The sequence below is a fragment of the Heloderma suspectum genome, chromosome 5 (genome assembly GCF_057233095.1).
Source record: "Heloderma suspectum isolate Gila_16-S chromosome 5, 16-S_ref, whole genome shotgun sequence".
In the NCBI taxonomy this organism is placed as follows: domain Eukaryota; kingdom Metazoa; phylum Chordata; class Lepidosauria; order Squamata; family Helodermatidae; genus Heloderma; species Heloderma suspectum.
The window spans coordinates 159438443-159510531 of NC_139462.1; the positions used below are offsets into that span (position 1 = coordinate 159438443).

Here is a 72089-nt window from a genome sequence, read left to right on the forward strand (position 1 = left end):
AAAGGGAAGCAGGGTCACCCCATTGGCTCTGCAGAGAAGCCAGCTCATCAGGCCCCGCCCTCAAGCACCTGTCACCTGGCAGCCACCACTCTATCCGAATAGTTTCCATTCAACCTGATCATTATAAGACCTTTGCAACTTTAAGAACTGGCGCCTCAGTTTGCTTTTATCCTCCACCCTCCCAATCCCTTTTCCATTTGTGTTGTCACGCCTTTTGGATTGTATGCTTGAGGGCAGGGACTGTCTTCGTAAGCCACTCTGGGAGGTTTCCTTTGGCTGAAAAGAAGGGTAAAAGTGATCTCAATAAATAAATAATTGCCCCCTGCCCATTTCTGAGGTGCAAGAAGTTCTAAAAGCAAATTACACCACAATCCTATGCATGTCTACTCAGAAGTAAGTCTCCCTGTGTTCAATGGGGCATATTCCCAGGTTTTGCAGCCTCAATTTCCTTTGCGTGAGAAAGCGCGGTAGACATGTTTTTGTGATATTTGTTCTACTTATAAATATGCAAGCACTGCACATTGTAGATTGACCCTTCTACAGCAGGTAGTCTGTCTTATGCCTGAGATGCATCATCCTCAACAAACTCACAGCTCTGTCCCCTCTATCAATTCAAACTGTAAATCTCATTCTTTCCACCCTGCCCTGAAAGCTCTAGGTGTCCCAAAGCTCTAGGTGTCTCATGGTGGGTGGCCACGAGTCCTCTTTTACAAAGGGCAGACCTCTGTTTCAAGGGCTGCCACCAGAGGACTGTCCACCATTTTGAAGGTGTGCTCTCTGTCCAGTCCAAGTCCTGTATAAACAACCTTCAGAAGGAAGAGCTGGGCCTTGAAGTTGCCCATCAACAGCACCTTGACAGCAGGCAGAGCAAGGCACAGAAGTCACCTGGTCAGTAGTCCACACTATGGTGAGATGTACCGTATTTCTAATTAAATTATAATAAGTATTTCTAATTTTGAATTCATACATATAAATCAGCATATGCAAATATGATGCAAATCGGTATCCTCTTTTGGCCTCTTTTTTGGTGATTCACAAGTGGCCACCCTAGTCCCATATTGAATGCTGCAACTATATTAGGATCATTAAGGCTCTTTTGCTAATTCCCTGATCCCCGTTTAGGGGTGCAGAACCTCAGGCCCACAGACTAAATCCAGCATGCCTGGGGTCCCACTTTGCCCTGACTGGTGGCTTTTGCAGTTTTTTCCCCCCATCCTAAAAGGTTGAAATGCTTCTCCTGAGACCTAGTTACTGGCAGTAAGAGCTTGAAGTTAAACTATGCTGGTATTTTGGACATGCCTGCTTTGCCTTTGGCCCATCCACCACCAGAATGCAGCCTGTGAGAGCTTCTCCAAAACTGAATTTGGTCCTTGGGCTGAAAACGGTTTCCCACCCCTGCTTTAGGTGAAACCATAGCAATGGGCCTCTTCCTGCAAATAAAGACAGCCAAACATCTAACAGTATGGTATTTATCTGAATCCCTACAGATTCATATCCATCTAGACTTGACTACTGCACTGCATTGTACATGGGACTGCCCTTGAAAAGTAATTTCTGACTAGCTCTGTCCACTTGGAACATACCTCGGCAATATTAGAAAACCTTCACTAGCAATATTAGAAAACCTTCACTAGCAAGGTGCTGGTTTTGATTTATAAAGCCCTGACTGGGTGATCTCTCTCTCTCTCTCTCTCTCTCAGCCTCAACCTAGTCTACCTCACATGGTTGTTACGAGGATAAAATGCAGAGAGTCCACGTATGCCACCCTGGAGGACAGGCAGGATATAAATGTTACAAACAAGCAACGAACAAACCCGACAGGAAAGAATTCAGCAAGTGCAACTTTTCTCAACATTCTGCTGCAGTCATGGGAAAATCTAACCTGGTGACTGACTGTCTGTCATGCACCTGTGAAAAGCCTATGCAGGAAAAAAGATGGCAACTGAATATGAATACAAAGAACTGTTTAGGCTGCCAGTTTGCAGGCCTTCACCTGATACTATTTTTGTTGGGACTCTGCAAGTAACTCCAAGAACTCTGTGCTTTTGCACATCTCCCCTTTATTTCAGTGAGACAGTATTTAACACGGGGGAGCTCATGTCTTGTGCTGATTTACAGGTAACACCCAGGTTTCTTCAATATCTTCCCAACAATCTCCTTTTATAGTTTCTCTGTACTTGTTTTCTTTTGTAAGCTTGTATTCATTTTGACCCTTGCCAATGCTGTTCATAATTTTCCACACTCGTTGATGATGCCTTTGGGAGGCAGAGGATTTTTGCAGCACCACAACATGTCTGGCATAGTTTTCAGAGAAGCAGCTTGTTTCTTTCCTTCTGCTGACACCTAGTGTTAGTCAATCGCTAACAGGAAACAACCATATTCCCTCTTGCAATGAGAAGGAAGAAGCGGGGAAAGACCATGCTTTTAAAAAAGGTTACCTTTTAATGGTGGGAAGAAAATTATATCAGCAAACCAAATGTCCAAATTGAAAGCCACAGCAACTGCTAGATATGTGAGTGAACAAAAATAAACCAATGGACAGCCCACATATAAAAACACAGGATTTGACCATTCCCATAAGCCAAATACCCAGAGAGAAAGTCATGGTTGCTGCACATTTACAGCACAACCCTATGCATGTTTATGCAAAAGTAACACCAACTGAGTTCAACAGGACCTACTCCCCAACACGTGCAGGTTTGCAGCCTTATTGTGCTATAAGCTTTCATGGACTACATACATTTGGTAAAGTGGTTCTAGTTCACGAAAGGTTGTTATATAATTAATTTTAAGTACTATTATATGATTAATAAATATTATTATGGCTATTGTATGCCACAATAAATGTTAAATCTTTAAAAGTGCCACAAGACTCTGAGTGGCATTCAATGTCTGCCCTGTGAACAGAAAGACCTTGACTGAGGTTACTCAGTGATGAGACAGAAAGCACTCTTATGCACCTCTTTGCATATTCAATGCCTGGGCCAACAGCAATCAAAATTAAACTCTGCCTTTGCATGGGATATTCTGGATCAATACACTGAAGTAATGATAGAGGCTGCAAAGCTATCAGGAAATGGCACTATGATAATATTAATGTGGTGAATATGTGCTCTCATATCACAGCCAAGTGGTATGATCACTACTTGCCACCTCTGAAAATTCTTTCGAAATGTACAATATAGGGAAAGTGATACCTTTGTCCCTGTACCAGATGACTTCTGCATGGGGATTTTCTCTTGACCATGGTGGACATTCCAAGCTCTTTGGGAGGTGGCCTGTCCCCTAGCAGTATGCAGAGTCCAATAACATTAATTGCCCCCTCAAGGGGAGGATCCATCTCCCCACCCCACCCCTGTAACTTTCCATACCAGCTCTGCCTAGCAGCAGCAACACAGAGTTCTTGCAGAACTCCTTGGCTCTGCGCATTGCGTGCACAGGATGGTGGGGAGTTAATTAAGGTGCAAGAAGAACTTAACAGAGTTTTGTCATTGAGTCTTTCCACCCTCAGGACAGGCCCACAATTTCAGCACGCTTTGGGGGGAAGGGGCTAGTGATCCGCTTCCTTTATCTTTTTGCTGCTCTAGGCAAGGAATTGGCTATGCTGGCTAGGGCTGATAGCAGTTGCAGCTGAAGGCTCACAAGTTGCCCACCCCTGCTCTAGAACATCTGGGGGTATTGCATGATATAGTGCAATTCGGGGTCAGTATTTCTCCAGAGAGACAGCTAGAATTGCAGGACCGAGTCCTTATTTGTGTCTTATCAGTCCACTGCCAAAGGGGGAAAGATGTCCAAATCAACAGTCTCTTGCTGGTTCAAGGCTTTCATTTTGTTGGCCTGTGCAACCCTAGTCAAGCAGGCTCTAGCTAACCTTACAGCCCATTCCATAAGGGGAGCAGCTACATCTGAGGCATTTTGGAGCATCTCTCCCTTAGAAGAGATTTGCAAGGAAGCAACTTGAGTATCCTGTGCCTACCTTGAGTTTTCAGTGCACTACAAAATAAGACAGTTTCCTTTCAGCAGATACTGCCTTAGGGAAGAGTTGCTCCCTAATTCCAGGACCCTAGCCTTCCACCCTAGGTTGACACTGCTCTTCTATATCCCAAAGAGTTTGGAATGTCCGCTGGGGTCAAGAGAGAAACAGTAATAACTTATAATGTATTCTTGTTCCCCTTGACTGAGGGAGGACATTCCAGCCGTCCTGTGCTGGGACGTGGATTTGATGTATCTGGATTCCTAGTAGCTTCTGCCTGCAATGTACATATGGGGGGCAGCAGGCAGGGACTCCTGGGGTTTTCTTCCTTTTTTCTTTGTGTGGGTTTTGGGGGGGTTCTCTTTCAATTGCCTGACAGCAGCAATAGGATGAGTATCATCTGAAAAAGGGTTGAGTTCTTCTGCCCTTCCAGTCTGGTCTGGGAATGTGAGGGGATGGACTGTCCCCTTGAGGGAGCAACTGACATTACTGGATTTTGCCTACTGCCAGGCAAGGGGCCACCACCCAAGGAGTTTGGAATGCCCTTCATTGGTCAAGGAGAACAGGAATACATGGCAAGTAATTTCCCTTCTTCCTTGCTGTATTTGTATTATCTAGCAATCTGGCACATAAATCTTCCCAGTTGTGTGGAGCAGATATTTCTGGAGTCAACCATCACTAGCATGGAAGAAATCCACATGATCTCATGAATCCATGTTCTAAGCTGTACTACAGCTGCCCCTTACTACACATTGATACAAGTCAGTAAGTCAAACCATCATATTGAATGTAGGTAAAACAGATAATACATTCTGCTTGCCTGCGTACCCATCAGCTACTTTCACACAGGTTTATGGTACTGCAGGAAGAACAAGAATCTTCACCACTTGCCCAGTTTTCCTCACTCCTCATTTTCCTTTCACCCGTTCTCCACTAGGACAATTCACAACCACTATGCAAAATCCAGCAGTTAGTCCATCACCCCCCCCAACCCCAAGAGTAGAAATTGTGAACATTCTAAATCATTTAGTCTGCAATCCTATGCCCACTTACATGAATTAAGTCCCATTGAAGCTTAACTCAGAGTAGACATGTATACAAGTGCACTGTTAAAACTGCTTATTGATAAGAGGAACACACTCATTTCCTGCTAGCAAGTTCATGAAAGAGTGATGGGTTTCTCCATCAAAATCTTCACTTTCTCCCCAATACCTTCCTATCGCCTTCACATCTCCATTTCCTAGCTTTGAGTTGTTGTGGTTTTGGCTTATCTTAGTCTTTGTTTTATTAATCTTTTTACACCCTTCCGTTGTGTGAAATCATCCACTCATACTTTCAATTGCTGTCCACACACACCTCCTTTGCTGTTGAGACTTCTTGGCGATGGTTCACTTACCACTTAGAAAACTGCCTCTCTTCTTTCACACATTCCCCATCACCGCTGACACTTTCAACACATTTGCAGTAAAGTGTTCTGCAAAAGCCCATTGAAAATGAAATACAAAAACTCCACACTGCCAGTTCATCTGTTCAGATCTGGCACAGCAAAAGAATGAACAAATTAATCTCACCTCAAGCACTTACTGGTGGCTCACTGCATTTTTTCTGTTTAGCCTGGTACCTTTTGGCCCTATCGTTAGGAGAACAAATACCCAAAAGGTTAACTGTTTGCATTTTGATGGAACGATCTCCAGAAGAGGTAGAGATTGAACATGTTTGAACTCCACTTTATCTTGATATTGAATCAGTGCTCGAGTAGGTCATATCTCAAGATATGGCGTGCCCATGCTAGGTTGTGTTTCAAAAGGTTATTTTGTAGCCTGTGGCACACAGGTGTGTGCTATTTAGCTATATTTTACTACACATATTCCTTATCCAACAGGTATCTCTGACATACAAATATATCAGACATATGTGATACCTGACAGTCTAGTGGATACATGTGCTTGCTCAATGTATCCACTAAATAAGCATTAGAAAAACTAAACATGGGATGGCTGAGAAATGCACAAGAAGCAGAAAGATGACTAAGCAGAAAGTAATACCAATGCTCTGCTTCCTAATACAGAAGACTAAACTGCCAACTTGTTTTTTTATGCTGCCAGGACTTTAGGCCCCAGCATCATGTTTTGCTAGGATATTATGCAAACAAGTAATCATAAGTAAACGTAGAGGATGGGATAGTTGATGAAGCCAAGGGCAGTTCAGCGGATGGAGCGGTCCCATGTACAATTTTCAAAACGTGGCATAACCCTAGACAGACCTTAGATCCTACCCAGTACAAGTGGTTAGACCAAATCGATTTCATATTCCTTTAAATCCTACAGATTACCACTAATCTATATATACAGCAGAATCACACAGTGAGTTTCCTACACTATCCAACATCAGGTTGCCACATGTAGGAGTTTGAATGGATTTCTTAAGGAAGACGCTGCACAACATTGGAGGGAAATTCCCCCCTAGTATTCTGAAATAGTAGACTCTAAGGAAAACCCTATCTGACCTATCATTGGACCTCCTTCCCTAGCAAGGCTTGCCTTCTGCCAAGTCAGATTTCTTTTTGGCATCAGATGAAGGCCTTTTTATTTACACGGCTCTTTTTGACCCATGAGTTTTTGTTTTAACACTGGAATGCCGCTTGTTTTGTACTATTACGTGATTTTTATAGTGAAGTCCAATTTGAATTTTTGTATATAAACAGCTCTGGAAACATTTGTCAGATGAAGAGCAAGGTAATAAGTACATTAAATAATTTTTGGAAGATCTTGATAACATGGACATTTGCTCTATTTAATGATTTGAGATTGCCCTCTACTGGAGAATTTCCTTTTCAAAACCCTACTATCCATGCTATGGAAACATTAAGCTTTAGTATATTCAGTGGTAGCCTGTCCCTAACATTATGCATATTCAGAGGTAGCTCACCCCTAACATTATGCAAAACATAGGAATAGCAGCAGTCTTCAGTCCTCACCTTCTAGGATTTCCCTAGTTTATACATGTTTGAAGACAGGCTATAAAATGAAGTGACATTTTAGAGAGCAACTGTGGACCAGGAGATACTGGCAGGTTTTTGACCTGGGACAGCTTTGCCATAAGATGCCTTACGTAAGGTTCTTCCAGATTCTACTAAATAAGAAATCCTTACTAGCACTTCACATTGAGCTGCTGGGTACATGAAAGTCTTCTAAGCCTCAAGCTTCACTGGCTATGAAATAAAAATTTCCTTATTTACCTCAGACTTCATGCCATTATACTGAAATTGTTGTACTCTCCCTATAGTGTTCTTACAGATTTGACTTACCCTGTGCTTAAGAGTTTAAATATATTGTACTAAGGAATTAAGAGGTGTGCCCCCCACACCCACACCCTTCTGGCTATTGTAAAGATCAAAGGCTTCCACATATAGCACCCCCACCATCCACCCTCAGATAGTGCAAGTCAGCCTTTACCAGCCTGGGTCCCTTGATATGTTTTGGACTAGGCCTCCCATCACCCCCAACCATTGGCCAGACTGGCTTCAGCTGATGGAATATGTAGTCCAACACATCTGGAGGGCACTGGGTTGCGTGTATCGATTTGACACTAGTCAGTCAATCTGGCCCAAGACATGCATTATCTTCACTTATGAAAAATGTCCAATTTACTTCAGGTTCAGGATATGCCCTGGAGAACTGTTTAAAATTTCGAACTGAATGATGTCCGCCAAAGGAGAAGGCTAGCTAGGTTCTTCATGCCTGAAACTTCCACTTCATCCCTCGCATTTGCAAAAGATATACCTGTAAACAATACTTTATCTGTATACGCAAACAATGTATACACATAAACAATGCACATTTTCAACCACATGTGCCCTACAGGCAATTGTGCCATGGCACTGGGATTGGTTGCAGCTTCCCACAGTATGTATACATGCGGTGGACAAAGGTTGGCCTCCACATGTGTGAAGTGATGCCAAAGTTTCACACTGGTAGTACTGGAAGACTGAATTGCAGAGATTTGGCTTATTCATTTGTGACAGTTAATGGTATCTTTCAGTTCAAATCTCTTAGCTTCAATCCCATCCCCTACCCCCAAGAGATAAGACTTAACTTACAGGGTGATGATTGATTGCATTATCTTTGTAAAGTACTTCTGACTACTTGGAAAAAGCAGTATATATGGTAAGGTCAGGACCCCAATTGCACCAAGGATTTGAGGCGTTTCCCTAATGCAGCCCCTAATATCATCCACCACCCCAAGTCTGACCTTGAAGATCAAGAAGCCTCTGAGCAGCACGAAATGTGGCCCCAAGGAATGTGGCTGAAAGTAAAAATTGGCTACCTCTCCATGCATGCACAGAAGCACTTTGCACACAGCTTTTTGAGTTCCAGCCTTAATATTTATATTTTTACCTATGAGTTATTGGCATATATGGAAGAATCCCAAGTAGTTCCCTTTTGAATGACCCAATGCAGTTTATGGTTTAGAGTACTTTCCATCTGAGCTTCACATTGACATTGTGACTCAAGACGTCTGCCTTGCCAACCAGTTGTCAAGCAAATATTCCTGCCATTGAAAGAGCATCTTTATTGGAAGCGTAGGCCATTCATTGTGGATTTGACTGCATCAGACAGACTCCATCCAAAAGAGATTACTTCACTAAATTTTCATTTTGAACTGCAGCAAGATGTGCTTACACTACTCTAAACCTTTCACATTCAACCACGTACTTAATGAAATCAATTTAAATTATTCACTTTTATTATTCATCACATTTGTAGCTCAACCTTCCTCCAGGGAAGGCAGGATGAATGGGATTATCCGTGTATGCACTCACAGGTACAAGCAATGAGGTAGGATGGAGATGTTGCAGGCAGTTATTGGATTTTTCACACTTCAGATAGGCAAACACCATTAGATAAACCAGAAGCAAAATATCAAAATAAATGTGAGGTGTTTTACTTGCGAGCCAGAGGGATGTATAGCAATTTAACAACTCAGATGAACGCTTTAAAATTCAAAAGCTATTCTTCTGAAAGATTCAATAAAAATACGTTGATTTATTTTTCTCTTATTCTGGACTAACATCTTGATTTATGGGATTGTTTTTATATTACAGGAACTTAAATACAATCAACCTTGCCCATTTAGCAGAAACCTCAGCTTCACCGAACAACGTGCCCAAACTTCAAAAACATACAATAAGGTAATAAAAAATATCTAGTGTTAACATTTTCAAACTGTCCTATGCCCTTTATTTTGCATTTATGATCTACAATGTCTTGATTAAGCAAAACATATTGGTAGCTAAATTCAAACCCAAAATACAAACCAACATAATATAGAGGAAAATCCTATTTAGTCCTGTAGAACACATCAGACCCAGTGCTTGTACCATTTTGCTTTACATCTCAATTACCCCAGTAACTATTTATAGGAAATGACTTTTGTAAAGAAACGTTTTGGTCTAGTTTAAGAATAGTTTACATACAGTTGAACTTTACTGTAATCTAATTCTGTCCATATAGTATTGCAGCAGCCTGCCAACTTCTCAAGAGGTCTAATGCAGTCAGAATTCAACTGGGAGCACATAACATTTGGAGTATTTAATCAGAGAAAGAATTAACAGACCTTTTCAATACAGCGAGGTACACTATCTGGAACTAAAGATTTAGTACGCTTATTGCAAGTTTCTCTTAGTTATAACAAGGAGTGCTTCTTTGTAGATCTTTTATTGCTGCGGATAATAGGGCTGTTGTGGGTAAGGGTATCCAGGCTGCTGAGGTCCTGGGTATGGTGCTTGTCCAGGATTTTGGTACATAGGTGAAGGTGGGTATGGCAAATTGTATTGGCCATATATGTAAGGATTGTAACCCATTGGTAAAGGCATCTGGCAATATCTGTGAAAACAAAAGGCCATAAATGACAGAATGTAGAAGTTGAAATATTGCAGAATGCACAACCCTTGAAAGCTGCCCTATGCATGATGGATTCCCGGCTCCCAAAATCAAGTCTCCTTTGTAAAAGCAGCTTTCCTGTGGTATATTGCGGTCTTAATAGGATATGCATACACTAAAACTTTAAAGGTTTTTTTAAATCTTAAGAGATTCTAAATTGGGTTGGAATTATCAATAACATTTTTAAACAGCATCCATGGTAAACATGCAAGTTTTAGCTCTCTAATTATATTGGCTTAAAATGCATGCATACATAGCTTGGTCTACATTAAATAGAATACAGGTTTGGATCCCAAGTCAAGTAAATTCAAAGAAGAAATGTTTTCTCCCCCTGCCCCCCTTGAAAAGCGGTGGTGCGGCTAGGGGACCTTCCTAAACAATGAGGGATGGGACGCAAGGGGGCTGGCTATTGAACAGGCATATCACCGAAACTCAGCCTTCGATCCTAAGTTACAGAAATGAATGGAAGGGAAGTTTGCTATCTCCTCCTCCACCCAGCAGCTCCCCTGCACCCCATCCTACACTATTCTGGAGGCCCTCCCCATCCCTCCAGAAAAGCTTTTTCTGGGTTGGGGGTGGCTGCAGGGGGAGAACGGGATGGGACACTTTCCCTCTTTGAACTTTGTTAACTTACTTTAGGATCCAAGCCATAGTTACTTCTGTCACTTGACCTACCAACACACACACTCAGAATTATTACTCTTAACAAACCTTGGCGGAAGACACAGAAATAGTGCCTTTCTATATGGCTATAAGCCAAACATTGAAGAACTTACAGTGAATACATTTAACTCATTTATCATGCAAAAAGTGAAAAGGAGCACTATGTACAATCCTAACAACGACAGGAAGATCACTGCACATACTGCCTTACATTGTCCAAAAGTCTGATCTGATTAAGAACATACAAATCATTCAAGATCTTGAACATACTACGGACATGATACAACCAAATATAAGCACTCTGAAATCAGATTTAGCTTAACTAGAGACATTTAATCATTCAGAGGGATTCTAGAAGTGTTGGCTAGACTGACCCTGTATAAGGAAATGCAAGCTATAGCAGCAAACATCTAAATTATACTTCCCCTTGCCACATTTGTTTTGTCGCTATCGCTCCCTCTAATAGCAAACTCAGTTGGTGAGCGCTGACAGGACTGGAGACAAAATGGGACCACTGAAAAAAAAGCTGGGGATATTAGCATGCTTGGGAATTGCAAGATTTGCAGAAATAAAGCAACTCCCCACCAATACACAGCTCTATGAGGACTAAGCATACTCAGTAGCCATAGATTGTTCAAGGTCAGTTGAAAAAGAAAACCAGAAATCTGGAGGGAGGGGAAGAGTGTGGAATGTTCCATTTAGCCCCTTACAGCCACCTTCCTGAACTTGGTGCCCTACAGATGTTTTGGATTACAATTCCCAGCATTCCTGACCATTGGCCATGTTGGCTGGGGCTGATGGGAGATGAAGTCCAAAACATCTGGAGGGGCCCAGGTTGGGGAAGTCTGGCTTATAGCACTGGAGGAGGGCATGGTTAGCTGGAAATCTGAGAAGAGGTACTACTGTTAAGAGGTAATGATATACTACTCTGTTGCAGGTCCCACTTGTTGCCCAAAATACTGATCTTCACCAAAAACTCTCAATTAGAGATGAAAATTTAAGTTTCAAAGAACCTGAACACATATATGGACGCTTTTATTTTACCTCCAATTTTATTTCTAACCAAACCTTAATTATTCAGGAATAGTAGGACTGCATTAAGAAATCTCTTACATGCGCTGTAAGCAGTCATTAGCTCAGATTTTTGCAAACTTACCCAGGGAATCCTGGATACGTTGGATAGGGTGGCCCCTGAGCCTGTGAAGGTGCTGTGCTAGCTGCAGAGCCAGCTGGAGAAGCTGGTGCCCCAGTGGCTGCTGGTACAGAAGTAGTAAGTGTATTTGCTGTAGAAATCACTGGTGGGGGAGGGCGTGCTGGTGGCTGTGGTTTACTAGACTAAAAAAAGAAGGTGGAGTTAGAAGTCAAGAGCAGTTCTATTCTCCATGTTTTATATTCACAGCAGTCAACACAGTTCTGAAAAACTACTAAAAGAAGACTAAGTAGAAACGGAAATACAGTGTCAAGCTGAAACAGTAACCAAACAAAACAGATTCTCATTTAATAAACTCTACCTGTGCTGTTAACACCTCAGTACATAAAGCTGATTATTATAACTTACTGGGAAATTGCATTTTAAACAAGAATGCTACTATTACCAAAGATGGGTTTAAACTGTTACTTTACTTACTACAATGGTTCTGGGGGCTGGAGTTGGAGCAGATGATGCAGGAGGTTTGTTTCCTCCAGGAGGACCCGTTTGATATGCAGGCACAGAAGGAAAAGAAGGAGCACTGGGTTCTCTAGCAATACTTTGCTGCAAATCTCTTAAAAGGAAAGGATTTCATAAAATGTGAAGCATAACATGGATTTTGTCTAATGTAGAATTTGTGTCCAATACTTTTATACCTAGATCATTTCCTGCCTTGAGCCTCTTTGACAGGGAAAGCGAAAAAAACAATAAATTGGTCAAACTAGGCCTCTAATTAGATTAATCCTCATGTAGCCAAAGCTTAGTGTAATTAGACATCATCTAATTAAAAAGAGAACCTTTTTGGATCAAAGGGTATTCAAGAGAACCAAAAATATACAGTTTGTATCAAATGGCCCTTCTGGTCATCCATGGGATGCATCACCAGTCTCTCCATCCACTCAACCCCCCATGTGGTTTGGCACTCTTTCTCAAGAAGTCACAAGGAACTGTAGAGGAAATACAGCAAGGGTGCCAAACCATTTTTGGTGAGGGGTCTAAATTATCTCCCACTGGGCCCGCCATGGGCTGGATTGTGTCAGTGGGTGTGACCATGGCCACTGACATTGTTGCCCCGCTCCTGCCCATTCTGCCTTTCTCCAGGCTAACAGAGGCATGGAGGAAGAGACTCTGCTGGTGCTGGGAGAAGCAGCTGCTGCTTCTGGCACCGGCCGAGACCCTGGCTTTGTGCAGTGTGCATAGTTCCCATATAGGCACAGCGCGAAAGGACTCAGCCAGCGCTGGGAAGAGAAGCCACTCCTCCCAGTGCCGGCCACTTGCTGCCCACACCCCCACTTTTACCGCCGAGCTCATACAAGAGATAAGAGCAGGGATTCCTTGAGTAGGGTGAGGGGTAGCTTCGAAGCCAAGCCCCTGGAGCAACCCAAAGAAGCTCAGTGGGCTTGATGCACAACCTTGTCAGGCCAGAGTTCCGCATCCCTGGAATGTAGGGACAGGAAAGCTCCACGGTGCAACTACAGCTACATGCTTGGTTCTCTGGATCTGTAACCATGAAATTTGCTGGCTAAAGTAAAAGCACGTATACAAATTATTACAAACACTGTATGTCAGATTACTAAATGAGGCTAGATTTGCTTAAAACAAAGTAGGGGAATACACCCAATTGTCACAAAATATTAGGAACATGGATATACTAATACTCAGGTTTCCCTGACAAATGATGTGCTTGACCACACTGAAGAGACCCAATCGTGGACTGGCAACACTGATGTTGTGCGGCTTTTCTGCAGCTTCATGTAAAGAGTATGCAAGCATACGAGTTTCACAGAAATATCAGTAATGGAGAAAATCTCATGATTCCACCAAAGAACTGTAGAACAAAAGCCTGCATATTTTTACACCAACCGAAATTGGCCGAATTACATATCATTCAGTCTCCTTTGTACATCCTATCTTTTGGGATCAACAAGGCAACCGCTATCTGAGCTATCTTGAGGAGCAGTCTGCAGTCCTATACATAAAAGGCATGAATATTTAGCCCGTACCAATTAGCCAACATCTTGATACATAAAAAGTTGCTATAACTGAAGTATTTCCTGTAATTTACCAAGAGTACAGTCAAGCATTTATGCCTGAAGAATCGCCTCCTGTTTAAGCTACCTTGACTACAAGGTACTCCTCCCTCAAATGCAGTTAACCAAATAAGTAAGATGAAATGTTTTCTCTAAAATTTGAAGGTACAACAGACTTACTTCAGAAGTTCATCTCTCTCCGTCTTGCGTGCAAACACAATGTCACTACATTTGTTTTGAAATTTCAGGAGGAGTTCAGTCAGTTCATTGTAAAACTAGAAAGGAAAACAGTGGATAATCTCTAAGGAACATTGACATATGTAACAACTGTATGAGTGAGAAAAGAGATGACAACTGATTTTCCATGCAGCTTCCATCACTGTAGTTTTATCTTCCATCTTGTACCCCATCTTCCTATTTCACTACTGATAACAGGTGTTTAGATTTTTAGTAACTTCAAAAAGGACCCATGGTTCTAATGACAGGAACACACTGAGTGCTTCTTTGCTTTAATAATGTTGTATCACCCAAAGAGATGTCTTTTTCAAAACTTCCAGTTTTTTTTACTATTTAATTATACTTCCTCTCCTTTTAAAAGTTAGTGTCATCATAGGTTATAAAAATCTTACTGATGCTACAAAATTTGTGGCATTTCACAAGATCACATTCTATCAAAATATGTTCATGAAAAGTCATCCCATTTAACATTTCCAAAATTGCTAATTCAAGATCTACATTCTCTCTAGATATGGTCCACATATTCACATAGCTTTTGCAATGCCTTTACCTGAACAGTAGTGGTACTAGTTGAAATTATTCTTTAAATAATCTAAGGGAAACAACAAGGATAAAATAAACCTGTGGTATTGCTATTGCAGGTCCTTCAACACCATATATTACTATACCTTTGTGCCTTCTTTTAGGTTGCTCACAAGTTCCACAAAGTTGTCATTGGCTACAGCTAAGTTCTTTAAAACTTCTTCTCTTAAATTGGATTCATTATTTGATTGCTTCATCTTAGAAAACTCCTGATGTGAATTCTAGCATAAGAAAAACAATCAATTTAAAAGTTCACCAAGTTCATACTATTGCATAGAATTAAAACTTGCTCCATTAACCTGGAGCATAGCAACTAGGATACCAGATTTAAATATTTACGATCATGACTCTGAAGCCAATATAACCACAAGGCACTCATTGTGCTAAACTGGCCCTTAAAATTTATTACAAGAAATGTAGAATACCTGAATGCTGTTGAGCAGTTCCTCTTGTTTTTTCAAGGTCTCTTGTACTTTTTGGGTGAGACTACCATAAAGGTGATCCAACTCGGTGACAGAAATGGCTTCTTCATTTAGAGCACCATCCTTTGCAAGCGCTGTTAGGAATTTTGTTGTCATGTCGAAGTTTACTGATTTGAGATCATTCTCAAGTTGCTCTCTCTGCTTTTTCACTTCATCCAGATTAGCCAGCAAGGATTTTAGGACATTAACCACCTAGGAAACAAAAAGTAAGAGAATTCATTCTGTATCAATGTTCAATACTTGTTTTCCCCACTAGTCCTTCAAGAATGTGGAAGAAAATATGAAAGGATGATTAGCATAAGCCAAAGCCAAATTAGAGCCCCAATATTCTAATTTGCATCTTTTTTATTTATTACATTTCTTTATCACCCAATAGCTAAAGCTCTCTGGGCAGTTCACAAAAATTAAAACCACAAGTACAGCATAAAAACAATACAAAATATAAAAGCTTAAAACTACAGTATAAAAGTACAACCAGAATAAAACCTAGTAGCAATGCAGAGAATTAAAATACGGTAACAAATTTAAAACAGCAGAGCTAAAAGGCTAGAATGCTAAAATTCCTGGAAAAATAAAAAGGTCTTCACCAGGGGCCAGAAAGAACACTATGCAGGTGCCAAGTGAATCTCTCTAGGGAGCTCGATCCACAACTGGGGTGCCACAGCAGAAAAGGCCCTCTTCCTGGTAGCCATGCACCTCACTTCCTCTGGCAGGAGTTTCTCTCAAGCAAGCCTCAAGCTTAGAAAGCCCAATTGAGTGACAAGATCACTCAGTCACAAAAAAGATTTAACCAATTTGGGGCCACACTAGATGAGACCTGGAACATCCTGACATTTCTTTTTAAAAAGCACCTCCAAGACTCTCCAGTTTGGATCAAGACATAGGGCTGGAGAAAGGGGAGAATTAACATTTGTGCCCCACTTCCCCGAATCTAAATCACTGCCCCCCCCGATGCTATTTGCCCTCCAAAAGAAACTTACTGGGTATGTTAATCATGAACTAGGTTAAATGTTAACATGTCTGAATGCCTCGTTGTTCAATGTAGTTTTAAAAGTGAAATTTCTTGTTCTTACCTCAGTCCCCTGCATAGTTTTTGCTGGATTTGCAGAAGGAATTGCTGCATTCAGTTCTGGTTCCGGTTTACATAACAGTGAAATAGTATCTCGATGAGTTTGATAACGTTCCTTAACTTGTTTGTCAGCTTGCACAGCTTTATCCAAGACATTACTGTAATTGGCGCCCTCTACAAAAGAGCAAAGACGTTTGATGCTCAAAGATGTTTTCTTAATCTAATAAATAAATTAAATCTTGTCCTGTACCAAATTAGCAATATACCAAATCTCAATTACAGATAACCTATTAAGTTGGTGCTTGTGCAAACTTATGTAATTCCACTTATGTGGCCAGGGCTTTATGCAACTCACTCCAACCACGATTTTGGGAAACAGTAATTGGAATTAAAAAGAGTAAACTACTACAACTTCAATCCCTTCCAAAACTAATCTGTTAGATAACTCCAAAAGGGTTCTTTCTGCTGGAATGCCTTTCCTTGCATTTTCTATGGGTTCTAAGAGTTTGGGGGATGGGCCTTTACTTCTTGTACTTCAATGTATTAAACCATAGAGACAACTTCCAACAGAAGAGCTGCTTCGATTTTTTTTTTAAGACTGCTGTTCCCTATATCCACAGTTAATTTGACCCAAAAGGCTTGATTAAATAAAGGTAGAGCAAGATTGTTTTGCTCAGCAGGACCATATTGCACATTATATTAGTAGCCACTGGTTCAAGCAGAGACACTCAAGTTTCTATTCAGGTGCTTGCTTACATATACGTTTTTCTAGAATGGTAAAGACTAGACTGGCCGGATTTGCATGTCACTGTAAACCATGGTGGCTTATAAACTACACACAGTAGCTTATTTTTCCGATAGCCTACTGTGCCCTGACAGACGATTGGAAAAATAAGCTACTGTGCATAGCTTATTCCCCCCCACCGCCCCTCCCTTCCCCTCAATCCTCCAGCCCACATTCCAAGGGACCTAGAGGCAGACCCGTCTTGTCTACTGCCAAGACCCCTTTCGCAGCTCCGATCGCAATCAGATCCCTTTTTTAAAATGTTCCTGGTCCTGTTTTTGTGCAAACACAGTACCAGGAAACTTGCCTGCACTTCCCCATAATTTTTTCCATGTCTGCAAATGGGGCTTCCCATTCACACATCTGGGGAAAATGGTTGTTGTTGTTTTCTTCGGTTTCCTGTTCATGCGCAGGTGCGCATGAGCAGGAAATCAATGAGCCTGCCCCCCCTTGCACCCCTGCACATTGCCCAAACATGAAGGGGTGCAGGCAGGGAGAGCCCCCCAGTTCCCATTGCAATCGCTGCCTCCCCACCGGTTTTGACAGCTGTCGAAAATGACAGCTCTCAAAAGCAAGCCGGAGATAGCCGTCACTACAGGGAGCTGGGAAAGTGCCCCATTTCTTCTGAGGAAGCAAGGGTGCGAGGCCCAGGGAGGGGTAGGTGGGGGTGCCCATACCCCTTCCCCATGCCTGGCACCCTTGCTTCCTCAGAAGAAACGGGGTGCAACAATTTTTTAAAATGTCTTCATTCCATTCTTGCGCAAGATGTAATCAAGACATTAAAAAATGGAAAGGGGAGAGGGGTGCCCCAGTTGGGGGGCCTTGGGGTGTTCCCCACCCCAGCATGAGGGGGATCACACTGGGAAGTGGGTGTTTCAGAGTAGGAGGAAAGCAGAGGGGCTCTTCACCACCCTGCTCTGGAAAAACCACCTACTAGCCAGTTCGCCATACATGCCGGGGTGAGGGGACAGCCCCACCCCCAGGGCACCCACTCCTTTAAAAATCAAGCCGTGAGCAAAAACCTTTCCCCCAAATGGTGGGAAACGGCTTATTGGGGGGGGGGACTGGGGCTGGTGTGGGTGGCAACTGGCAAGGTTCCTGGTCCCATTTTTGCGCAAAAACAGGACTGAAAACATAACCCAAGAAAGGGATGTAACACCAATCGCTAGCAGAGCTGGGAACAGGGGCATGGGCAGCGGCTTGGGCGTGATCGTAAATAGCGATTGTGGCCCCTCTGGGCAAGAGCGGCAGGGGTTTCTGCCACTCTTCCCAAGCAGCTTGCTGGCCAATGCCCTTTACCCACAATGGACTGACAGATGACATGTTAACCCATCATCGGTAAAATAACCCACTCTGCAGACCATGGGTTCCCAGGGTGGCTTATTTTGGGTGACTAAAACAGCACGCAGGTGACACGCCAACTTACCATGGGTTACTCAGGAAAATAAACCTTTATGGATTAATGTGTTGTTGGAACCCAGTCATCTTCAGTTGGCCTATGCTACAACTCTAGCTGACTCAGACATTTCTTGATTAGCTGGTATTTCAAATTTCAGATATTAAAACAGCCTGATTACAGATCCAAGATTCTTTGTACAATTCCTGCCTTTAACCTATCAGTGAGCATTTTGCTATCTAGAAGTAGATTTCCTTTTATAGGTTGGTCTTACAAGTTAAATTATCTTTCAACTGTGCTCATATTAAAACTACTGAAAAAGTAGTATAAACCTTTGGAGTAGTATGGGGAGGGTAGAAGGCCAACACTTGGAGCATAATGAAGGCAAATATCTTTAACCCAGGAAACTATTCCAAGTTGCTATTTTGCTTTAAATCCTATTCTAATCTGGATTATCTATTATTCCTGGGAGTGCTGGGCTAAGGAGAGTAGGCAATAGTCCTCAAGGATCTCCAGATCTGAAACTGTCATCAATACTTAAAATAGCTGAACAGTCTTTGATCAATCAAGTTAAGGTCCTACAGCTTGCCCGTAATTCACCATTATGAATTCTCAGCTAACAAATTAAGAGAGCAATCCTATGGCCCCTAGACAGTGTCGGGGGGGGGGGGGGGCACACAGGATTTTTCGGATTCCTGGATCTGAGGCTGGAGACAGCGCTGACCTCAGACCCATGAGTTTGAGCTCCCCTCCCCCTGGCAGATGGCATGGAGAGAACCACGCCTGCTGCCTCTATGAGCTCACAAATGTGAGTTCAGAGTGGAGGGAAAGGGGGCATGCCTGTGGGGAGGGAAGGGACTGGGGAAGTGAGGATACAAGCTATCCCCAGCCTCCATCCCTCCCCAATGCCTCAGCTGGACAGGCGAAAATACCCGTTTAGCTAAAATGCAGAGCAGGAGGAGCGTGGAGGCAATGATCGGCTCCGCACTCCTCCCACCCTGCACAGGATGCCTGTCAGTCTCCAAGTTCAGAGGCTGACGGGCATCCAGACAGGACTGCGCCCTAAGTTGCTCTCCTGCCTCAATTCTGTGCCTTACCCTCAAGGATAAGCCAAAACTGACCATTTAACAAAAATCCTAAATTAGAAAAATCAATGTACTATACAGAAGCACACTAGACTGTTATCTAATGCAGCCACTTTTTGCTAATAGTGTGCTATACTTATGTATCCCAGAGAGGAGCACAAAGGGATCATCTGTGGTTCAGAGGCCAATATGGTTGCTCTTACATTGCTTCGTCTGGTGTGTTTCCTTTTCAGGATGCCAACGCTACCCCACTTTTGGAACACACCTCAACACAGAATGCAGCTACATGCCAATTTATACATATTTAATAACCAAGCACAAAGATAAAATGAATAGCAATGTAAATATTACCTGTCCTCAAAGGTTTGTAAAGGTCATTTGATGGTGTTCTTTGCCAGCGTTCCTTGAACTTGTTTTTCAGTTCATTGTCTGTTGCTTCTTCTTCATCCAATATCCTTAGAGACTACAATTGTTTTTAAAGAAGTATTTCTAATTAAAAAGGCTTCAAGTTGTCACAACCTTGGGTCCAGGCCAAGTTAGCTGAACCTAGCTCCCATTGGCATCAGTTGGCCAAATCAGTCATGACTTCAAGTCACTGATTTAAATGGGAACTAACTAAGCCATGACTAACTTGTCCTGTTGATTTCAATGGGACCCAAGTTTAACTAAATTAAGCCTAAATCCAACCCATTTCATTTAGAATAAGCCCAGTGTTGTTTTGCATGTCTAATTTCAACCAACACCCAAATAGGAGGGTATATAATTATCAGCCACTTTAAAGTGAGTGAGTGAATGAGTGCGTGTGTGTGTGTTTGTATAATATGTATGAGACAAAGACACACACACACTGATATCTTATAATCCAGTAAAATAATCACTTCAGTGATCCAATATCTTCTAAACAAATGAAATGTAGGATTTTATCACCTCATATTGTGCCACTACCATGGTAAAAAGGTATAAGAATTAACAACACTGCAGTCTGTTCGTATTGTAACCTTACCTCATCCAGAATCTCTCTATTTCTCTGTAGCAGTTCAGGAAGATCTTTCATCAATTGATCAATTGTTTGGATACCTCCCTGTTCAGTCACAGACTTAGACTTCTGCAGAATGGACTGAGGAACACTATCCCCAGAAACATCCTCAATAGCAGCAGGGAGATTGAGGGAAGCCAGCACTCTGAAAAGAATATGATACAATTTCATTTTGTAACAACCAGCTTACAGAGTCACTTGACACCAGGCAAATAATTCGTTGACATTGATACTCCTTTTTCTAAGAAAAAAATGCTTTATTCTGGTATCATTCTTTGCCATCATGAAAAAAATTACCAAGTATCTTCCAAAGTAATAGCCAAATTGTAAATTGTGCTTCCTGTCACGTGCAAAGTGTTTGACAGTGTCACTGCTAATGAAGATTCCTTTTGATTAAATACCCTTGCACTCTCCAAACTCCATACCCAGTTTCAGCAACATATGAATTAAAAAGCCATCAAAAGAGATCTTTGAAGGAAGTCAACTCTGTTTTCTTCATCAGTAACTTTGGTATGCCAAGAGAACACAGTAAGTTGGACCCAGATGAAATTAGTTCCATTTAGTTCCCACTGAAATCAGTGGAACTTCACTTAGTCATGACTAAGTTTTCATATTGGTTTAAACGGTACTTAACTGCAACTAATTTAGGTTGGATCCAACCCAATGGGCCAAAGATGATCAAGTGGAACTTCACTTATGCAACAAGGCTTTCCTGGTTCTTCCCCCACCCCCACTACAGGCCCCTGTACCCCAACCCCCAAACCACTGATGGTCAACAAATCCTATGGAATAGCATATGATAGGGCACCGGGGGGCGGGGGGGGGAGGCGCGCTACAGCAGAATGGGGAAACCGGAGGAATTTGGCAGGGATGCCTTTGCCAAGAGAAGTCTGCTTGCACAAGACATCTCTTGAACCAAGCCACTGTTTTACAAAAGTCAGACATCAGCATAATCAGCTCACCCATTTGCCAGATTGGTAGCCTCTCTCATCTGGGCTATTGATCTGTTAACCAAATCTGCCTTTCTTTGGTTGTAGAGAGTAAGAGCTTGCTGCACTGCTAGAGGAACCATCTTCTCGAACAAATCTATAAAGAAAGCACTATTATTAACAAGACCGAAACCTCACTCTATTTCTACCTGACCTCCCCACCCCCACCCCAGTACTTATTTGGAAAGATCAAACCACCAGCACATGCTCTCCACAGCCTTCCAGAAAGGAAAGCCTTGCTGCCAACCTCCATGCAGGCAAAGTAGCAACATTTAAGCTTACCACTTGTCTTGAGTTCCAGCTTAAGAGCAAGATTATGGGCACATATATGTAAGGAGGGCTCTGTCAGTGGAGAACAACCTCAGGGCACATTCCTACCTGCAGTTACCTGGAACAGTGAATGTCACTTAAAGACAACCTAATCTCATTCTGGCCCCATGAAGCAAGGACCAGTCTGAGTGATGAAAGGTAAACAGTAGAGTCATGCTTCTTGATGTAGTATGATGCTACTGCAATGTCTTCGGATGAGCACAACCCTATAGCATTCAAGCAGACTACCTCACCACCCTTAGGGTGGAGGCAATGCCACCATGACATCCCACACATGCCAAGGCAGACATGCAATAGCTACCTTATATGAAGGTACTTCTGGGGATTTAGATCTTACACAGCTGTTGCTCAGAAGATTTGCAGTCGGCAAGATTTGTCCATGTTTTGCCTGTCAACACTTTGCTAATGTAAAGTTTCCCTTTCTTTTAATTACACAAAGGGGCTAATAGAAGTGAGAAGATCATAGATCAGTACTTCCATGTTCTGCCTGCATAAAGTTTCAGAGACAGAGGTACCAGCTATGTTTGATACCAAAGTGTTACTCATGAGGATCCTAGCCAACATTTCAACTGCAAGAAGGGTGTTAGCACTTGTATGGTTTGGAAGCTTCCTGTGAGGATATTTATATACCTATAGCTAGCAAGATTCAACACTTCTATACCAATAGATATAGCACTGAACTTGGATGGGTTCAAATCTCAGTTCAGTTATAATATCTGAGTGGGATGGGCAATCAAACTTATTTTTCAGAAGCAGTTTCCCATTTGCAAAACAGGAAGACTGCTGACCTTCCTGACATTGAGAAATTAACAAGGGAAGATATCCCATCCCGGCTATCTAGGAAAAAGGTGATAAACCTAAAAATAGTACAAACATTAGAATAGGAATGTTGAAGTCATATGCTAAATGTTAGACTGCAGCAGTAAGTGCACTTACCAGTAAATTTCTGACTTAGAGGGACAACAACTGGAGTAGCTTTCACAAGACTGGCTTTCCCAATAGGCTCTAAATCTTTAAGATCAGGAATCCTGTCATGATAGATGAAGTCATTGTCCTTCTTAGCAGCTGCAAGTGCACGGTTGATTTTGTCAGACAAGTCTTTTACATTTATATATTCATCATAGCGAGATGCCACTGTTTTTACTAGATCGGCAGCATGCTAAATTAAAAATAAATAAAGTTGAAATTAACACTCAGTTTCTGTAACATCTGCTATAACTGAAAGCTTCTGCTTAAGATAACATCTCTGCTTGAAAAAAAATGCAAGATATTTGTCTGGAATGTGCAGAACAAGTTGCAGAAGTTCTATACAGCATACATAATTACTGATATGCAAACTTACTTAATGTTTAGTTAATGTTTCTTAACAGTTTCTTCCTTAAATCTGATATATTTTTAAATGTTCAGATGTTCCCTTTTTTAAGTAGCCATGGCTGTATGTTATAGAGATGCTTCCTAAATGAAAGATAAATTTTTGTTTCATGCTAGACCAGGTTCCCCAGTGCAAACACTCAGCATATTTTTCCTGGAACCTTCAAACATGCATATTGTCTCAAACTACACAGTTCTCATTATGCTGAAAGGTTACTTGTCATTTTTAAAGGAAACTATCCACTGTAGAAAAAGAGGCAGAATCCATCTTTTTCTGGGAGACAAAGAGGAACAGAAAGTATGAAGGGACAAGGAGCTTTGTATTATAAACAGTGAAGTGTGTGTGCAATGGATGTTTATGTATGTACGTATCCATGTGCGTATGTGATATGTGCGTGTGCATGCATATGAGTGTGTACACACTTGCTCACATTATCTTTTCTTCCACGTCAATGTGGAAGCCACTAGATTAAGGACGGACATTTTATTTTAAATTATTTTTAGGATGGAACCCTCTCATTTTTAAGGGATTTTAACTCCCGCCTTAAAACAGGGGTTTTACTGATGGAGAAAGTGGTGAAGAAGCATTTTTTCTTCTTCTTCTCTGTCTGGTACACCATTCTCAGGATGTTCTGCCTTGATACCACACAGCAGTGTCAGACCAGTAATGCAAACTGTTCCATACGTCTGCCCTTAGTGTACTTAAAGAGGAACCCACCTTACACTGCAATTTGAAGTCATACTGACCCCAGCTTTTCCCATATTCTGTTTTTAGAATTCTGTATAGAATTCTCTGTGCACAAGTACTGATGCCACAATGGGATAAAGAAGGGGTTTTTCATAGGATGCTGATTGGCTTTGGGATCCCAAGTTTTTGTAGTGTATGCAGCTCACAGTGTTTTTATATAAGACATGCCACAGATGAGGCAAGCAGGATGGGGACTCTCTATATCTTAAGCAAGGGTCATAGCTCAGTGTGACAGAGCACCTGCTTGGCATGCAGAAGGTCCCAGGTCGAACCCCAGCTTCTCCAGGCAGGGCGAGGAAAGAATCCTGCCTGAAACCCTGGAGAGCCACTGCTGCCAGTCAGTGTCAACAATATTGGGCTAGATGGGCCAATGGTCTGACTCCGTATAAGGCAGCTTCCTATGTTCCTATGTTTTAAGAGGCAGTGGCAGGGTTGCACGCTTTGACTTACAGCAGGATTAAGAGCTGTCTCCAGGGAGTTGGTTACAGAGGCCTATGCTGGCCTCTGCCACGTACCATTCTCCTCCCATTTCATTAACCAACAGAAGGGCTAGTTAAGTTTGAAAAGTGGCAGTGAACAAGTTTTAACATTTGTTTGTAATGAACTTGCAGCATTTTAATGTGCTTGCTCATTTTTATCCTAGCTGAACATGCAGAGGTCTTTGCCCTCCCCACTTTGCCCAATTTGGGCACAATGTAACTTCATATGTCACTGTCTTTAAAAGCCATGCAGCATGATCTGATCCATGTTTACTGAGAGATCCTACTAACTTATGAAGTGCACTCTGAATTGCAGAACCTTATACTGAACTCTTATGCTGGGAAAGAATATAATCCAAAAATGCTCTGCCCAGCAAAACAGAAGATGAGATCTATCAAACTAAAGCCTCAGAGGAAAAAACTGTTACTGCCTCATATTCCATAAACTTGAGGCTATCTAGAAGATTTTTAAAAGCAATTTTCAGGTAACAATCCTCATAAAAACAATCTGTTTCTTTTAAAATGTTTTAATATGGTGTTTTATTCTTTTATCTTGCTGTTCACCACTCCGAAAGCTTTGATGTGGAGCAGTATATAAATATTTTAAATAAAACAAATAAATAACACAAATGTCAAAGTTCTATCCTACAGAAAATCAACCCTAGTGAAATTCTTGCTGTCAAAATGAAACATGCAATAGTTAACATTAGCTATCATTAGGTTATTATTGGACTTTAATTGTGAAGTTGAAACAGGTGTCTAATATCAGTTGATGCAAAACATCAAAAAATCCAAGAGAAAAATTATTGGGAAAAATAACTTGTAACTTTTTTTCTAATGTACTTAAACTAGCCCAGCCAGCCAGCCCCACTTCCCCCAGGTACAATTATTGTATGATAAAATTTTCATTAATTCCCATTTTTTTAAAAAGAAATGAAGTTACTCACTTGCAATCTTGCGATTTCTTCACCAAATTTCTTTTGTTGCTTTGCTAGTATAGACTGATGGTACTCTGCATTGGCCTGCATTAAGCAATGTTTAGCAGCCAGAACAGGAAACACCTCCTGGAAATAAAAATACTGACCAGGGGAAAAGTCCAACCACATAAACCATCACAGACAACATGGGATGCAGGAAGAAAGAGGAAGAAGAACAGGACATTAGTCACCCGATTAATGGTTTAGATAAAACATGAGGAGTGGAGGATACCCATGTGACTTTGTATATATTAAGTTTGGTGGAAGTATGAGTACTGCTCTGCATATTTAAATTTGAGCCGTTTTAAATTGGTTTACGATTTCAATTCACCTAAGTCAACCCTTGAGAAGAGTAAGATTGCTTTAACTCAAGTATGCCTTAGAAAGGACAGCCGGGATGCCAACCATTACACTCATGAGAACAAGTCAAGCACAAAAAGGAACTATCTAGAACTTGAAAAGCCAGCTCTTGTCAGTCACCCAGTTCACAAATATTTGCACCAATTCACACATGCATCTGTGCAACTTTATCTACATGACAACTACTGAATAGGCTTAGCCACAGAAAAGGTAGTGTGTGATCTTCATGGTACAGAGATACACTTGGCAGCAATATTCTTCCTCCAAGAAAGAACTACTGTGATCATGGAATCACTGCCTATTATCTGTGTGAACCATCACTTCACATGGTGAGAATCTCCATTTGGGAGATGCTGGAGGTGGTGACATGGAAAAGGATGTATGTATAAACTGGCCCTTTAAATAAAACAGGGATGCAATTGTTGAAGAAGCATACTTCTTCAACAATTACTTTACTTGCAATAATACTCACTTGCTATCTCTCCGATAGTGCTTGTACTTCAAGAATTGTAACCTTAAACACTAATCATTACTCTTCCAGAGCAAGTCTTAAGCCTGGTGCAGCAGCAATATTTGGTGATAGAATAGACAGTGCCACTGCAGGTGGAAGATGACATTTTTAGAATACTTTCTTTTTTTTTTTAAGGTATCTGTAAGTGGAAAATTAGAACAATAGGGAATGGGCTGGCCTACAACCTCTTTCCCAGATGTTGCTTTTTTTTTCTTTCAAAGTGTTTTTTTAAAAAAACATGGAGAGGTGTTTAAAAATAAAATTTGCACTTGCAATCTGAAGTGATACAGTCCAATCTATCATCTCATTTTGCTGTACAAGAAAGCAAGGTATAAGAGGACATAATGACCATGAAAGTCATCATTACTGATTTGTATACCAAGAAACAGAAAATGCTTAATCCAACATAATCTAAGCCCCAGAGCACCATCAAGAAACTATATATTGCAAATGGAAACTAACTGGTTAGTATAATTATTTCAACAGAACTTACTTCTAAGTAAGGGTGCTATAGGTATGTATAGACAGCCGATTTAAACAGGGATAGATGTGTCTTCAAATATACATCTTCCAATGTTCATCCTATACTAGTCTTCCTGACTGTCCATGCTCACTCTCAGACTATGAAGCACATTTAAGTGAATGGCGACCTCTCACCCTTCCATATATTACATTATGTTAAAAAAAAAAAAAGTGTTGTCCAAATGTAGCGAAATAGCAACTACACAAAGGAAGGGAAGTATTGTTTAAGGTAAACATAGCCATTCTGAAATTAAAAGTACTAATATCTAAGTCAGCAGCAATTCTTAACCAAATCATATGATCTACAGTTATATCCCTACCCATTAAAAAGAAAACTAACTCAGATAAAACAGAAAATCAATATTCATAAACTAGAATATTCCAAGTGTCTAAACGTAAAGGGAACAATGCCCCTTATACAGACTCTAGAGCTGATGTTTCATTCAAATTATCCAGAATACAAATACTACTAATTTACATTTTAAAGGAGGGATTATTTCAAGTTCTGCTTTCATTCCTTATATTTCAGAAAGCCAGGAAATGAAGCAGCACAGCACTCATACTGCCATCATCTTGGGAGAGACAAGTTTCCTGGGTTATGAAAGAGGACAGCATAGTAAAGAGAAATATGAACCCCATTAGGAAGCATGTTAGTTTCAAATTATTTTTAGCAAGGAAATAAAGACCCATCCCTAAAGAGACAGACACAAACATCCTATGTTAAAACTGAATAAAACTATCTGAAGGATATACTTTTACTGTTAAAGCAAACAAGCTTGGAATGAATCCATGTGATTTCCTAGTTTATAAAAAAAAATATGGGGATTTCTTGGATTGACGTGTTATCATACAAAATTTCACTATTTCTCTTCATCCTGCCCCACCCTCCAAATGTCAAGCAAGAATTATAATGTACTTGAGAATACCACTGACAACCTCAAATACATAATCAGCTTATAGCATATTTCTATTCTTCTTATAGAGTCTTTACTATAAAGTTACCAACCTTGGGTAAGGTATCCTTGTACTGACATTGTTTGAATGCATCACCATAGTAATCAGCAGCTTGATTTGCAAGTTTAGCTATGATGGCATCTTTCATTTTATCTAAAATTTAAAAAAAAAAGCTATTAGAGCTGATGTCAGTTTTGAAAAGTAACTGAGAAAGTATTTTTACATGTTCAACTTACAACAGGAAAATATTTTTAAGACAGACAACACATTCTAAGATATATAACTAAGATTATAAGTTCTGAATATTTTCTGTATGCTAAAGCAGCCATGATGTTATGTTTTTGAAACTTATTGAAATTCACTATGTTGTACTGCAATATTGCATCACATAACAAGAGCCTCAAATCTGCATAGCAGATGGCCCAAATGGTAGATGCATCTCTGAAAGGCCTACACTGATCACTGCTTTTTCTTTTCTAACACACACATAAACAAATGCTGCAAGTGTTAATGCTTTTGAAATGTACTAGCCCTCAAGAATCCGCTAAACTGTTCAGAAAAGCATAATCTTATTGAAAAGAGAACAACCCCAGAACAAGCTGTTGCTGTACTGTTTTTACCCACTGGATTTCACAGATATATTTGATTATTTCTACTGTTTTGTTAGGTGCCTTGTGACCAAAATATTTTTTAAAAGGGGAGATATAAATATGTACGTAAAAATAAAATACCAGATAAATGCATTTCAAGTGGCCAAAGTAATTTTCTATGCTAGGATAAAATAAATATGAAATGGGGGGAAATGAAACAACTGAAGGCAGTGATTCTTAAACAGATCTTTAACTCTGGCTGCAGATAAGACCACAAAATGTGCACAGTGGTGGCCACACTGGAATATATAGTAGGTAAGTGGGCCATACAAGTCAGTTGAGCAACCTTAGGAGCTGCATCTGAAGTCTCTGGTGACCACATATGAGCAACAGTACTCTAAGGTATTTTAAGAAACTACCTATAAGAAAGTATTTTGCTTCAAGTATGAAGGCTAAAGATAAACCTACAGAATAAGTACTTGCTTTGTCTTGTGTGTATATATTAGGGCAGTTTTAGATTACATGTTTAAAAACCATGGGAGTGCTCTTCTAAGTCACCCCAGCAACTAAAAGCATCTTAGGAATTGTACAAAAGATCTGTGTTTCTGAAAAATGTTTATATCCAGTTTTTGCAGGATATTTTCCCTCTGGAGAAGCAAGCATAGAGCTTCGGCTATTGGGCGGTATAGAAATGAATGAAATAAATAAATAAATAAATAAATAAATAAGCATCTACATTAAACCTTCAATATTTAAAGATTTACAGCTTAACTATGGTGCCACAAAAATGTAACTTGCAAAGTATTCCCTCAGTCTTCCTCAGACAAACTTAATGTTGTGAATAGAAATGCTTAGTAGTCCATATCACTTCAATTTCTAGCAAAATAACGTTTTAAAATCTAAAAATTCCAAGTAGTGCATGACATACCTCTGGTAGCTTTTAGAAAAAAGACTTCTTGAGCTTGAGCCAGCATGATAAGACTTAGTGTGCCAACTGTATCTGGTGAGATGTCCACTGTAGGTTCACGGTTTAATGAGGACAGGACAGTATCTTTAATGTGCTGGAAGGCACCACTAGCAAACTTGAGAGAATAATATATGCTATTATAGATGCATGTCTAATATCACCATGAAAAATAGCATGAACATGCTGGTACTACATTAGTACAACTGGGAAATCTGAGCAAGATTGGACAAAGATACTAACAGAAATGTCTGAAGTTGCAAGTCTGCACATACTTATATCCCACTGAAGTCAATGGAATTTAAGTCACATGAATATCTGGTGAGTGGCACCCTTAGACAAGAGATTCCTTAATACACAAAAGGATTTTAAATAAAAGTACATTATTCTAGAAGTTTATCATGCACCACACAAAATCTTACATACAAACATGTTGTTTAGTTTGCAAAGTTTGATAGTGATCTGTGCTAGAACCTAGACAGACTGCTTAGCCTGACACTGTAATCAGGGCTAGTTGTATCCTGTTTTACTATTAAACTGCTATGCACAAAGGAACTCTTACCCTGCACCAAAATGATGATAATTTAGGGGGAATCCTATGGCCGCTAGACAGTGGCTAGATGGCCATAGGATATGCTATTTTCCAGGAACCGACCTTCCCCCACTTCCCCCCTCAGAGGCGGCGCAGAACAGCCCCATCCTCTGCGCTCACAGGAGCAGCACGGAGCAGCCAGAAAGGGGAGTGGCTGGGAGCATTCTGGGGCGGGGAGAGTGTAGCTGCCTGTACAACACATCTTATGTGTCATACAGCAGCCTCCGTCCTCCTGTGACTATACAGGAGGCCGAATGCCTCTGCAATTGGCTGTCTAGCAGAAAAAGCAGGGCAGGAGGAGCGTGGAGGGAACGATCCCCTCCGTGCTTCTCCTGCCCTACTTTGGATAGGCACCTGCCTCTGAACTCAGAGGCGGCCGCCTATCTAGATAGGATTGCGCCCTTAATGTAACAATCTTATGCATATTTAGACAGAAAATGCTGGCTGGATAATGCTGGGAATTGTTGGACTTTTTCTGTGTAAACATGCATAAGATTCCACCTTAAGAAAATGGGCAAACTACTTCTTTGCACAATGTATTTAAACTTCAGTTTGGGGGCACTACAGAGACGATCCAAGAACTCTGTGAAAGGTAAAGAAACAGCAGGACAAAGCAAGAAGTGCTCCTTAACACTGGAAGCTCCCAAGTTCTTTTTCATACCTAAGCCTATAGGAGATGCAAGACGTGAACTTGTTAAAAAAAAAAATGCTGTTGCTGCCTGCTTTTGGCACCAGTGAGAAGGAGAGCCATAAAAGTAAAATTATTAAAAATCATAGTGCTGTCTGTGTGAATGGGCAAAGAAGCTATTCACCATTTCAAGAGACCAGTTTCTTGCGGTTCCTTCTAAATGTATTTTAAAATAGTAAGCGATACCAATTAGTGAGATGGACTTTCCGGAAAATTATGAACTGGAAAATGTTCATAGCATCATTTGCATCAGAAAGTTTTCCTGTGCCCTACAGCAGGGATGGGCAACTTCCAGCGGTCGGGGGCGGGGGGAGAAAATTACCCCCTACATTTGGTAGTGTGGCAGCAGCAGCAATGAAAAATAGCTTCCTTTTATAAGCAGCAGTGTGCGGGGGGGGGGGGGATTTTAATTTCAAAGTCTTTTTGCCACCGTGCTTCCAAATTTTCATGGGAAACCACAGCTTTTGTCTTTTAAAAGGAGGCAGTTTTTCCTCCCTGCCATTGCAAAAAAAAAGCCAGTGGGGGCTGCAGTCAGCCTGTAAGTTGTCCACTCCTGCCCTAGCCAGTGATCTAAGTTCGCATATTTATTTTACTTGTTTTTAGTAAACAAAGCTAAAAATAAGTGCCACATGTTAATTTTTTGTTCCAATACACCACAAGTATTTAATCTGAAATATTTGAGGGGGGAAATTAAAGCACACTTAACGTGATTTAAATGTTATTTTCCCAAAATTTCCAATTTTTCAGAAACCCTCCCTAGCCGCAGAATTTCCAAAAATTTTACATCTCTGTACAACCATTCATCTATTTTAAGAGTCTGAGTCTCTGTCACTGAGGTTGCTGAGGCACCTTCAGTTTCACTGTCACTATTTATTAGTTCCATTTCACACTGAGTCATATGTGTTTCAATAACATATAAGTATTCCCTCACATGCTTGCTAAGAGATAATCACCTGAAAAACATTGATTACAACTCTGAAACTGCCAAAGTTGTCCAATATCATATTTGCAATTGATATCCATTCACTGTTGCTAATAAACTTATGAAATGGAAGTTTTTCCGTGAGAAAATTAAGCACTGGATAATTTTCTGCCCCATATCACTGATGCCAAGAGATTCCCCTCCACCCTCCCTGAACAACCTCAATGTTAGAACATATGCACTAGCCTCAGCTGCTTGGCCCCTTTGAAAACATGTAAACTGGGTTTGGACGACACAATAACACTTGATCGGTTAAATAAGCCACAGTGGCTTATTTAACTCATCGTTGGTTATCATGTCGTCTGTCGAGAATTTTTTAATGCACGATGGCTTATTTGGCTGAAATAACCCCCTCTGATAACCTACAGTCTGCAGTAAGGGTTATTTAACCCACCATGGGTTATCATGTCATCTGGCACTTGCTATAGCTTATTCCGGTCACCTACAGAGTTGGCTGGCAAGAGCAGTCAGAACTGTTGCAGCTGCTGTGCTCCAGGCCGCAGAGCCCTTTTTCCGAGTTCTGACAAGCAGCGCAGGGACAACTGGAGCCAAACAAGTACAGCTTTCCCTGATACTGTGCTACAGTTACAAAATGACAGCTTTCACCTAGTACAATGACAGCCTCCTGCTAGCGTGCTACCCCGCTACAGCGAAGTTACACAATGACAGGATTCCCTGATCACTACTTTGAAACTGTGCAAATTGGTAAATAGGGGAAAACAGGGGAATAGGGGAAGAACTGCTCACTTTCCCATGAAGAAGAGCAGTTCTGCAAAAATCCCATGAGGGCAAACCACCTGTGCAATTCCACCCCCTTTCAGCTAACTGTCCAGGAGTTATAGCTCCCACTCCCTTTTCCCTTCTCTGGTCACTTTACCCCAAAGAAGCAAAGTGGTGGGGCAGGCAGAGATGCACAACTGCAGTTTTGCGCAAATTCTCTTTTGTGCAAAAGCACTATAGTGAACAGAAGCGGCTCTGCCAGCAATGTCTGGGGGCGGTGAAACGCACAACTCCACTCTATGCTAAAGTGCTATAGCGCTTTTGAAATAAAGGCTTTATGCCAGCAATGGCTGTGGGGGGCTTTTGTGCAATTTTGCTATAGTGCTTTAGCACTATAGCAAACAGAAGCGGCTTTGCCAGCAATGTCTGGGAGGGGGGTGAAATGCCAACTCCATTTCATTGTCATCTGTTCTGATGACAATAAAGGCGTCTATGCCAGCAATGGCTATGGGGGGGGGGGGGAATGTGCAATTGAGGGTTTTGTCCCAATCCTGCAAACCCCTAAGGATTTGTACCACCCCTGTTTATTGCACATAGGATTTTCCCTCTTCTGGGGTAATTGCACAAGGTTTGGATGGTGCATCGGGTGCCTCCCAACTAGGAGAGGCTGTGTATGAAGTTTGTCCTGATCCTGCAAACCTCCAAGGTGTTATAGCCACCACCCCCTTTTTGGTGCACATGGGATTTTCCCTCCTCTGGGATACTTGCACAGGGTTCTGATGGTGCATCAGGTGCCTCTCAACTAGAGAAGGCTGTGTATGATGTTTGGTCCTGATCCTGCAAGCTTCTAGCACTTTAGAGCCACCACCCCCTTGTTGGGGTGATGCTGGAAGCACTGAATTAAGCCCCTGTACTTCACCCCACACCTCTCCCCTCTCATTGGGATATTCTGGAAGGTTAAAACGGGCTGCTGTGATGTTGTCAATGGGTGAAACAGTGCCACTGCTCAGGCGGGAGGACTGCAGCAGGATAGGGGGCAGGGGGATGACTCAGTTTACACACAGAAGCTTAATAAACTACTCACAGTGTCTTATTAGCCTAGTCATGTGGTGGGGCATCATGGGCTATTTCAAAAATAACTTACTGTGAGTATCTTATTAAGCCACCATGGCTTAAAGTGACATCCAAACATGGCTGTAGTCAGTTTTGTTCCTTTATATGCTTCCTCAGTTTTCAAATACAGCAGGGTAGTGTAGCATCTGCTACATGGCAGCTCCCTCAAATCCCAAAGATTAAATAAGGACATACATTTCTAACTGTACTCTCTATGACACTAACTTAGGGTCATGCTCTTGGTTCACTATCTGAGCAATAGGAATAAGGCTGAAATGTAACGTGGTGGCTTAGGTCTTCCCATGAATCCATGGCTAAGCTACAACTCAAATCAAGGTTTCTCAGATTCAAATCTAATAATATCCACTGCACATCTACCACTATACTGTCTGATATGGATTATTCATCCCAGTTCTCCAATCAAGCTGGAGCTTTATGAGTATATAATTTTAACATACATACCCAACATTTCAATGTAACTACTAGTATTTTCAATAATCTGTTAAATGGAGAGAAGAGTCATACCTGATAATGTTTAGCAGCAGCTTTCAATCCTTCATCACTGTCAAGATTCTGTTCTGATGCTATCTGGCTAGCCAATGCTCCACAATTGAACAACACACAAGTCTTCTCATAGCCCAAACTTGCCAAAGCTGAAGCAAAACACACACAAAATAGCATTCTTAACTACAAATGAGACAGTCATGAAGTCTGTAAGAAGAAAACTATTCGCAGAAATTGAGAGCTGTGTTCCAATGAGATTGTACATATGTGTAATATACAAAGCAACTTTAAACAAGCCCCTTAGAAAACCAAAACCAGTCTTCTTTGGCTTCTGGCCTGTTCTCAAACACAATTAAGTGATCTTTGCCATCTTTTAAAGTCCCAAATGGTTTGGCATCAGGATATTTAAAGGACTGCTGGAGCTCAGCCCTGCCATTCCAGTGCATGTCCCTTTAAATTAAATAGCATTCTTGGCCAAGACAGTTAGCATCCATTGCTCCACATCAATCACCCTTTGTCTTTCTCCTAGTTCCAGATCCAGAAACGGAAAGCATTTAATGCATCAAGACAGCCAGAGCAATTTTCTTTTTAATTAACACCTTCTAGCTTCATCTCCTAGCTCCATTTGCCAGGCATCACAGGCAAATGGGCTCTACCAATCAGATGAGTTTCACCTACTCAGGACAACAGTATTTTCACATCTGATTGGTAGAGCGCATTTGCCTGGCCACACTAGCTAAACATAATATGGAATATGATCCCACTATTCCTTTGTCACATCCCTTGACCATCCTATGAGGCTGTACACTGAAACTACCTGGGCAACCCCTATGTGCATGCATATGCTGATGCTCTTCCAAGAGTAGTTTTATTAGCTTTATTTCCTTAAAGTACCTTTCTGCTTTCCCATTGTCCCTTATTTTATACTTAATAGAATGTTACTTTAATTTTTACTCTTAATAACCTTTTGCTTTGATTTTGAATGAGTTCATGAGAAGCCCAACAGTTCCCCCTACCACTCCTACCACCAAGCAAAGCTGTTTGGAGTTACACTTTTGCGTAAGGGAAATAAAAGGAAACCAATCTGCCCCTGCCCACAGTGATGGGCAGGCAACTGGGTTGGAGCTCTGGACTTCCTATATTAAAGAGATATAGAAGTGTGCACAAATGGCCTACCTCACAAGTTAGTTGTAGGTGCAGCTTTGCTACAACTGCCTTTTCCCACGTGATCTTGTTTGCCCATTTAGATAACGAACAGAGACACTGCTCCATTAGACAGATCTGTATTGCTAATATATAAATTCTGCTTCCATAAAATGTTCCATAAAACGCTCATTTTTTTGTTGTGAAAGGGATCTTCTTTCAAAGTTATTGGGGTTTACATGGGTGGGTGTGGGCCCCAGGGTGCCCATAACCACCTAGCTCCTTTTAAGGTCCTGCTTACTTATGAGAATACAACTAACCATCTAATAGTTGTCTTTTCTTTGTCAGTTTATACTACTTGGTGGCTGACAAGGTAATTAGTGCAAGAAAAAAATAGCAATATGGCTGCCAAAATGCAAACTGGTGGTATAGGTTCTGGAATAGTTCAATATTGTTATGTTGGCTCCAGTACCTTTCAAACTGTCACACAGTGTACATTGTACAGTAAACAATGGGCATTGTGTATGAACATTGATCTACAAGACAGGAAGGCATCACCATCCATGACTCCTAAACATCCTCTACACACATCAGCTTAGATAGCAACAAGAGCCAGGAAGTCACCTCAACTGATCAAAAGCCTTTTTGCAACCAGGTCTGGAACACAGATAACCAGCAAAATGTAACGTTCCTGACACCAGGTTTTCAAGAGTGGCAATCTGGGACATTAAGAGCATTAGGATCACTGAGATGCAAAATAAAACAGAAAACAGGCAAGAATATATCCTTGCATAAGAACCCTGGGCACTGGAATATCCTCAGTGATCTGCTTGAGGCTTCCACATCTGATTTGAAATGTGCTTCCACAGAGAATCTTACTAAGGTTGAACTATCTTTTATCAACAAGGATATTATGTAATATCCAGAGTTTGCAGGCCAAATAGTCAATATAAAAATACAACTCTGATCAGATGTGATTTTTTAAAAATGATTCTTGAAAATATCATAAATTGAGAGGCTGTTTAGATTTCAGTTAGTTTTCCACATCTTAGTGCTTACGTCTAATTTTATTTCTGTAATAGTCACTCACCAAGTTTGACAGATCCACCAAAGAGTGATCCTTTGTCAAAAGCATCTTTCCAAGTAAAAGTTACACAGATCTGGATGTATGAGAAAAGTAAGTTAATTCCTAGTTTTAAGACAGATGCAGATGTTTTAAAAGATCTTCTAAGCAGAAACTCACATATCAAATAGTGACCTGGTTCACATGTAACAACAGCCCATGGGTTGTTCTTTAACACATGGTTCTTTAACACATGGGGATGAGTGGGAGAGAGCGAGGGCGCTGCCTCCTGCGCACCAGTCACTTCTGCTTTTATTCAACCTACAATTGGGCCATTTGTAGGTTGTTGAGCATGATGTGTGAACCCAGAGCACTAGGTAGTTTAGGGCTAAACAACCCAGCTGTTAACCCTTCAACAAATCATAGCTTAACTGCTGGGTTGTTTAGGCTCTAAACAACCCCGTGCTCTGGGTTTGCACATCATGCTCAACCACCTACGAATGGGCTGATCATAGGTTTCTGATTAAAAGTGGAAGTTGTAGGAATGTGGGACTCAGCACACCCACTCTCTCCCACCTGTGTATGACAGCTCATGGTTGTTTAACCCATGGACTGTCATTACATGCAAAATGGCCTACGGATTAAAGTCCACATCTTAATATATATTTGATAATACAGAAAATTGTCAGGAAAAAAGCAATAGTTTGTTAAAGAGAATGCTATGAAAATAGCAAGAACCACATTTACATCTATCTGTTCTACCAGCACAAGTACGTTTGGGCCTATAGCTTTCACTCCAAACCAATAATTGCAGGCATATTTAAGCAAAGTTAAGCAGCCTGGACTCTCACTGATTTCTGTGGAACAGATTTAAGAATATACTTAAATCTCTTGTGTAACCAGTGAGCTTCAAATCTTCAGCTGACTTATACCTACTCTTTCCAAGCCTACATTTCAACAGCTATAAAAATTGTTGCTATTGCTCTTCAAAGAATCAAGGCATATGACTTCACAATCACATCCATGTGATTATGAAAGCGTGACTGAATTTCTCATCCACTCAGAAGCTGCTTCATACTGTCCTCTTTTAGCCATTTTATTGCATATCAAGGCAATATTTAAGAGGTAAAATGCATTACCTGATTTTCAGAAAATGGGAATTTTGGTTCTATGGAACACAGCTGATCATAGTATCTGAAATTAATAAGTAAATAAGAACAGGCATAAATGTATACATAGGTTTAATACTGATGTTTGCTTTATTTACATATAAGAGGTCACAATATATACCTCAACGGGAAAAATGATATTTATGATACTAAGAAACCAGCAAAATACCTATAAAGCACGGATTAACACTACCAAAAAATAAACACATCTTATTGAGGCTTGCCTGTAGATGGGAGAAAATGACAGACACCAACTAGCGCTGTCCAACTAGTCTTAGAACTGGAAAATCTACATGAGCTGGATTCACAGGCTGTCTTGGCTTCTGTGACTCATTCGTTAAGATGCCAAGTCTACTTGATCTCAAACTGAAGGATAATCAAAACTCAAGAGGGACAAGACAAAAGCCTCCACGATATGAGGTTGAAGAGTGATTCAACAGAAACTCTAGGTTGCTGCTATGCATGGTTAGGCTTCGAGGTTTAACATTCACCATTTCCTGCCTACAAAATTTAATTCAAGGGAAGATCAATGAAACTCGGAAAAAGTTTCTATAATGTCCAATTGAATACTTTTTAGACTGTTAGCCAGAATTGAGTAAAATGGAAGACGATAATCAAGCATCACACCCCTGACACATCCACATACATTATCTTCTCTATAGGGTCCTGAGGGGATCATAGTTGTCTACGGATGAAATCCAGTGAAGTAGTCATCGGAACTTGATGTGGGGGGAATCCCCTCCTCGCTGAACATACCCCAAATTTATTATAGAGGGTTGAGGGACCCTGTCAAGCAAATTTGTGGGGGACTATAGGAAGGAAGGGAGAAGGAGAAAGTCCTGTTGCATGAGCAGACTTCCATTTGTGCAATGCTGAATTCTGCCTTTAGACTTTAGAAAAGAATGGGTAGTTTGTCTTGATTAAATAAAGCTCTGTTCCTCCCCTAAAAATAATGTTGGTGACCCAAAAGTCTAGAGACGTGGAGGCTCTGTTCTTTAGCTCCACTACCAGTTCTATTCACATATAAAAAATCTGAGAAAATACAGTGTCTAACAGAACTGCCATTTAGAATTTGGCATCATACCTTTCATGTCAATTAGGTGAACTCTACAATAGCATCCATAAACCCACACTGAGCAGCTTTCTCAACCATACCTGGAGGTTTAATCAGCTTCCATCATGTTTATCCTCAGAGTGTGACTGGGTTCAAATGTCGCAATAAACCATGATGGGTTAAATAAGCCACCACCATCATTGGTTATTGTGTCATCTGTCAGGAATGTTTTAATCCACAATGACTTATTTGGCCGAAATATGCCACTCTGATAACCCATGGTCTGACGTAAGGGTTATTTAACCAACCATGGATTATCCTGTCATCTAGCGGTAAGCATGGCTTATTCTGATCCCCGGCAGAGTCGCCTGGCAAGAGCAGTTAAAACCGTTGTGGCCACTCTGCTCCAGCCTGCAGAGCTCTTTTTCCAAGATCTGACAAGCAGCTGAGGGATAACCAGAGTCAAACAAGTATAGCCTTCCCAATAGCACAATACAGTTACAAAATGACAGCTCTCCCCGAGTACAATGACAGCCTCACGCTATCATGCTATCCCACTACAGTGAAGTTACACAATGACAGGCTTCCCTGATTGCTACTTTGAAACTATGCAACTTGGGAAATTGGGGAAAACAGGAGAATAGGGAAAGAACTGCTTCCTTTTCCATGAAGAAGTGCGGTTCCACAATAATCCACTACAGCGTCTGGAGGGTCCCCATGAAAGCACCCTACCTGTGCAATTTCCCCCCTTTCCAGCAAACTGTCAGGGAGTTATAGCTCCCACCCCCTTTTTTCTGTTATGCGCACTTTTCCACGAAGAAGCAAAATTGTGCAATTATCCACTACAGCATCTGAAGACTCCCATGAGGAGACCCCAGCTGTGCAATTTCACCCCATTCCAGCAAACTGTCAAGGAGCTAGAGCTCCCACCCCCTTTTTTCTTTTCCGGGCAGCCTACCCTGATTGTGCGATCCCACGGCAGCGAAGTAAAACAATACCAGCCTTCCCTATTTGCAACTCTGAAAATGCGCAAATTTGGAAATGCACGAAAGTACAAAGGAAAAATAAAAAATAAAGAAGTACAGAGGCAACTGCAGAATAGGGGAAAATGGGGGATCGGGGGAAAAACATGCTCACTTTTCCATGAAAAAACAAAAATGCACTGTTATCCACTACAGCATTTGGAGGCTCCCTATGAGGGATCCCCACCTGTGCAATTTTACCTCATTCCAGCAGACTGCCAAGGACTTACAGCTCCCACCCACCCCTTTTCCTTTTCTTCACACTTTTCCCTGAATAGCTTCAACTAGCAGCGGGGGGGGGGGGAGATTAATGAAGGGAAACTAATACTGAGAGCGGAGGAGAAGTGGCAGAGAAGGTAGACATGGACTTGAAAAAGTAGGCTTGACAATGGCTGGGGGAAACTGTGCTGGAAAGGAGGAGGGGGCGGGGAATGGAAAGACATGGGGATGCTGTGTATGAAGTGCAAACGAAAGTGCACAAGGCCCATTTAAAACCCTGCACGACTGCATGGACGAGTGAAAGCGCCTTTTCCTCAAAAAGAGGATGGCGGCTATAACCCCATGGAGGTTTGCAGGAGTGGTACCAAACTTCATACACAGCATCCCCTAGTAGGGATGCACATGAGACCCATGGAGAACCCTGCATGATCAGAGGAGGAGCAGCTGAGGAATGGTGCTGGGTGGAGTGCCTCAAGAGTGGTGGCACTCCTGGCAACACCCCTTGTGCAAAGCTGGCCAATCGGAGACAGGCAAGTGACATAGCTGCAGTGCGAGGGCTGGCAGGATGTATTTCCACAGCAAAGGAAGATCGGATACCACTGGGAGGACTGAGAGGGTGAGACAGGGCGGGGTATGAGTCAAACAACGCACAGTAGCTTAATAAGCTACTCACAGTAACGTATTAGCCTGTTTGTGTGGCGGGAAATCATGGTCTATTTCAAAAATAAGCTACTGTGCCTAGCTTATTAACCCATCATGGGTTATCATGACATCTGAACGTGGCTGGGGGGGGGGGGTAGGTATTATCTTGTACAATTCCGCACAAGAGAGCTGCAAGTCCAAGTATACATGCACTTATGAGAACCTGCAAATCTCTTTACAGTTTGTAAGAAAACCGTAAGTCTTAGGCATCCAATTGCTTGGACTCATAAATTAGATGGGGACACATACTATTCAGCTTTGAGTAGAAGTTTATAGATTAACATTTTAGTGACATTTCATATCAGCATCTTGCATACTGCATGGGTCAAAGCCCTAAATAAGCACTAAGCAAATGGTTCTTTCAAATCAGTCACTAAATTGCTACTTCAGTGAAGGATTATGGACTTCAACCCCTTTCCTTTATGAACTTTCATAACACAGAAGTATTAGTTTCAAAACAATCATTTCAAATAAAGCAATACTTGATTCTGATTTTTTTTTAAAGCTTGATATATTCCAGTGTTAGAACATAAGACAACCATTGGTTTTCTTTTCATCTAGTAAGTCACTTTTCCACTTATTAACTATGGAAAATTCTGACTTAGTTGAACGTTATTTCAGTAAATGAGTAAACAAGCTTCATATCATATCTTTTTACCCTTAAGTGATATTTCATGACATGAAGAACCAAACCTGCATTCAGAAAAGGTTGTTAGCTATATTTGTGAACGCTAACAGCATCATCCATGTTTCTAAAGGCATTCTGCTCACAAGGCTTTCCGCATTCATTACATATTACAGGGAAATGCTGTTACATTATAAATCTCTGCTGTTGCTTCATCATTTAGCTAATGTATTGTGATTATTAACAAAGCATATCAAGAGTTCACAGCCATCATTCCAAGTATTTAATTAGGCACACTTCATGGCTATCAAAGCCCAAAGAAAGTGACTAATACTCCCTATGGTAAAGCATTTATCGGTAGAGATAAAAATAAATGTTTTTAAAAAATTAAGAAAAAGTTCTGTTTTGTTTTTAAATCGGTTACAGTAAAGAAACTTTTAAATGTTTATATTCTGGTTTCTCTTCAGATAATATAAATTTTTCCCCTTTAAAATAAGCTGAATGTGTTGGGATTAAACATCAAACAGTGAGAGCCAGTGTAGTGTAGTGGTGAGAGTGACGGACTGGGAGCCGGGAGATCCGGGTTCTAGTCCCCACTTGGCCATGGAAGCTCACTGGGTGACTTTGGGCCAGTCACAGACTCTCAGCCCAACCTACCTCACAGGGTTGTTGTTGTGAGGATACAACGGTGAGGAGGAGGATAATGTAAGCCGCCTTGAGTTCCTTGCGAGAGGGAGAAAGGCGGGGTATAAATGCAATAAATAAATAAATAAATAAACACTAAATTAAAGGCTTCTTTTTTATGTAAAAGAAAACTTCCAACTTCTGTGATTAAGCATTACAAATTATACAAAAAATCATGTCTTTCATATTTATTACTGTGCACTTCATACTATATCCAGAGACTAGCAAGTCATCCCAGGCACTTTTTTATTTTCCCAGGCATTTAAAGAATTAGTTTCATCTCTGATGTTGACTTTAATGCTGTTTTGCCATTTATGTTTTTAACTTTTGAATGTTGATTATGTAATAAATTATTGTTTGTATGATTTGTGTAAACTGCTTTGAGAATGTTATTGAAGAGCAGGACACAAAACCTTAAAAACCCAAACAAACAGAACATATCTCATGAAGATCAACCACTAACCCCACATGTACTCCTATTTTATACCCAGTTACCTGAGCGCTACAACAAATTCAGTTCTGCAATTAATGTTTATGACTATCAACCAAAAAGCGTTGGTATGCACTTTCAATCTCATGGAGAAACACTGTCTTGCTCAGTAACTTCTAATCCTTGCTTCGAAAAGGTTCTTGACAGGCTATGCCCCATATTTATTCATGTTTTCTCAGAGGTAAGTTCACTTTGTTCAATGGGACTTGTTTCTAAATAAGGGAGCATAGGATTGAAGACTTAGCCTTCAGGTAAGTGTTCTTGATTAATAGCGAAGCACATGTACCTATCCTGTCTATAAGCAGACAGTTCTACAGTTCAAAAGGCATTTGAGCTGCATGACAAACGGTTTTGATTTATACCTTTAAGTTAAAAAAAATGTTGCAAATCAATATATTTTAATTTGTTAGAGCAACCAGTTAGAATTGATTCTTGGTTGGGAATATGAATTTCAAAATGGGAAATATGGTTTAAATCAATCCACCTTGACTTTTAATGGAATTTTTCACTCCTAAATTTTTGTTTCATTTAAATCTGATTTTTCTAAAAAAATATCTTATAGGAATAGAGAGACAACAGGAAGGACAGCCTTCTTGGCCCACTTGGAAAATCATGATGCAGAAAAACTGGTTCTCCTACCTGTCAAAAAGTGATTACTTGGAAAGTTTGAGATAATTTTTCTCTTGGGATGCCACTCAATTTGCAAAATGGAGCAGAATTAATTTGCATTGTTTGAAGCATTGCATTCAATTCAGAAAGCTAAGGATCTGAAAAAAAACGTATTTGCAGCCTTCCGAATGTGTCTTTTCAAACAGGGCAAGCACTCCAGATTTTCATACTACAGATAGGGTCATTCTAGGTTAAGGATATTTGCACACTAATGACACAACTATTTATTTATTTGATTTATACCACACCTTTCTACCAAAAAATGGCATGCGAGACAGCTTACAAGCACAATTAAAATGGATTAAAACAATAAAACAATACATTAATATACAATAAAAAGTAACAATTAAAAAATAAAAAACAGCACCCAACCCAAACAGACCCACTTACAGGCCAAAGGCCTTTCTGAACAAAGTGGTCTTCACCTGCTAGCGGAAGGACAGCAGAGAGGGAGCAAACTTAGCTTTCCTCGGGAGGGAGTTCGACAGCCTGGGAGCGGCTTCCAAAAAGGTCCTGCCTGACATCGCTACCAAACACACCTCTGGTAGTGGCAGTCTCAAAAGAAGGGCCTCTCCAGAAGATCTTGTGAACTGCCCAGAGAGCTTCGACTGTTGGGCGGTACAGAAATGTAATTAATTAAGGACCGGGCAGGCTCATATGGGAGAAGGCAGTCTTTCAGGTAGCCTGGTCCCAGGCCATATAGGACTTTATAGGTTATAACTAGCAGCTTGAATTCTGCCTGGAAACAGACCAGTAGCCAGTGAAACTGCTGTGACAAGGAATCACATGCTCCCTGGAACTGGCCCCGGGTCAATAATCTGGCTGCAGCATTCTGGACCACCTGAAATTTTTGAAGGCAGCCCCACATAGGGCATGTTACAGTACTCAAAAATCCTTTGAAATAATGGATCTAAATCTATTGAGCTAAATCCACTGATATATATACATGGTTTATATGGCCCTTCCTGATCAATTTCACCTATAGTATAAGTTTCTATGTAACAACTGGAATCTCCTTTACTCCAGTACTCCCAATTTCCATCTTCCATACCACCTATCTTCTTTTTACCTATCCCCTTTCTGCAGTCCTCTTTCATCCCTTCCACAACCGTACCTAGTTTCCTCATAATCCAACTCAATTCAAGAGGCATTTGAACTGGCTTCTATAAGAGAAACATGCTTTACCCAGAATTAAAAAAGAAAAAAAATTAGAGACCCTTAGGCTCAAACCCTAAACACAACTACTAGGGAGTAAGCCCCACTGAAGACAGTTGGAAATTTCCAAGTAAGGGAAGGGCTATAGCTCAGTGGTAAAGCACATGCTTTGTATAAAAAAGGTCCCAGGTTTAATCATTGGCATCTCTGGGTAAGGCAGAAAATTTAAGGTATTTTTATCCCACTCCTCAGCCAAAAAAATGCTCCTGGAGTGGCTTACAATCAACCAGCAAATAAAGGAGAAACTCTTGCCTGAAACCCGAGTGCCACTGCCAGTCAGTGTCGACAATTCTGGGATAGATGGTCCAATGGTCTGATTCAGTATAAGGTAGTTTCCGATGTTCCTATGTACATCCATCGGATTCCCCTATTAGGATAACTGAAATATGCCAGAATCTCTATAGTATTTATGACTTGTGTGTCCTTCTCCCTGAACAGTTTTGGATTCATGCCTCCCAAAAGCAGAAACAGGCTTACCACCACCCTTCAACCACTTTGAGAATAACATTAAGCTCTGGTCCAATTCACACATTAATTTACCCTCGAGGAGCAGCAGCGTGTGCCAGCTGCCATTATGACTATGCAACCCCCAACTGCAGGTTGCTGTGGCTTATCATGTTGTGTGAACCTGACCGTTGGGGATTATTTGAGGGTTAAACAACCCTCGCATAACCTTACAACAAACCTTGGGTCATGCAAGGGTTGTTTAACCTTCAAACAACCCACACCACCTGGGTTCACCTGACACAATAACCCACAGCAACCTGCAGTTGGCAGTTGCATATTCCTAAAGGTGTCTGGCACGTGCTGCAGCTCCTGGAGGGTAAATTAACCTTCAATGGGCTATTGTGTCGTGTGAACCAGGTCGATGGCACAAGAATGAGTTTGGCCCGCTCACTTAATGGATCAAAACAGAGGAGAGCACTACTGATTACAAACAAAGGTTCAGAGTGGTGGCTATTTTAGATTAAGCATCTTGGGGTAGCTGCTGCTTTTTAATAAGTGTGATCCTAAGTGTAAGATAAGCATCGAGGTGGAGGAAAAGAGCCCCTAAAACAGGGATGGGCAGGGAGTACATCTGAATCTAGTAGTTGATCTAAATGATTTGTGGTAGATCTCCAATAGCTGCCAATTCCTTTCTTAACTTTCTTAACTGCAAGAACATTACCCCCCCACCCCACCCCACCCCACACACATTACACTGCTGAAATGAAGAAAGCTTGGGGTAAACAAGAAGAGGAGCCCTGCTGAAAGCCCTCCTCCATGAAGGCTCCTCCTCCCTCAACTATCGTCACAAGCAGCCATTCCAGCAAGCTGCGCAGGGGAAGATGAAAGGCGAAACGGGTCATTCCACCAGCCTCGCAGAACAAGTCACCTTTTTTTCCTCTTCCCTCCCCATCCCCTTTTCCTCTTAGATCCCAAGTCTGCGGGCGGGGGCTGTCTCGCTTTACTGAATGCACGCAGGCCGCCCCAAGAGCTTTTGGCCGAGCGGTGGGACTGTTGTTCAGTCGTGTCCGACTCCTCGTGACCCCATGGGCCATAGCCCGCCAGGCCTTCCTGTCCCGGGATAGGAATGCTTTAAATAAAAACAGACGCGGATCTCGCGCGGAACGACTGCGAGCCGCGTCCACTTCCGGTGTTCACAACAAGTCCCGGGGCTCAGAACCCTCTAATCCTAATCTTCTGCGTTAGGGTCCGGTTGGTGGGCTTTTGAAAGATGGGAGGAGATCCGCCCGCCCGCCCTCAACCACAGCGGACAGAGAAGGCGCAGACACCCCTCTCGACGGAGAGAGACCCTCGGAGCCGCAAGCGGCCCGCCCGCCCGCTCGCTCGCAGAGAACTTCTGGCCGCCGCCTCGCTCGCTCCCTCCCGTGACAGCGGTCAGGGGCGCGGCCGGCGCGCGGCTCCTCTCCTCTCCCTCACAGCCTCGCCCTCGGCTCACCTTTCCCGCCCGCCCGCCCGCCCGCCCGCGCCTCGCCTCGCCTCGCCTCGCCTCGCCTCGCCTCGCCTCAGCCCCGCCTCACCTCAGGAGGGTCTCGAGCGAGCTCTCGTGCTTGTCGAGCGAGCGCCCGAGCGCGCCCTTGCGCAGCTTGTTGAGCTCCTCGGCGGCGCGGCAGTGCTCGGCCTGCGATTCCCCGCCCGGGTAAGTCTGCTGGATGAACTTGCAGAGAGGCTTGGCCAAGTCCACCTCGGAGGCCTTCTTCAGCTGCACCGTAATGAACGACGCCATCTTCTCCTGCTTCTTGGCTCGTCCGTCGCCCCCCGCGTTTAAAGTCGCGCTCCGTCCCCTCCCACCCCGTCTCCGGCAGTTACTTTCCTCCCCGGCTCACCGCAGCGCCAGACGCCGCCTAACCACTCTCTCCAACTCACTTCCGGGATCTACGTAAAAGTTCTTGGGTCTCTATGGTGTCCTCGGGCCAGCTGCGTCATGGTCACGCGGCCGCCGTCGTCGGGAGCTGGCCCCGCCCACTTCCGAAGGCTCCCCCCAATTTCCCGGAGCCTCCCCCTTTGCTCCTACGGTCGCCGTTCGCGGTTCATTCAGTCATTCTTCCCAGCGCCGACCTTTGGGTCCTTAGAATGCTGAAATCAAGCAGTGCTGGACTGGACGAGCAATAGGTTCAGGCTATCAAGGGCTGCTAGTCCTGATGGCTATTATGCTACCTCTAGTATCGGAGGCAGCACGCCTATGTATGCCCGTTCCTGGGGAACACGGGTGGGAGGGTGCTGTCCTGCTTGTGGGTTCCTGGCCGACAGCTGGTTGGCCACTGTGTGAACAGACTGCTGGACCTTTGGTCTGATCCACCATGACTCTTCTTATAATATCCCTGGAGAGCTGCGTGTGTCCTGCGTCTTTCAGCTGCGGTGATCCACCTTCTTACTTCGCAGGAGCGTTATGTACGTAAACACAAGGCAAGTTTCCAGAGCGGTAGCGGCGCTCTGTCAGTCAGTGGGGCTTACTTCTGAGGAGATGTGTACATTGTGCAAGATCGTGCCGTTGTGCTATAAGTCAGCCTTCCCCAATCTGGTGTCCTCCAGATATTTTGGACTTCAGTTCTCATCAACCTCAGCCAGCATGGGCAATGGTCAGGAATTCTGAGAGTTGTAGTCTAAAATAGTTGGAGGGCACCAGGTTGGCGAAAAAGTTGCCATAAGCTTTCAGGGGCGCACTGCATGCCTCTGATAGAAGTGGACTCTAGTCCACAAAAGCTTAATGCCATAATGAACCTGTCAAGTCTTTAGGCTGCCACAAGACTCTGCTATTTTTAAAGGAGAGGCAGTGTACTGCAGTGACTTAGCTGTTGTGGGAAATAAAGGTTTCAAAGGGTAAAATCCAACATAAGTCCGACTTAGAGTAGGCCCATTGAAATGAATGGGTCTACTAACTAACTTGTCCCATTCATTTCAATGGGACTACTCTAAGTAGGACTTATATTGGATTTTACTCATACTTCTGATGAGATAGAGAGCAAACTAAGGCTGCAATTCACATTTACCTGTGGGGAAGCTTCATTGAACTTAATGGGGCTTACTTCTGAGTTGATATGCATAGGATTATGCTATAAGGCTGCAATCTTCAATGAGATTTACAGCACTAACCTATATATGTCTCCTTAGAAGTAAGCAGTATTGAATTCAATGGGGCTTTCAGCCAGGTAAATGGGTATAGGATACCCCTCTGGAAACTTCTGTGTTCCATCTAGTTTGGTCTGCACTTTTGGAATGTGGGCAGATACTGCTGTAACTTTTTTTTCTTGGTGCTTTCAAATACTGGTCTCAGGTGTCAGCAACCTCCAAAGACAGGCATGATTCATGGATATATTTCCTCAGTGTCAGTATTTGTTAGTCAAATTCTCAATCTACCATGGATTTCAAAACATAAGAAGTATGGCTCTTATATTCTTATGAAAATAGAACTGTTCTGATGGCATCAAATGCAAATAACTATTTTTTAATCAAACCATTTCTTGAATATAGTATGAAAAAAGTGTACCCACCATTTGTTAAGGAAGAAAAAAGTATGGGAGGGAGCAGTCCTGTGGCCGCTAGTCCGCAGCTAGACGGCCATAGGATATGTTGTTTTCCAGGAACCGATCTTCTCCCCCTTCAGCACTGTCTCGCAGGCAGCGTAGAACAGCCCTGCACTCCCTGCTCTGAAGAGGAGCACAGAGCGGCCAAAACAGGGCATTCCGGGAGGTGTTCCAGGGCGGGGAAGGCAGAAATGCCCCTATGACATATCCTATGTGTTGTACAGCAGCCTCCTCCCCCGCTCCGCCCTCACACAGCTAGACAGCCGAAATCAACTGTCTAGCTGCATATGCAGGGCAGGAAAAGCGCGGAGGGAATGATGCTTCCCCTGCATGCTTCTCCTGCCCTGCATTGGATAGGTGGTTGCCTCTGAGTTCAGAGGCGTCTGCCTATCCCCATAGGATTATGCCCTAAGAGGTTCAAACAACAGAATTATCACATGATAATAGCAGTTCTCAAAAAGAGTATTGATACGCTGTCATAAAACTTCACAGACACTTCAAATATGCAAAACAGATGCAGATACATAAAAACTAAGTCAGTAGTCATTCTGACTTTTTATCACTGTCATTGCAAGTGTGATACTACTTGCAAGTGCAAAAGACATGTTGAGAAATGTGACAGCAAATATTAGCTTTTCATTTTGAATAAGCGCAGCAAATTAAAAGTCTTTGTAGCTCTGGTAGACAATTTCTCATTTGAATCCTCAGTATGTCTAACCAACATTTGCCAGCAAAAGCCTCATCATGACTCAGAATGACTATACATGATACAGAATGACAATTAATCTGGTATGTATTCATCTCACCATATTTAAGATTAAATTATGTTTTAAACAAGATTTGGAACATAGAAAAGTTGGTGTATACCAAGTCAGATGATTGGTCCGTCTAGCTCAGTAGCCTCAGTATTGCCCCACTAGCAGCAACAAATGGGGAGGTGGGGGTGGTTTCAGCCGTACCTGGAGATGCTGGAGACTGGTGATGCTTCCAGACAGGACTTTTATTGTGCAATTGCACTGCCTCATTTATGGAATTTTAGGGGGGTCCAGATATATTGACTTCCATTTGTAGTCTTACAGTGTTTTCTCACCACTTCTTATTTATTTCATTTGTATGTTACCCAATAACCCAGGCTGTCTAGGCACTTCACAACAATTCAACCAAAAAATACAAACAACATTATACATTACATATAGAACATTATGTAAAACATAATCTAAAAAAACCAGTGTACAAAATTTTAAACAATTTAAATAGCTAAAAACAGTTTCTATAAACAATTTCAATAATAGACCTGTTCAAGACAGTTGACGTAAGTGCCCCATCATATACCATTAAATGCCTGGGAGTAGAGGACAGTCTTGGCCAAGCCTCTGGCACAGAAAAGATGATAGTGTCAGTGCCAGGCAGGCCTAGTCAGGGGGCCACCACTGAGGAGGCCTCTCCCTTGTTGCCCCCTTCCAAGCCTCCCTTGGATGTGGCACTCAGAGAAAAGCCACAGATGTTGATCACAGCGTCCATCTTAAATCCATTAAGGAGGAAAAAACAGGATAGTTGCACAATGCCTTTTGATTGGTACTGCTAGGAGGCCTCTATCTGGAAGGAACTTGACTTTGGGATCTGAGATATGGTCCTTCCCACAGAGCAGAGGTGTAGAACCTCAGGCCCAGGGGCCAAATCTGGCCCACTTGGGGTCTCAAGCCAGCTCTCTGGGGTTCCCCAGAGGCCTATGGCCCCTTCCCTAGACCCCACTCCTTTTCCCAGACTACCAGTCATTTGAAGGTTTCCCAGCTTTTGTGCAGTTTTTCCCCCATTCTAAGAGGTTGAAATTTTATTTATTTATTAATTACATTTATATCCCGCCTTTTTTCCTCCTCAAGGAACCCAAGGCAGCGTACATAGTCCTCCTCCTCCTCCGTTTTATCCTCACCACAACCCTGTGAGGTGGGTTGGGCTGAGAGTCTGACTGGCCCAAAGTCACCCAGTGAGCTTCCGTGGCCAAGTGGGGACTGGAACCCGGATCTCCTGACTCCCAGTCCAACACTCTCACCACTACACCACATGGGCTCTCTTCTAAAGCTTATTTAGGGGCAATAAGAGCTTTAAGCTACAATATGCTGGTATTTTGGGCTCTACTCCTTTTGCCTTTGGTCACAGCCACACTGAATGTGGCCTCTCAAGAACTTCTCCAAAATGGAATTCAGCCATTCAACACCCCTGCCATAGAGCCATTCTCAGTCATTCTCTGTACTCCTTAGAGCAACACTATACAGCTTTATGATACCCATATTGCAGATAGGGGACTGAGGCAGAGATAAGGGCAGCTTATCCAAGATTACTATGAGAGTTCCTAGCTGAGGCAAGATTTAAAGGTGAGAATATCCTGACTCATACTCTACCACTATGGCCCACCAGTTCTCTTGGTAGCATCATTTCTGTCTTTAAAGTAACCACAGGTTTTCCTGGATGGGAATTTCAGACGAATGTATGGAATCTCTACAATCAGTTATTGCATATTTCTTGTCAGGTTTTGAGTTGCTGATACACCCAAACTTATTTACAATTTGGATGTTTCTGCTGATGTTGGTTGCAGTCCTTAGGCAGGCCATTCTATTGTTTGTCCTGAGATGGATCAATGCTACTCCCATTTTACAGATAATGAGAACAGAAGCTGAGGAGAGAGAATGATTTGTCTAAGACCTCCCAGTCTGTTTATGGCTGCACAGAGGTCTGAAGTCATTCCACAACTCTCTACCAGCAGGACTATAATGGCCATCGATCCATTTAGATCACTACTTTATATACTGATTGGCTGCAGCTCTCTGCAGTTTCAAATAGAAGTCTTTCCCAGCCTTACCAGAAGTTGATGTGGTTTGAACTTATGACCTTCTGCATGCAAAGCATGTGCAAGTGTAAAGTGATGCACGTTCGGCAAAAAACCCCAACTTCAAGTATAGCCTTATGGGATCTGAGCTTGCAATGACCAGGAAAGAGATCTTGGGGTTGTGGTGGACAGCTCAGTGAAGATGTCAGCCCAGTGTGTGGCCGCTGTAAAAAAAGGCAAACTCCATGTTAGGCATAATTAGAAAAGGAATTGAGAATAAAACTTTCAAAATCATACTGCCCCTATACAAATCTACAGTGCGGCCACACTTGGAATACCGTGTCCAGTTCTGGTCACCACACCTAAAAAAATATATTGTAGAGCTGGAAAAAGTGCAGAAAAGGGCAACGAAAATGATCAAGGGGCTGGAGCATCTCCCCTATGAGAGACGGTTACAACAGCTGGGATTGTTTAGCTTGGAAAAAAGGAGGGTAAGGGGAGACATGATACAGGTGTACAAATTTATGCATGCTGTGGAGAATGTGGATAGGGAGACATTTTTCTCCCTCTCTCAAAATATTAGAACCCGGGATCATCCTATGAAGCTGATTGGTGGGAGATTCAGGACAGATAAAAGGAAGTACTTCTTCACACAGCACATAGTTAAACTATGGAATTTGCTACCACAGGATGTAGCCACCAATTTGGATGGCTTTAAAAGGGGATTGGACAAATACATGGAGGAGAAGGCTATCAATGGCTACTAGTCCTGATGGCTATGTGCTACCTCCAGAACCAGAGGCAGTGAGCCTCTACACCAGTTGCTGGGGAACATGGGTGGGAAGGTGCTGTTGCACTCATGTCCTACTTGTGGGTTTCCCATGGGCAGCTGGTTGGCCACTGTGTGAACAGAACGCAGGACTAGATGGACCCTTGGTCTGATCCAGCATGGCTCTTCTTACATTCTTATGCTCTGCCACTGAGCTACAGCCCTTCCACACTTTGAAGGAACATCTAGTGTTGTTGTTGTTGTTGTTGTTCAGTCGTTCAGTCGTGTCCGACTCTTCGTGACCCCATGGACCATAGCACGCCAGGCCTTCCTGTCCTGCGCTCTCTCCCGGAGCGTGCTCAAGTTCATATTCATTGCATCCGTGATGCTATCTAGCCATCTCATCCTCTGTCGTCCCCTTCTCCTTTTGCCTTCAGTCTTTCCCAGCATCAGGGTCTTTTCCAGGGAGTTTTCTCTTCGCATTAGGTGGCCAAAATATTGGAGCTTCAGCTTCATTATCTGTCCTTCCAATGAGCACTCAGGGTTGATTTCCTTTAGGATGGACTGATTTGACCTCCTTGCAGTCCAGGGGACTCCAGCACCACAGTTCGAAAGCATCAATTCTTCGGCGCTCAGCCTTCCTTATAGTCCAGCTCTCACAGCCATACATTACTACTGGGAAAACCATAGCTTTGATTAGACGGACCTTTGTTGGCAAGGTGATGTCTCTGCTTCTTACTATGCTGTCTAGGTTGGCCATAGCTTTCCTCCCAAGGAGCAAGCGTCTTTTAATTTCATGGCTACAGTCACCATCTGCGGTGATCTTGGAGCCCAAGAAAGTAAAATCTGTCACTGCTTCCATTTCTTCCCCTCCTATATGCCAGGAAGTGATGGGGCCAGATGCCATGATCTTAGTTTTTTTAATGTTGAGTTTCAAACCAGCTTTTGCACTCTCCTCTTTCACCCTCAACAAGAGGCTCTTGAGATCCTCTTCGCTTTCTGCCATTAGGGTGGTATCGTCTGCATATCGGAGGTTGTTGATAATTCTCCCGGCAATCTTAATTCCGACCTCTGATTCATCCAACCCGGCATTTCTCATGATGTACTCTGCATATAAGTTAAATAAGCAGGGTGACAATATGCAGCCTTGTCGTACTCCTTTCCCAATTTTGAACCAATCGGTTGTTCCATGTCTGGTTCTTACTGTTGCTTCTTGACCCTCGTACAGGTTTCTCAGGAGACAGGTAAGGTGGTCTGGTACTCCCATCACTTTAAGAATTTGCCACAGTTTGTTGTGATCCACACAATCAAAGGCTTTAGCGTAGTCAATGAAGCAGAAATAGACGTTTTTCTGGAATTCTCTTGCTTTCTCCATGATGCAGCGAATGTTGGCGATTTGATCTCTAGTTCCTCTGCCTCTTCTAAACCCAGCTTGTACTTCCGGTAGTTCTCGGTTCGCATACTGCTGAAGCCTAGCTTGTAGGATTTTGAGCATCACCTTGCTGGCATGTGAAATGAGCGAAATTGTGCGGTAGTTTGAACACTCTTTGGCGTTGCCCTTCTTTGGAATTGGAATGTAAACTGACCTTTTCCAGTCTTGCGGCCACTGTTGAGTGTTCCAGATTTGTTGGCATATTGAATGCAGCACTTTAACAGCATCATCTTTTAGGATTTTAAATAGGTCAGCTGGAATACTGTCATCTCCACTAGCTTTGTTGTTACTAATGCTTCCTAAGGCCCACTTGACTTCACTCTCGAGGATGTCCGGCTCAAGTTCAATGACCGCACTATCATGGCTATCAGGGACATTCAGATCTTTCCTGTATAGTTCTTCTGTGTATTCTTGCCACCTCTTCTTAATCTCATCGGCTTCTGTTAGGTCCCTGCCTTCTTTGTCCTTTATCATGCCCGTCTTTGCACAAAACGTTCCCTTGAGATCTCCAATTTTCTTGAAGAGATCTCTAGTCTTTCCCATTCTGTTGTTTTCCTCGATTTCTTTGCATTGTTCATTTAAGAAGGCCTTCTTATCTCTCCTTGCTATTCTCTGGAACTCTGCATTCAGTTGGGTATATCTTCCCCTTTCTCCCTTGCTTTTCGCTTCCCTTCTTTCGTGAGCTACTTGTAAAGCCTCATCAGACAGCCACTTTGCTTTCTTGCATTTCTTTTTCTTTGGGATGGATTTCGTTGCTGCCTCCTGAACAATGTTACGGACCTCCGTCCATAGTTCCTCAGGCACTCTGTCTATCAGGTCTAATCCCTGAAATCTATTCCTCACCTCCACTGTATATTCTTCAGGGATATGATTTAGGTCATACCTGAACGGTTTAGTGGTTTTCCCGACGTTCTTCAATTTAAGCCGAAATTTTGCAAGAAGCAGCTCATGATCTGAGCCACAGTCAGCTCCAGGTCTTGTTTTTACTGACTGTATGGAGCTTCTCCATCTTTGGCTGCAAAGGACATAATCAATCTGATTTCGATATTAACCATCTGGTGACGTCCATGTGTAGAGTCGCCTCTTGTGCTGTTGGAAAAGAGTGTTTGCTATGATCAGCATGTTCTCTTGGCAAAACTCTATTAGCTTTTGTCCTGCTTCATTTTGTACACCAAGGCCATGCCTGCCTGTTATCCCGGTGATTTCTTGACTTCCTACTTTAGCATTCCAATCCCCTATGATGAAGAGGACATCTTTTTTTGGTGTTAGTTCTAGAAGGTGTTGTAGGTCTTCATAGAACCGATCAACCTCAGCTTCTTCGGCCTCAGTGGTTGGGGCATAGACTTGAATTACTGTGATGTTGAATGGTTTGCCTTGGATTCGTACTGAGATCATTCTATCATTTTTAAGATTGTACCCCAGTACTGCTTTTCCCACCCTTTTGTTGACTATGAGTGCTACTTCATTTCTTCTAAGGGATTCTTGCCCACAATAGTAGATATGATGGTCACCTGAATTAAATTCGCCCATGCCTGTCCATTTTAGTTCGCTGGTTCCCAAGATGTCGATGTTCAATCTTGCCATCTCCTGTTTGACCACCTCCAGCTTACCTTGATTCATTGATCTGACATTCCAGGTTCCTAAACAATATTGTCCTTTACAGCATCGGATTTTCTTTTCACCACCAGACACATCCACAGCTGAGTGTCCTTTCGGGTTTGGCCCAGCCGCTTCACTCTTTCTGGCGCTACTTGGAAATACCCTCTGCTCTTCCCCAGTAGCATATTGGACACCTTCCGACCTGAGGGGCTCATCTTCCGGCATCATCTCTTTTAGCCTTGTGATACGTTCCATGGGGTTTTCTTGGCAAGAATACTGGAGTGGGTTGCCATTTCCTTCTCCAGTGGACCACATTTTGTCAGAACTCTCTGCCATGACCTGCCCGTCTTGGGTGGCCCTGCACAGCATAGCTTATGGCTTCACTGAGTTACGCAAGCCCCTTCTCCACAACAAGGCAGTGATCCATGAAGGGGACATCTAGTGTATAAATGTGCTAAATATTTACCCTAACCCTTTCTTCTGTATACATACATATCTTTGTAATACCATAGAATTTCTGTGACACCAGGGAGAAGCTGAACATCAAACCACTTAATATTCATAAGCTTTCTCATTTTCAGTTAAGCACGAAAGCAACTAAGGTTTAACAACCCTGGTAACAACGCCTTTGAAATGCAGTTTTGAAAAGAAAAGAAAGATCCAGTTTCTATGACAACACTGCATTTTTTTCAAAGTAGTCCTTAACAATAGAACCAAGGACAATTTGGATTTTAAAAAAATCCAACAAAGACATGAACACCTGATTTTACAAGATACTCTGAAAGCTCAACTCGTTCTGCTGTTCCTTGTGATTACTTGTAAAATAAATTTAGAAGTTTAGAAAACTTTATTTAGGTAAGCAATAGAAACACAATTCTAAATATCTTCAACAATTATCTCCCAGTTGGCATAAAAGTACATATATTTAGAAATAAGCGCTGTTGTTTTTAATGAAGTTAATTTCCATCCAAGTGTTTCAGGAACAAATAGTACTGCCCACAACATGATGTGCAGCACAGTCCTGTGAGGAAATAAGTCCCACTGACTTCAGTGGATTTATTTACGACATTTATATCATGCCTTTCTGTCAAATTACTCAAGGCGGTTTACAGTTTCAAATAACCACTTTCAGACCAAGACATGTGGGAACCCCATGGGCCACATGTAGTCCTAGGAGGACTCCAGTGCACCTCTCAGAGGTGCCCAAGCTGCTGCTGAATTCCTCCCTTCGCCCACCACCAAATTTTGCCACTACCTTCACCTATACAGAGCATGATTGTGAAGGGGACGATGGCATGCAGGGAGTGTCATCTCCAGATGCCATCTTCCCTATGAAATGTGTAGCAGTACATTCTGAAGTGCAGACACTCATAGTCCCCTCATAACAGCCCCCATCGCCACATCCCCAAGAAGAGTCCGAAAGTTCAGGCTGCTGTGTTGATCTATATCCACAAACCAGTTCTAGCAGTTTTCATCTCCACCAGGAGCAGGTCTTCTATAAACGTAACAGGTCTTAAGTGCCTATTCAAGCCCAAGCCACGCCAAAATACTTTCCGTTACAATAGACAACAATATATTGTTGTTGGGAAAATTCATTTTCCCCCAGCTACTGTGAGAATTGTAGCTAGGGAGGAGGGAATTCTGCGCGTTGAGGGTGGCAGATGACATCTGTGTCCCTGCTAATGGAAAAGTGTTGTGCTGCATCCCTGCCAGCCCTGGCTCCACTGCACCACTGCCTACAACCCACCAAACAGCTGTTCGGAAGGTTGGGGGAGTGCGATTTACATGGGGAAGACTGGCATGTGGGGAGGAGAAGGTTAATTAATGTTTTTATGTGTGAGAGGGTATGTGTGAATGGGGGCATGACGGTTTGTGTGTTTGTGCATGAGGGGGACTCCACACCCACCACTGGGCCAGGGTATGCCCACTGCCAGATCTGGCCACATCCACTGGTATTCCACCCACTTCTGCATGCGGTCCTCAGAGGCAAAAAAAGTTGCCCACCCCTGGACTCTAAGAGACATAATACAAAAGGAAAAAGGAACTGGGAGGTAAGAGGAAAATAAATAAATTTGCAGAACCAGCTCTTTCATACTGTTACATTGTGAAGAGTAATAAAATGGCCAGGTGGAATGACTACTGCAGGAGACAGTTCTGGGAGGAGCCAAAATGAAAGTTGGTCCCAGCTAAGCTGACAGAGGATTCCTCTGTAAGTCAATATAGCTTTCTGTATTTTCTATAGATGCATATACCCTCCAGAAGTTAATATTTCCTTATATTAGCAAGCTCAGGGAGTTTGTCATTATGTAGTCGTCCCCCCACCGCAGCCCCAATCTCTCTCTGATGCAGCAGTGTGGAATCATCACTAATAGAGGAAGTTCTGGGAAGGGAGAAGCAACCAAGCCAGTGGAGGGGGACTCGATGTCACCTCTCCCTCTGATGCTGCCGGACGGAATGCCCTATATGGGTAAGGAGGTCCCACTGGTGGATGCTGCCACGGCCTGGAGCAAGCCCTGTAAATAGGGAGGTTCAGGCATATTCAGATCAGCAGTATGGATGTCCAGGCCCTGTTGATGCAGGCCAGCAGGACAGGCTACCCAGCCTGTATTTTTGAGACTGTGGAAGACTCAATGGGCATAACATGCCTAGCTCTGTGTTGGTTTGTGGCCTTTTGTTGTTCTGATTGAATTGTCGTGTTCTGTATATTTTAAAGATCAGGTTTATATCAGTTGTAAAATGTAAAGCCAGTCGTATTGCTCATGGGACTGGGAGGTCATCAAACTTGTTCAGATTCCACGATGCTGGCTCCAGGTTTTTGAGGGCCTTCAGGTAAGACCTCCACCATGGGCCCCCTCTCTCAGTGAATCTACCTTCTCACCACCATTGTCACCAGATGCTATTGCTCCTTATCCTCATTGTTATCATTCCTACCACATGCTTTCTTGACAAACAGCCAGTGAGCAAGTCAGCAGTGGCATCTCCCGCTCCTTCTTCTCACCACCTCCATTGTCTGGGCCAGAGCAAGAGGCAGGTGAACAAGCAGATTGCAATGATGCAGAAGAGAAGCAAATCCAGGGGGACCCTTGTCAGTGGGCCCCTGCTGGAATGTAGGCCCTCGGCAAGCGCCCACCATGCCTACCTTTGACGCTGGCTCTGAGATTGCAATCCTGTGCACATTTTACTTGGCAGTAAGTCCCATTAAATCCAATAGGACTCAGCTCTGAGAAAACAAGTGTAGGATTGCGCTGCATTACTTTCTTCACAAATGTTGACCCCCTCTCCCATCCTCTGGAACACATCACAACCAGGCTCAATATTTTTATTGAGCATAAACATTTTAATCAGGTAAATAGATTAACATGGCAGCACCTAAAGCAGAGGTGTAGAAACACCAGCCTGGGAGCCAAATCTGGCCCTTCAGGGATCCCTGGAAGGCCATGCCCCTTCCTCCCCCTACCTCCAACCGTTTGGCTCATTTTCTAGCTTTTGTGCGGTTTTTCCCCCATTCTAAAAGATTGAAATGCCATTCCTAAGGCTTAGTTACTGGTGTTAAAAGCTCTACATTAAAATTTACTGATATTTTGGCCCTGCCCGCTTCTGGAATGCGCCCCCCCCCCCGCCGAGTTTCTTGGAAATGGAATTTGGCCCTTGGGCTGAAAGAGGTTCTGCACCCCTGCCTTAAAGTATATCATGGCAGAATCAAGGATTGCATGGCAACTGTTTACTTGCCTAACATTTTGATGCAAACTTTGATTATAGTTTTGCCCCTTGGTTTCTTAATGTTAAACCCAGGATGCTAAATTATATAGTGCGGGTCAGAATTAACCGAGGCTGTCAACATAGAAAAGGTACAAATAAATCTGATACTTAAGGCTGTAATCAAGCCACAGGTTTCACTTTGGAAAGGATAGTTTTTAGACAGAGGGGAATTCTGTTTCGACTGTCCTAGTAGCGTGATGCAGCTCTGTACTCCGTTCTACCTTCCTGTGTTTTCTGCAGTTGCGTTGGCCCTCCAAAGGCTTAGATTTCCTCACAGCAGCAGGGTGTGTGTTAGGTGCCCAGGATGATTCATCATAATGAAGCAATTCATTTCCCTGCCACAATGCAAGCTTGTTCCTTCTATCGATGGCCATCTCTTCCATTTATTATGATGTTACTAAGCATGTTGAGTACTAAAAATGAAATCTATCTGCAGTGGGGAATCAGCTAAGGGAAGACTGTTCTGTTAAAACAACTTGTGTTATTCCTTAAGAGTATTTAGAAACTACTGTGTGCATAGAATCCTGATTTTGTGTATCTGGTGCTCCTTGCTTAGTGTATGTGCAAATAAATGTTGAGCTGCAATGATGATTTAATTTTACATCATCCATATGAATTAGGGTGGCCATGTGGTTGCTTTTACAGAGAACAGTCCTCTATTTAAAGGGCTGCAAGAGGACGGCCCTCTGTTTTGAAGGAAGCCTCTATTTGAAGGGCTGCCTGGTCCAAGTCCAGTTTAAAGTTAAAGAACCATCAGACGGAAGAGCTGGGCCTGGAGGTTGCCCACTAACAGCACCTGGGTTCCATCCACATGGAGACGTTTCGTGATCCGTTTCTGGATTCATCCAGAGTTTCATCAGTTTGGGTTTGCTTCTTCAGCCGCACATGGTAGCCAGTAAATGATTATAACAACAGGGGAATTCTCCTGACTGCTCTGCTCCTGTACTCAGCAAAGTGCAATTTGAAGTTACTTCTGGGTAGACTCTGCTCTCCCCACGCCCACCCCCTGCCACTTTCCCTTCTGCCATTCAGCACTGCTCCAGCAGCCCGCAGTGAGGGCAGTCCAGCTCACACAGACCCCAAAAGCACTGTGAAAGCACTGTGACCGGATAATCTGTCAGATAAGTAGTTTCAGAAACACCGAATTTTAGAGCTAGAAACAGCACACTAGCTACAGAGAAGGCCATGTGTCATCTGACTATCTATTTTGGGGTGCAGTAGGACCGGCATAGAAGCCCCATATAGATCCGGCCCTAGACAGCAGAGTGAGCAAGGCACACAAATCACCTGGTCACAGTCTTCCACAATATGGTGGGATATACTATTTAAGTTACAGTAATTATTTCTAACCCCTTCATGGATCACTGCCTTGTTGTGGCAAAGGGGCTTGCGTAACTCAGTGAAGCCATAAGCTATGCTGTGCAGGGCCACCCAAGACGGACAGGTCATGGCAGAGAGTTCTGACAAAATGTGGTCCACTGGAGAAGAAAAGGGCAACCCACTCCAGTATTCTTGCCAAGAAAACCCCATGGAACGTATCACAAGGCTAAAAGATATGATGCCGGAAGATGAGTCACTCTGGTCGGAAGGTGTCCAATATACTACTGGGGAAGAGCAGAGGGAATTTCCAAGTAGCGCCAGAAAGAGTGTAGCGGCTGGGCCAAAGCCGAAAGGACACTCAGCTGTGGATGTGTCTGGTGGTGAAAAGAAAGTCCGATGCTGTAAAGAACAATATCGTTTAGGAACCTAGAATGTAAGATCAATGAATCAAGGTAAGCTGGAGGTGGTCAAACATGAGATGGCAAGATTGAACATCGACATCTTGGGAATCAGCGAACTAACATGGACAAACATGGGCGAATTTAATTCAGGTGACCATTATATCTACTACTGTGGGCAAGAATCCCTTAGAAGAAATGGAGTAGCACTCATAGTCAACAAAAGGGTGGGAAAAGCAGTACTGGGGTACAATCTCAAAAACGATAGAATGATCTTAGTACGAATCCAAGGCAAACCATTCAACATCACAGTAATTCAAGTCTATGCCCCAACCACTGAGGCCGAAGAAGCTGAGGTTGATTGGTTCTATGGAGACCTACAACACCTTCTAGAACTAACACCAAAAAAAGATGTCCTTTTCATCATAGGGGATTGGAATGCCAAAGCAGGAAGTCAAGAAATCACCGGGAAAACAGGCAAGCATTGCCTTGGTGTACAAAATGAAGCAGGACAAAGGCTAATAGAGTTTTGTCAAGAGAACACGCTGATCATAGCAAACACTCTTTTCCAACAGCACAAGAGGCGACTCTACACATGGACATCACCAGATGGTCAATATCGAAATCAGATTGATTATGTCCTTTGCAGCCAAAGATGGAGAAGCTCTATACAGTCAGTAAAAACAAGACCTGGAGCTGACTGTAGCTCAGATCATGAGCTTCTTGTTGGAAAATTTTGGCTTAAATTGAAGAACGTAGGGAAAATGTAGGCCCCATCACTTCCTGGCATATAGAAAAGGAAGAAATGGAAGCAGTGACAGATTTTACTTTCTTGGGCTCCAAGATCACCGCAGACAGTGACTGTAGCCATGAAATTCAAAGACGCTTGCTCCTTGGGAGGAAAGCTATGGCAAACCTAGACAGCATAGTAAGAAGCAGAGACATCTCCTTGCCGACAAAGGTCCGTATAATCAAAGCTATGGTTTTCCCAGTAGTAATGTATGGCTCCCCTTCATGGATCACTGCCTTGTTGTGGCGAAGGGGCTTGCGTAACTCAGTGAAGCCATAAGCTATGCCGTGCAGGGCCACCCAAGACGGACAGGTCATGGCAGAGAGTTCTGACAAAATGTGGTCCACTGGAGAAGGAAATGGCAACCCACTCCAGTATTCTTGCCAAGAAAACCCCATGGAACGTATCACAAGGCTAAAAGATATGACGCCGGAAGATGAGCCCCTCAGGTCGGAAGGTGTCCAATATACTACTGGGGAAGAGCAGAGGGTATTTCCAAGTAGCGCCAGAAAGAGTGAAGCGGCTGGGCCAAACCCGAAAGGACACTCAGCTGTGGATGTGTCTGGTGGTGAAAAGAAAATCCGATGCTGTAAAGGACAATATTGTTTAGGAACCTGGAATGTCAGATCAATGAATCAAGGTAAGCTGGAGGTGGTCAAACAGGAGATGGCAAGATTGAACATCGACATCTTGGGAATCAGCGAACTAAAATGGACAGGCATGGGCGAATTTAATTCAGGTGACCATCATATCTACTATTGTGGGCAAGAATCCCTTAGAAGAAATGGAGTAGCACTCATAGTCAACAAAAGGGTGGGAAAAGCAGTACTGGGGTACAATCTTAAAAATGATAGAATGATCTCAGTACGAATCCAAGGCAAACCATTCAACATCACAGTAATTCAAGTCTATGCCCCAACCACTGAGGCCGAAGAAGCTGAGGTTGATCGGTTCTATGAAGACCTACAACACCTTCTAGAACTAACACCAAAAAAAGACGTCCTCTTCATCATAGGGGATTGGAATGCTAAAGTAGGAAGTCAAGAAATCACCGGGATAACAGGCAGGCATGGCCTTGGTGTACAAAATGAAGCAGGACAAAAGCTAATAGAGTTTTGCCAAGAGAACATGCTGATCATAGCAAACACTCTTTTCCAACAGCACAAGAGGCGACTCTACACATGGACATCACCAGATGGTCAATATCGAAATCAGATTGATTATGTCCTTTGCAGCCAAAGATGGAGAAGCTCCATACAGTCAGTAAAAACAAGACCTCGAGCTGACTGTGGCTCAGATCATGAGCTGCTTCTTGCAAAATTTCGGCTTAAATTGAAGAACGTCGGGAAAACCACTAAACCGTTCAGGTATGACCTAAATCATATCCCTGATGAATATACAGTGGAGGTGAGGAATAGATTTCAGGGATTAGACCTGATAGACAGAGTGCCTGAGGAACTATGGACGGAGATCCGTAACATTGTTCAGGAGGCAGCAACTCAATCCATCCCAAAGAAAAAGAAATGCAAGAAAGCAAAGTGGCTGTCTGATGAGGCTTTACAAGTAGCTCACGAAAGAAGGGAAGCGAAAAGCAAGGGAGAAAGGGGAAGATATACCCAACTGAATGCAGAGTTCCAGAGAATAGCAAGGAGAGACAAGAAGGCCTTCTTAAGTGAACAATGCAAAGAAATCGAGGAAAACAACAGAATGGGAAAGACTAGAGATCTCTTCAAGAAAATTGGAGATCTCAAGGGAACGTTTTGTGCAAAGATGGGCATGATAAAGGACAAAGAAGGCAGGGACCTAACAGAAGCAGATGAGATTAAGAAGAGGTGGCAAGAATACACAGAAGAACTATACAGGAAAGATCTGAATGTCCCTGATAGCCATGATAGTGCGGTCACTGAACTTGAGCCGGACATCCTAGAGAGTGAAGTCAAGTGGGCCTTAGGAAGCATTAGTAACAATAAAGCTAGCGGAGATGACAGTATTCCAGCCGAGCTATTTAAAATCCTAAAAGATGATGCTGTTCAAGTGCTGCATTCAATATGCCAACAAATCTGGAACACTCAACAGTGGCCACAAGACTGGAAAAGGTCAGTTTACATTCCAATTCCAAAGAAGGGCAACGCCAAAGAGTGTTCAAACTACCGCACCATTGCGCTCATTTCACATGCCAGCAAGGTGATGCTCAAAATCCTACAAGCTAGGCTTCAGCAGTATGCGAACCGAGAACTACCGGAAGTACAAGCTGGGTTTAGAAGAGGCAGAGGAACTAGAGATCAAATCGCCAACATTCGCTGCATCATGGAGAAAGCAAGAGAATTCCAGAAAAACGTCTATTTCTGCTTCATTGACTACGCTAAAGCCTTTGATTGTGTGGATCACAACAAACTGTGGCAAATTCTTAAAGTGATGGGAGTACCAGACCACCTTACCTGTCTCCTGAGAAACCTGTACGAGGGTCAAGAAGCAACAGTAAGAACCAGACATGGAACAACCGATTGGTTCAAAATTGGGAAAGGAGTACGACAAGGCTGCATATTGTCACCCTGCTTATTTAACTTATATGCAGAGTACATCATGAGAAATGCCGGGTTGGATGAATCAGAGGTCGGAATTAAGATTGCTGGGAGAATTATCAACAACCTCCGATATGCAGACGATACCACCCTAATGGCAGAAAGCGAAGAGGATCTCAAGAGCCTCTTGTTGAGGGTGAAAGAGGAGAGTGCAAAAGCTGGTTTGAAACTCAACATTAAAAAAACTAAGATCATGGCATCTGGCCCCATCACTTCCTGGCATATAGAAGGGGAAGAAATGGAAGCAGTGACAGATTTTACTTTCTTGGGCTCCAAGATCACCGCAGACGGTGACTGTAGCCATGAAATTAAAAGACGCCTGCTCCTTGGGAGGAAAGCTATGGCCAACCTAGACAGCATAGTAAGAAGCAGAGACATCACCTTGCCGACAAAGGTCCGTCTAATCAAAGCTATGGTTTTCCCAGTAGTAATGTATGGCTGTGAGAGCTGGACTATAAGGAAGGCTGAGCGCCGAAGAATTGATGCTTTCGAACTGTGGTGCTGGAGAAGACTCTTACGAGTCCCCTGGACTGCAAGGAGGTCAAATCAGTCCATCCTAAAGGAAATCAACCCTGAGTGCTCATTGGAAGGACAGATACTGAAGCTGAAATATTTTGGCCACCTAATGCAAAGAGAAAACTCCCTGGAAAAGACCCTGATGATGGGAAAGACTGAAGGCAAAAGGAGAAGGGGACGGCAGAGGATGAGATGGCTAGATAGCATCACGGATGCAATGAATATGAACTTGAGCACACTCCGGGAGACAGCGGAGGACAGGAGGGCCTGGCGTGCTATGGTCCATGGGGTCACGAAGAGTCGGACACAACTTAATGACTGAACAACAACAAATTATTTCTAAATTTCATACATGTAAATTAGCAGATGCAAATGTTATGCAAATAGGTATCCTCTTTTGTGCTCTTATTTGGTGATTCACAAATGGCCATCCTACATGTGATCCATCCTTCTGAATGTATGAATCACTGTGCTTATTGCCTAGTAGTTTTTTAAAATGAATTGCTGTACGCATGATGACATTCAGGCATTGCCCTCTTAAGCAAGAGGATACTGGCAGTAGGATCTGGGGACATTTTTGCTGAATATGTAGTTTGGATCTGGATCCAAACTAAACCTTCTGGATCTGTTATTAAATGAGCCATGAGCCCTGTTAAAGGATACTGTTCTTTCCTGAGAACTGAGCACAGGAGTTCTTAAACAGGCTTCATTGATCATGGAGCATTTCCACCAGTTCACACACAGAACCAAAAGACACTGGGTTGGATCCTGACTCATAGTATAATCCTATACGTATTCTACTCAGAAGTAAGCTCCATTGAATTCAATGGGGCTTAATCCCAGGTAACCACAGCATATGTTAGTTGAATTTAGGACCAATTCAAATACAATTTAATTGTTGTGAACTGCCCAGAGAGCTCCAGCTATCAAGCGGTACAGAAATGTAAATACATAAATAACAATAAGTGGGACAAGTTAGTCATGACTAAATGTAGAGGGAATCCAGCCCACTGTCTTTAATTTTACATGACAGGATGGACCATTTAAGAAAGGAGTAGTTCTCTAACTCTGGGGTCCCCAACGTGGTACTTGTGGGAATCATTGAGCCCATGGATACCTCTGTTGGTTCCCTCCAGGCCCCCTGCCACTCCTGATGGTTATTTTATTTTTAAAAATTGATTTTGTTTTTAACTGGGAGGGTGGTATGCAAGGTGCAAAGCAAAGTGCTGCCTTCCAGCACCATCTTTATTTGGGATCAAAAGAGTGTTTCTGTATTTTGGCGCTTGGACCCCACCTCTCTTCCTTGTATTTAGGTTCTTGGTCAAGTTACTTTTCATTTTGTTTATATGGCAACATTTCTTTGCAAGATTGTTTTCATTGTAAACTAAAAGCTAACAATTGCATTTCAGCTGGCTAACGATCTGTTGTTAAAGCACAATGTGTTTTACAAGTTGAACCTACGCAGTCAGAAGTAAGCACCACAGAGTTCAATAGAACTTACTTCCAGGTAACTATGCACAGGATTGCAGTCATGCCCCATAATCATAACTGTGAGCTGTTATTAGTGGTTTGTTATGTCTGTTTATTATTGAATTTTTAACCAGAGAGAGAGCTCCTTTGAGTAATTAAATAATATAAAAGCAGGATATAAATATATGCCTCCTGAGAGCATGGCTATGGATTCTGCTTGGGGATGTGGCTATGGGGACTTCAAACTTTACCACAGTTGAAAGAAATTGATCTCATATTTTGCTTCAGGCCCCCCTACTGTCCTCATCCAGTGAGACAGGTGACTTTGGCTGTAATCTTAAGCACATTCACTTGAAGGAAAAATCCATTGAAATAAATAGTGTTTACTTCAAATAATCATTTTTAAGATTGGTGTGACTATTGCATCCTCTCCTACTTAACAATATTGTGCTGGCAAAATTTAGCTCCCATTGTGAAAATATTAGATTGCCTAGTATTATTACCAACTAAGTTAAAATCAGCTTGTGTTCACAGAAACCCTTTTCAGTTATTTCAAGTAGTATAAAAAATCTAATAGTCTCCAGAGTCTGTGAAATAGCAGAAGTCATGTGAAACCATGTACAAGTAATCATAGAGAAATGGAATTACAAATAAACAAATTCAAATAGAACTATGGACAGACCTTCAGAACCAGAAATAAAATGGCAGATATTCATTGGTGCACATGTATTAAACAGAACTGACTGAATAAAGTAACAACTAATTTAAAACAGGACAAGAGGCCTTTTGAATGCTGTTCCGTATATATGCATGCAAGCCAAAGTCCTGTAGTACTTATTTTAAACTCTTACATCACACTGCTACAAAAAGAGGGCATGTATACTTGGACAAAAAAAAATGCATTTGCGCACCTGTTTTCAAGCAATGGATATGCACTGTCAACGAGAGACGGATGCCTCTATTGTGGCAGGATACAATGCAAATTCCATATTTACATATGCTTACATTATTTTCTCATCATGTAACACAATCCCTGTAATCAAACACTTAAAATGTGAATGCCATCTGTTGATCACACAATTCTGAAATGTCAGCACTGCAGCATATGATGTGATTCAACAAGAGTGGAAACATTTCAAGAGAAATGAAGGCTACCAACCCTAGTATGGGGTTTATGTTGTACTTTATGGTTTTAATTTTTGTGAACCGCCGAGAGAGCTACAGCTATTGGGCAGTATAGAAATGAAAAAAAAAATAGTAGGGAGTTTGCCAATTTATTTTTACCTGGCTTAGTACGAAATTAGTAATCTTTGTTTCTCAGGAAGTCTCTCTTGAGTTTTCTTCTGGATTAAAATTGGAGGCAGGCCATTCTTACTTTCAGAAACATACCTATCTATTTTCTTGAACGACTCTTAGAAAAATGGGCCTTCTTGCTGTGGAATAGGTACTGGAACTGCAGTGCAGCACACTCTGGCCTCTCCCATTGGCCAGGCGACCAGTCTGCTCTTCCTGCCTCCTAGGAAGACTATTATGGCAAGGGGGAGACCAACCTGGCCCCATCCATCAGGCAGAGAAGGGGCCACTTCAGGGAGTATGTCTCCCATTTCCTTGTCAGGGTGGAAACTGAGCCCATAGAGCCCCAGAGCAGTTCTGATTCTGAGGAAGAGCAACAACCCATGGGAGAGGAGCTCGCTCATCTCTCACAGGCAAAGCCTCAGGGAGAGATTCCTCCTGTCTGCATTCCTGGGAGAGATAGTGACCCTGGCAGCGAGAGAGCAGGGGAGGGGGTTTTGCTGGACACTCGGCGCAGATGCAGGGAGCAGCGCCAGATGGAGCGCGCAGAGAGGAGGCGCTCTGCTCGCTTGGCGCTAAAACAACAGTCGCGTCCCGAGGACCCAAGGGTAAGAGGGAGGACCTCTCCATAGCCCATAAGTTCAGAGTCTTCCCGCCCTTCTCCTTCAAACGGGGACCAACTGCCTTACCTGGAACTTAGGCTACTCTGCTAACTACCCCAGTGCAGTTCCTTGCTTTGTCGCTGGTGATTAGCATCTAAAGAGTCATTAAGTTGTAAAAGGAATAAAGCCTTGGAAAGAATCCTTTTCGTCTGTGTCTTGAGCTGGCTATTGGAGGGGACTGTAAGAGGCAGCTGAGGCGCTCCTGACACCCCTGCCAGAAAGAATACTTTTAAGAACCGTGTGACTAACAACTCTCTGTATAAACCTGTCCAAGTGTTAGGAATTTGCTGAGGGGGCTCTCCTATGCATCTCACCATTGGGATGTGGAGACGTGAGAAAGGGACTTCTCAGCTGTGGCACCCCAGTTGTGGAATGCGCTCCCCTCGGAAGCCCAGTTAGTGCTGATGCTGGCCACATTTTGGCACTGTGTTAAGATCTGGCTATTTGCCCAAGCTTTGGGGTCTTACTGAGAGTTGCTCTGTTCTGATTGGTTTGCTTGGGTTATTCATGTTGATTGTATACTGTTGACAAGTATAATTTGATTGTGGTTTTATGTTGAATGGTTTTACTCATGGGTTGTATCCAGTGTTAGTAGTTCTTACAATAGACCAATTGAAATGAATGGAACTTAGATTAGACTAACATTGGATACAACACATTGTATCCTGCTCTGAGATCTATTGCTATAGAGCAGGTTAAAAATATTTTAATACAATAAAAAAAAACTTAGTGCCCAAGTTTGCTTCCCCTCACCCCCTTTCTCCATCTGGATCCCTTTTCCTTTTGTGTTGTGTCCATTAGACTGCCACTTTAAGGGCTGGGACTGTATAAATTCATCTTTGTTAGCTGCTCTGGGAGCCTTTTTCAGCTGAAGAGTGGGGTTAAAATGCCATAAACAAACAACCCATCCAGTGTTGCCTTCTGGTGTCCTGCCCTCCCCTTTGGCCAGTCAATTAGGGCTCACAGCTGGGACTGTACTTTCTGGGCAATGTTGATGCTTCTAGGATTCCCATCCACCCATCCCCACATCAGCCATAGCACACTCTGCACCACGACATCCTGGTGCATCACTGCTGATACATTTCCAGAGACGGAGGTGGAATCGATGCTGAAAAGCCCTCCCTGTTCCAGGTTGTGTAGAGTGGTGGCTGGTGGATGCATCCAACATGGTGGCTTAATTTTCCAAGACACATTTCAGCCCCTCTCATAGCCCCTTAGCGTGTCCCAGTGCAACTGCTGACCCTTGTAAAGTCCCTGTGTTTTCAAATGCTGTTTAAACAGTTGCAAAGAGGGAGAGGTGCAGATGTTGAGGATTCCAGAGAAAATGGGCAGCAAGAAAGAATGTATGGAGGCTTCATTTTATATCACATCAGTTCACAAAATTTGATCTGTTTTTGAAAAGCTCTTTTCTGGCCGAGAAAGAACAATGGGGCAATGAACAATGCTCAGAGGCAATGAGGTCAGAGTTCTTATGTCTATGACTCATTCATCTGCTACAAGCCAATAATAGTGTTATCTGAATGGAAACTAATTAAGCCTTAGCTATCGTCCATTCATATACATTACTGGGATGGATTCAAGCCAGGGTAGGCAACCTATGGCCCTAAAGCTGCATATGCCCCTTGGCCTAATTTCAAAAGTCCTCTGCATGCGATCAGTTCGGAGCTCTGGCAAGACCCACCTGTCCTTTCCCTGGCAGCCCGCTGTGAGGGAGGTGGGGGGAGGGAGAGAGAGAGGGGGGGAGGCATCTCTACACCAGCCTATAATCCAGCATTTAAAATGGGGCTTTCTGCTTCCATTTTAAATACAGGATCACAACAACTCCCTTTTTCACCTGCTTCCTTTTCCCCCTCCCCTTTCCCCCTCCTTCTCCCCGTATCTGGGTCTTCCATTATATTTCATTGATCTCTCTCCTCTTCTTGCTGCTTTAACTCTTTTCACAGAGGAAACTGAAGTGGAACACAATGGGGTAATTTGATAGCTCATTATTTGCAATCTATTTAAAAACAGAACAAAGGGCATTTAGTGCAGGAGACACCTTGGAGGTTTACGGCGTCATGTAAAGAGCCCGCAAACGTCCGTGAAGGAGCCATCTCAATCGTAGGATAAAAGCTCCATGTGAAGGAGCCCAGAGAGAGAGAAAGCAGTGGCAGAAAGAGAGAGAAAAGAGAGCGGTAGAAACAGGAGTGATCCATTTCAGCCCCACTTACTGCTGACATACAGCCCCCACAAATGGCGCACAAGGGAATATGGCCCTCAACCAAGAAAACGTTGCCCACCCCTGATTTAAGGCCCAATCCTATGCATGTTTAGTCAGAAAAAAAGTCCTACAACTCCCAGTATTCCCCAGGCAGCCACCCTGGGTAGGACTATTTTCTTTCTAAACATGCATAGGATTGGGCCCTTAGGCTCTGATTTTGTTGTTGGTGGGGGTGTTATTATAAAGTATTTGTATTTGTTTTTAGGCACAGCAAACTTCTAAACATTCCAGATATAGTGAGCAAGAGTCAGTGTAACTTAATTCAACAGAATTCTTGTTCCAGTAAGGCTTATAGAAATGGCATCTTTGATCAATGCTGTAATATGCAACTATTAATAAATATTTGTATACTTGTCTGTGTATTTTAACTTGAATGGTCTAAATGACCGTAATAAAGAGTATTTGATGATGAACTATTAATAAATTAGAAGTTTTATTTAGCTAAGGAGACAGTTAGAGATGCATAATGTAATGTTTTGGTAATCCAAATCAGGCCCCATTTATACACTTCATGAAACTGATTAACTAATTAATTTATATTTATTACATTTAATCCCACCGTCAGACTAAAACTGCAGTCAAGACAGGTAACAATAAAATACAGACAAAATGACAAAGTTGTTTAAAACATTAAAGGTCTAAAACACAAACAAAAATAAGACAAATGAGAGCACATCAAAAAAGAAAAATAACAGCACCCACCATGCTTAAAATCAAATTCACTGGCAAATCAGCATAGATGCTAAAGGCCTGTCAGGTAAAAAACTGTCTTTGCAGGCCAGCGGAAGAATAACAGAGATGACCTGCCATGGTGGGGAGCTCCAAAGCCCGAGAGCATCCACCAAGAAAGCCCTCTCTCATGTTGCCATCAAGTGTCCCTCTGATAGTGGCAGGATCAAGAGAAAGGCCTCTCCTGAGTATTTTAAAACCTGAGCAGGCTCACATGAGAGAATGTGGTCTTTCAAATATTCCAGTCCCAAGCTGTATAAGGCTTTATAGGCCAGCACTCTGAATTGTACTCAGAAATGGAAGCTGTTTTAACAAGGGAGTTACATGCTTTCTATAACTGGCCCTGATAGCATCACCGATGCAATGCATATGGACTTGAGCACGCTCCGAGAGAGAGCGCAGGACAGGAAGGCCTGGCGTGCTATGGTCCATGGGGTCACGAAGAGTCGGACATGACTGAACGACTGAACAACATAGCTGGCCCCAGTCAGCGGTCTGATTGCAGCCTTCTGGTCTTCCTCTGGTAGCCCTGCCATGTTTTCCCACGGCTTCTGACTTTTTTTGTACCACATAAAATCCGTTAAGGAGAAAAAGATGAAGTAGTTGCACAATAGCTTCTAATTCGTAGTGCTAGGAGCACCTCAGTCTGGAAAAACTTTTGGTCTTTGAGTACAAAAATGCCTAAGGATAGGCAAGACTATGACTGGGCTCGCACAACACGATAACTCACACTCAAGGGTTGAGTATGGGTTGAGTGTGAGCTGTCATTGAACCATGGGGTGTTGTCTGAACCCAGCCGCGCTAACAAACCGTGGGTTGTTAACCACGAATAACCCATGAAGATAACCCATGCTTTGTTGTTGGGTTGTGAACTGTGGGTTGTTCATGGTTAACAAACCATGGTTTATTGCAGCTTGAGTCAGACAACACGATAACCCATGTTTCAACAGCAACCCACACTCAACCCATAGTCAACCCTTGAGTGTGGGTTGTTTTGTGTGAACCCAGTCAATGGCTGCCTACATGAAGAAAGGAATCTTTCAAGGCCATACCAGTGTTTATTTGTTTAATTCCTGGCCCTCATTATCATCCAGAAGGATTCCCAAAGCAGCTTAAATCAAACAATAAAATATTATTATACTTAGGCTGCTTTTAAAAAGGTAAAGATGTCCCCAGCCAGTTGTGTCCGACTCTAGGGGGTGGTGCTCATCTCCATTTCTAAGCCAAAGAGCCAGTGCTGTCCGAAGACGCTTCCGTGGTCATGTGGTCGACATGACTGAACACCGAGGTGCACGGAACGCTGTTACCCTTTTATCTACTTGCAAGTTCTTGTTTTCGAACTGCTAGGTTGGCAGGAGCTAGGACTGAAGATGGGCGCTCACTCCGTCACGTGGCACTCGGGTCTCAAACTGCTGTCCTGCCGACCCTGCGGTCTGCAGTTGAGCGTCTTAACCACTAAGCCACCGCGGTCCTGCTTTTACCTGTCTGATATATGGTACTGCTCTGCCATAGCAAACCCTCTCCAATAACCCAATACTTTCATTAAGTCATTGTGTCTGTTCCCATCAACTTTCATCTAATTGCACTCCAGCTGCCAACTGCATGGTACTTCTGTGATCCCCTGACCCACTGTGCCAGTTACCAATGGAAGCATTCAAAAGAGTGATTGGGAGTGTCTTGAAATGGCATCCTTTGACTGACTAGTTTGGACCTTGCAAGAAGACCACCATATCCTCATGTG

General features: G+C 42.7%; 1 protein-coding gene across 2 annotated transcripts; it reads right to left on the minus strand.

Moving 5' to 3' along the window:
- Positions 1-4318: 4318 nt before the first annotated feature.
- Positions 4319-46298, minus strand: PDCD6IP (programmed cell death 6 interacting protein). Of its 2 annotated transcripts, none has more exons than XM_084857986.1 (18): positions 45942-46298; positions 37208-37262; positions 36096-36165; positions 33884-34011; positions 29228-29381; positions 27762-27862; positions 25333-25449; positions 22724-22946; positions 21431-21554; positions 20436-20613; positions 19784-19895; positions 16172-16341; positions 15042-15290; positions 14703-14837; positions 13978-14072; positions 12206-12341; positions 11735-11913; positions 4319-9858 (listed from the first exon to the last, which is right to left on the minus strand). In XM_084857986.1, the coding sequence occupies exons 1-18, from the start codon at positions 46145-46147 to the stop codon at positions 9690-9692; spliced, it is 2601 nt and encodes an 866-aa protein (XP_084714112.1). In that variant the 5' UTR covers positions 46148-46298; the 3' UTR covers positions 4319-9689. The 2 variants fall into 2 exon arrangements, with proteins under 2 accessions (XP_084714112.1, XP_084714111.1); XM_084857985.1 differs by having other exon boundaries at positions 25333-25464.
- Between the last annotated feature and the right edge of the window lie 25791 nt (positions 46299-72089).

Coding starts and splice junctions, on each gene's coding strand:
- PDCD6IP (XM_084857985.1), bottom strand. CDS start 46,147: ATGGCGTCGTTCATTACGGTGCAGCTGAAGAAGGCCTCCGAGGTGGAC. Junction 29,382..33,883: donor CTGCTGCTAAACATTATCAG/GTATGACTCTTC, acceptor TATTCTCTCAAG/TTTGCTAGTGGTGCCTTCCA. Junction 25,465..27,761: donor ACAAGGATACCTTACCCAAG/GTTGGTAACTTT, acceptor TCCCCTGGTCAG/TATTTTTATTTCCAGGAGGT.